Raw genomic sequence first — 72,089 nt, 5'->3', positions numbered from 1 at the left:
CTAAATTCTCATGAGGAGCATGGCTGAGGAGCACCTGAATGATCTCTTTCTCTCTGAGAGACACCCACCCCTTTGTCTGTTGTGTCAAGGTAAAAGGTTACAAGGGTACACAACACACATATAGGATATCAGGGATGGAAAACAGTCAAAAACCCACAGGCACTGACTGCAGAAAAAAGGGTTTTTCAGAGATTATAAAGTTAAAAATGAGACCAAATCACTCAAAGAAAAAAAAGAAAAAGCCTCATTTTTCCTGATAATTCTGCTTTGGCACCCTCATTGGATACCACATTTGCTCAAATACCTATAGCTTCATTCCCCACACCTGACTCCTCCACTTCCAGCCAACTGAATGGGTTCCAGTTTAGTCATTGTCTGAATTTAGTCACAGAGCCCTTTCTTCACCCAGAGATGCACCCATTAAGGCCAGATGGCATCCTCTAAAGACCATCTGAGATGACTGTCAGCAGTTCTTCTGAGTTCCACACTATGACTGAGGAAACACTGGACTGTCAGCCCTGATGAATGAATTGCCATGGCCTTTCCCAAAGGTTTTCCTGCCTAGATACATAAAATCAAGTGCTTCTGAAAGACATGCAAGAAGGGGACAAAAATCAAAAGTCCACTCTGTGAGAAAATGGTTACCATGAGCAAGGCACCTAGGACTCTTGCTTCTCAGCCCTTTTGCCAGGCTCACACATACAGCCTACTAGGACAGCTTGTCAAACATATATTCCCATCACCATACCAGTCAGCCTCCCACTTGGTTAGCCCTGCACATTTTCCGAGAGAAAGGTGATGCCTGCATCAGTCTGAAACAGATAACTGCAATCTTCAAATTTTCGAAACTCTCCTCCCATAATTATGAGCCAAAGTCTTGCATCTGGGCCTGGCCACCAACTATGCTCCCATAGAAAGTAACTCTGTGATATAAATTGATAAAATCCTATGTCATGGGAAGCACATAGGCATCTAATAATACCTCAGTCACCTAAAACAGTTAGGTATACTGATGGGCTGTTATCGTTACCTCCAGATGCCACCTGATTCACATGTCTAGATTTAAAAATGGTTTCTGTTTCTTGTGAGTTGCTTCCATAAGCCCCTTCAACTAGGGAAATCCTTAGTCAAGACACAACTCCCCTAGACTCGATTGCCACAAAGGGTTAAAACCTCTCCCACTATTTTGGGGGCAGCTGTGACAATCGATTTGGCCAAGTCCTATCACCTTCTCTTTGGGACAGTCTGTTTCTCTGTCCCTTCCAGCTCTGTCACCATGCCCCAAGTAAACAGTACTCCCTGCCATAAGAGACTTTAACTAAAAATTCAATGACACATCAGAGGTTTCAAAACCTGAGATTGTCTATAGACTGTCAAACTAGTAAACTGCCTATGAAGAAACCCAATGGGAAATATCATCCAGTTTTGGGTCTCTGAGCTGTCAGTGCTACCTTGGTCTTCTGCCACTCACAGCCTGCTAGCGCATCTGCCGACACCTAAACAATGCCTTCTTCTGCCTTCCCTTGGCGGCTGTCAGCCAGCCCCTCTTACTGAAGATTCCAGTTCTGTACTCAAAAGTCACCTTCCATAGACTCAACCTCCCATGGGTTCAAAACCTTGTTTATCCTCTTTTGGAGAAGTCCTCTCAGGGGACCTCACTAGTTTTACAGCACAAAACATCACTGCATCTCTGATTAATGACACCTGAGCTGCCTACTGGAAAGACACAAAAACTCTGCTGAAATGTCTGGCAGAAATTTGTTATGAGAAAAAAACTCCACAAATTTCTTGGAGCTGCTGGCTTTTATAAATCTGGATCCTTGATTTCACAAAATCAATAATGCTTACTCATACTATCAGCCCCTGGGAGTGCCCAGTGGCCTACCTGTGCAAAAGCTTGGATCCAATTGCTAAAGGCTGAATCCCCTCTCTGTGTCTGTCACTGAGAAACAGTCACAGAAAACAGTCACTGTTTTTCTTGTCAAGAAAGCTTACAAGCTCATCTTGTGCCACAACCTAACTGTCCAGGTGCCACATACTGTCCTGGAACTACCTTGGTGGCTCTAGCAGCCTGGTCACTCAGTACCAAGGACTCTAATGCAAAGATTTCTGGTACTAAATGAACTATCTTGAGCAAACCAGACTCAAAAAATGGACACCCTAACAGATGCTGAATACACCCTGTTTATGGGTGGAAGGAACTCTGTTAGGAATGGAGCTGGACAGGCAAGATATGCTGTAGTCACCGAGCACAAAACTCTTTTGTCCAAAACTCTCTGTATGGATGATCTACACAGTAAACTGCTTTCTGTTGCTGTTTCGAAATCTGTCAACAACGATTAAAATTTGTGCTCAAATAATCTGGTTCAGAGGCCTAAGGCCACCATGGGGACCTGACTGACTAAAACATCAACCCCAGGCAGAAAAACGTTACCCAGTACTCCAAAAGGATCTGTCTTTATCAGAGCCAAATCTGCACCCACTATATGTTCTGCGAGCTCAAGCCAGAACACGGGCACCAGTATACCTGCAGCCAGCTCAGACTTTAGAATCTATGCCACTGGCCCTGTGTCACCTGCCCCATCAAGCAAGACTTAGTGCTCATTCACAACTATCAGACTGGCCAAGGCTAAGGAAGTTTGAAGGATCCTGCTGTGAAAAATCTTTCCTAGATATGGCCTACCCTTGATGACTGGCAGTGATAATGGATCTGCATTTGTAGCAAAGATAATTCAAGATTAGATTAAATAAAACCTATACATAGCATACATGTCATAAAGATCTAGAAAAATCTTTCTTAAAAACCTTGTAATCACCACCATAAAAATTTAACTAAAAGGCCAGCTATACCTGTAGACACTTCTGCACACACCGTGTTAATAGCTCTTAAAGTTTCTGAAATCCAGCCTTAGGTCCACCATTCCAGTGTCCTGCTGAATTTCTGGTAAATTTACCTGGACCAGACAGCTCCTTTGAAATGTACTAAAGAGACAATGCAGTCAGAGCTCTGATGTGGTCACTCTGGATGCTGACCAGTCCACACCAGGCTGAAGCCTGAGGACACCATTCACAGAACTGCTATATACCTGTTCCCCTGGGTTTTTGTGACTTTCCAGGTTGTTATCTCAGTCCTTGCTTTCATACCCAACTGCTAGCTGTGATTTCTGCCTTAACTCTATGAAAAATTGCCATAAGAAGAAAGAAATTACCATTAGTGAAATATTTGCCCAGGAGTTGGTGATCATCCAAGGTATATTGGATACTCTCCTAGGCCAGATGAACTCTGTCATCCCTTGCCAGAGTAATATTGCATAGTAAGTGGGTTTACAAACTGCTGGAGGAAAATCTCTTGCAGGGACACTTCTGTATAATGGTGAATAATCAAGACAGGGCATTTAACATTTTCATCTCCTTAAACAGCTTTAATATTTTGGTATTACTTGACACGTACTTGGTTTATTTTTCCATTTCCTTTTAAGCATGTCTTTTCTTGCATTGATGAAGTTCTTTTGTTTTCTTTAAAGCTTCAGAAATGTAAAAATATATTTCTGCCATTATAAGTAATATTATGACACATACACACATGATGGATAGCTTTTCTTTTCTTTTCTTTCTTGTTATGGTACTGAGAATTGAATTTAGAACCTTACAATTGCCAGGTATGTGCTGTGCCACTGAGCTATATCCCTGGCCTTCAGTGTTTTTTCAATGTTTAATATTACTCATTTTTCCTTCCCCCAGGATAATTTTACTTTCTTCCAGTGTGGTCCAATTCTTTTTCTTTGTGTGGTTTCCTCCATTTGGTTGGAGAAAACTGTAGCAGTATTATATTTTAGGACAGCAAGTTCAACAATAATTTGTGAAATTAGCTGAAAAACTACCACTATAGTGTACCAGTGAGGAGTGATAAACACAGAAGCCATCCCCATAATAATCAGAACATGAACTGATTTGCTTAGTCCTCAGAGCCTTGGCCCTGGGTCCCACTAACCCCTGCTGGCCATGTGGATCATGACTTTTCTTTCTCCTTGTCTCTCTTCCTAGAGAAGCAGGGGGCCATGGAAGAATTTTTCTCCATGTAAGATCCTGAAGGTAAGTTCAACTGAAAAAGAAGGGACTTTTCTTAGTTTAGGAGAGTAAATCATTGTGCTTCCTTGATTTCAAACATGTAAACTCGGTCCAGCTGTGCACAAAATAGATATAGCATCTACCCTTTCCAATTTATTATTGATGGTTCAGTAGAGTGCACAAATATTGACCTTGATTTTTGGATCTGACTGTTTGCCTAATCTTTAATCTAAGACCTAGTTTGTCTTTTTCTGTATATAAAGGATTTATTTGAGAATGGGTGAAAGTATTACAATTGCGGATGTGCACTATGGCAAGCACTCAAGGGAGGGAAGGGATCATTAGCAAAAGGGATCTGCCTGGCTAAGCACTGTGGTCTCAGAGCCTGGAAGCCGAGTTGTCTGCAGCTCACTGGTGGAGGGCGGGTGCTGGGAGAGCACCTTGCGAGAATCTTTGCCTTCTGGATGAATGTTAAAGTCAGGTTTGTTACACAAGTCTGTGCAGCAGGAAGAAGAGCATTTTAGATAACCTTGTGTGAGACCATAGATCACTGCAGTGTGAAATCATGAGTTGGCTTCTCACTTCACAGGACTCACTGTAAAGTGATATGCAGTGTAACTTTGAAGCATTTGTTGTAGATGATGCAAGTAAGCTCAGAAGTGTCTTTGGCATTTAGATACTGAGTAACAGAAACACATAATTTCACTTTTTAAAATTACGCTCAGTATATTGGATATAGGTTTTTTATTCTAAGCTTCATACTAATAGCCAGAAGCCTCCAAAGCCACATTTCTGTCACTGTGAGCATCACTGAGCCTGCAGCGGCAGGTGGGGTGCCCTTCAGGCTTCCAGTCAGTGAGGCACTGCCCACTGGATGGAAGCAGGGCTACTCGGAAGCCCCTCCATGTTGCTGTCATCATTCCCAGCCTGGTAGACAACTGTTGATACTTCCCCTTGAAGAGTCCCAGTCAGTCCCCAGTCAGAGTTCCACATAGAATCCCTTCTCTCTTATAGTCTTAATCCTTAGGACAGGGAACACGGATTTACCTCAAACACTGCTGCTTTAATAGCGAGAAAAGCGCTCTTCTCCAATACCTTTTCCTGACACTGACAGGAATGTGAAGAGAGCTGAGCATACAAATGTGTCTTCTTGGTCTGCAGTGTCTGCGTTTTCAAACTGACAAGAAGGTGGCCGACTTTGCAGGGTTAAAGCCTAAGCTCCCTGTGCCATGAGTGACCATGATGGTCCATGCCCTCTCTCTCCAAGTGCACGCACAGCCACTTAACCTCTCATTTCTTAAACTGCCATCTGAAGCTTCTGAAAATTTGTATAATTTCTAGTTAGCTAATTTCCTTTTCTAAAATAAGTTGTTACAAAATAGTATATTTGGACTTTTATGTGCTATTTCTACTTTAATTAAAATTATTTGATAATGTCTGTGGATTTAACAGAAGTTAAAATTCATTGGCTAGAAAATAAGTACTATTTTCCATTCATACAAATGACACTATTGTCACTACAGCTTTTATAATACTTGATTTGAAACCGACCCTGACTGCCTTAAAACAATACAGCATTTCTTGCCATTGAAAGTGTAATTCTACTTTTTTTCATTAAGTTGCTTTTTCATTATTACAAGTGTTTCTAAATTTGTTTTGGATTAATATTTCTCTGCAATTTTCTTCACTCACTGCTTCAGTTCCTTTTTATAACTTTTATGAACATACAAGTTAAAAAAGATTAGGTACAATTGATAATAATGCTGTCTTAAAATAGAAAATGTGCCTATTTTGTATGACAAAAAAATTTACTAAACTATAGGATCTTATTGTCGAATACTTGTTACATAATGATAATAGTGCCAAGAGTTTATTTTGCATAGTATGAAAATCAACTATATCAGCCTTAAATCTGGCTCACAGTAAAGTTCTTTTTTTTTTTTTTCTGTAAGCAAAGATGACTCTGTGGTGACGTGAAATATCAGTGTCACTTCGTGCAGTTACTAAGGGAATCATCACCCTTTTCCCGAGGCTCATGGATACAGGCAAAGGGCAGATGGTGTTGAATTTAAAGCTATACAGTGTCTTACTGTTTATGATGGGAATTAGTTTTAAAACCCAAAATTCCTGACCTCCTGCTCTCCAACCTCTGAGTTCTGTTTGGGTTTGACAAGAGAGATTTCATCCTGGGATCAGCAATTTTTAGAGTGATGAACTTTTTGAGCTGCTTGCTGTGTACCTGTGAAGGTGATCATACAGGACTGCAAAAACCTATCATTCCATTAGGATGAGGAACTACAGCCTTTATTGCTTTTGCATACGGAACCAGCTCTGCCATTCTCTCCTGGCTGCTTTCCTTTGTCTGAGTCCCGCATAATGAGAGAACATGGAACCAGAGTCAGTACTTAGCGACGTGACCACGAGGGGGCAGTATCGCCCAGCTGGTGCTGAAGCTCTATGTGGAGGGTTCATTTCAGGGATTCAAAGAGAGCAGAAGCACAGCCTTTTCTTTACTGGCTGAAGACCGTGCCAAAAACCCAGTAGGGTTATCAGAGTGAAAGAAAGGGACACCTTGATACAGGCAGTAGCTCTCTGGCCAGAGACTGCAAGTCTTCTGTTGATCCAACTGGGAAGAACCATGAGGGCGCCGGCTCATGCTCTGCTCACGTTCCTGTGGTTGCAGCTGGACTGTAAGTTGAGGATTCGGGGCCGAAAGACACTGTATATTAACAGGTGCTCTGTAGACGTCCAGAGAGAAGACTGGCTTTACTAAGGTTCTTTACAACACTGTAGAAAAAGTCAGCTGTGGAGAGTGATCTGAGACCTTCTCTGCTTTCCTTTCCTCTGTGCAGGGGGCCGAGCAGAGCAGCTGGAGCAGCTTCCCCGCACCCTGCGAGTGCAGGAGGGAGACACCTCTGTCATCAGCTGTACTTACTCGGACAGTGGCTCGTCCTACTTCCCTTGGTACAAACAAGAAGCTGGGAAGGGGCCCCAGCTCATTATTGACATTCGTTCAAATGCAGTGAGCGTGCAAAAGCGAAGACTGCTGGTTTCTTTCAGCAAGGCAGCTAAGCAGGTCTCCCTGCACATCACAGACATCCAGCTTGGAGACGCAGCCGTGTACTTCTGTGCAGCCAGTGCACACTGCTTGGCAGGCACCTGCAGTCTGTGCGAAAACCTGCCTCTGGGCTGGGCCCTCTGCTGGTCTTAGCACAGACTTTTCAGTATTTGCTGTGTTGGTTTTTAAGTGACAACTTCTGCAGAGATACTTGAAGCATATAAATGGATAGTTAGGTTCAAGATGACTTGGGAAGTCTCAGCTTCAGAACATCTTGTTGGTACTAAATACTGATGCTTAACAGATAGTTTTTCTGAGTTATATTTTATTGTTTTTATTTAAGACGTACCAACGTGATGTTCTGATACCCATGTACAAGGTGGAAATAAGATTTTTAGGAATTCTAATGATAAAGTAAATTCTGATAGGTAGTTATTTATGTTTTGTGTTGATTTGCAGGCTTTAAAGATGTTTGTTATTGAGAATCTTCTCATATAGTAATGGATTAGTATCAGAAGCTCTGCCATGGAAAAACTTTAGAGTACTTAGAAAACTGAATTCATTATTTTTAGTATAAAACATTACATGTTAAATATAGAAAACTAGTACCTTGGTAGAGGGTTCTATGTTTGAGTGTTGAATTTTAATACAGTGTGTGGATTCATATAACCATTTTGAAATCATGACACAAACAGTTCCATCCCATAAAATCTCTTGCCCTGTCCTCTGGCAGTCACACTGTCTGCATCTGTGGTAGTCAGCTCTCCATGGCTGGCAGAACACCTGTCTTAGATCCACCTAAAGTGGCAAAATCTATTCTGGCTCAGTTTCAGAGACTGCAGTCTGTGTGTGGCTGCCTGTACTGCGTTAGACCTGTGTCAAGGCAGAGACATGGCAGAAGGGCAGAGCAGGAGACAGCTGCTCATGTCACGATGGCTAAGGGCAGAGAGAAAGGGAAAGAGCAGAGAGGGAAGGGGGAGGGAGCAGATGTAGTCTCCAGTGTCTCACCCCATAGCCCAGTGCTTCCATCTGGGTGTCATATCCTGTTTGTATTACCTACCAGTAATGCCATTTAATTATGACCTCATCTGTGGACTAACCCACTGGTGATCTGTGAACACCCGTGGTAAAAACACTTTCCAGAACTCCATCAGCAAGCAAGGCTTCAGTACAGTGAGCCTTTTGGGAGACATTTTGGATTCCAAGCACAATACCATGATTAACTCCTTACAAACCTTAGTATGTTGTTCTTCTCAGGATGTCTGGAGCCACACAAAAGGTAAGCATTTGAGAAGGCTGAATGTTGAGTAGAGGAAGCACATGGCACTGGGTGATCCTAGTCTCTACCATCACCTCAGCTTCTTACATCTGAATGCTTTACACTTTTAAATAATTTTATGAAAGTAGTTTATCATTATAAGTTAATATCTTTAATTATTTGCATTGTAATTCTAAAATACCAAAATAAACAAAGCACAAAAAGCCACTTATGGGTAATTAATGATGGGAAGGCTATATAGATGGTTATACCAACAGATACAATTGATAAAATTTTCAGCATTGCTAAAAAGATAGTAATATGAAGTAGAAGTGTCCTTTGTTTTAAGAATGCAGAGAGAATCCAGGATTGAGAGAACTGTGGGGGACCGGCAGCATCTGAAGAGATAAGAAGTATGGAATATAAATGACCTTTATTTTGAGAATGCAGGGAGAGACACCCCCAACACTCTGGGGCGCGGGATCCCCCCACCCTGCTGCTTCTCGGGTCAGAGATCTCTCCATGGAACACATGGAGTTGGGGCATATAAGTAGCCTAGGTTTGGGGTGGAACCTAAGGGGCATTAGTGATTCACAGGTAGCCCATTGGTATTCTTTTGGAGCCAGAGGTAAATTCCTAGGCGTGGGGAAGATGGAGCTGTTTGGTTCTGCCTGAGGCTTTACCAGCTACAGTGTCCTGTCTGGGCCAAAACTCTTTCAAGGACCACTGAGGTCTGGATTTTCTCTCTGCTGGACAAGTCCTATAGGGACATACACATAGCTTAGGTTTGGGGTGATACCTAAGGGGCATTACTTATACACAAGTAACCCATTGGAATTCATTTTGTGACACAGGTAAATTGCCGAGGGGCAAGAAGATGACCTCAAGATAGAGCCCCTTGGTTCTGCCTCCCAGCCTCCTTCTGCTGCTGTATCCCCTTCAGGGTAAAATCCTTTCTTGCATCATATTCTGTATATAAGCTTAATTGTACCATCTTTCTTCTAAAGTTTTATCATTAGGTAGTTTCTAACATTTTCAGACTCATTTTATCAGTCAGAATTCACTTTAGCCATACTAACTGGGGATGATTTGGTCCGATTTTCCCAAAGGCATTGAAGGATGTATTCAATAACAGGACGTAATTCAATATTGTATTCAGGGTTTGTTGCACTAATTCCCTAGAAGAGCTGAATTGTAACATTACTGTAGTTCTCATCTTAAGCCTTTTCCTAAGCTAGTCATGTTATCAGTAAGACAGCAAACTAGGTAGAGTAGAAACACACAGCATTCTACCATTAGTATGAGAAAATACTCTTGTAATCCCCAAATGAGCCCCCAAACTCGAGTTTAAAAAATGAGGCAAAAACATATTTAAAATGCAGCGCTAATTTATTTTATCTTGGGCCCAGCAACACAGTGCAGTAGGAGATTGCAAAAGCTGTGTGTGTCCTTTCTCTACACTTGCCCCCTGCCCACTACCTATCACAGCTCACAAAGTAAAGGTCATGGGCATGAATCAGGAAATGAGAAAATCCTTGATCCACTAAGGAACGAGGAAGACCTTTGTTTCCCTTAGAAGAGGACAGAGAAGTCTTGCAGGAATTTACGATTCTTTATAGAGGAGAGCATTGATTAACATATCAATTAGGTCACCCAGAGGGACAAGGGAGAAGGGAGAAGGGGGAAGGGAAACATATATACAGTAAGGCCACTTCACAGGTATTTTGGTGTAATACAAATATAACAAAGCTCTTTTTTTTAGTGTACAACAAATACCACCCCAGGGATGACAAATGAGGGCTGCACAGAGTGTGACCATCAGTGGTTCCATCATCAAGGGTGAGCTGACCACTGAGGATGCACAGTCTACTTCATGCAGGAACACGTGGTTTCAAGGATCCTGGATCAGCACTCATTTTCTGTGGACTGTCCTGCTCATGACAACTCTGTGTTAGGATATTCAATATGACTGATTTTTAAATTCTCATTTAAAGATGAATGAGAGTAATTGGTAAAATGCAGCCGAGGATCAGTTCTTTGTACTTTGTTTGCTGAACTGGCAGTAAATAGTATCAGTGAGGTTAAAGGATTATAGGCAACTTTCTATGGAACTGTGCTCAGAACCACGCCATCAGAATACTTATGGTTTGGAAGTTACATGGTTTTACTGGTGACCAGATGCTAGGCAAATAACATATAACTGTGAGATGGAAGGACCTATGAAAGATAAAGAAAAAATACATTAGGGAGGCCTTGAAGGTTCAACAATGTCCTGATACAGTAATTCCACTTTTAATATTTCATTTGTTTTTTCCAAATCATCTGAGGACAGGGAGGAGAAAAGGTAAAGGTTCAGGGTGAACCTGAAAAAACCTGAGAAGAGAAGAGAGGCTTTATTACAGTACAGAGGCTCTGAGGGCTCTATCTAAACTCTAGCAAAGACAGCTTAGTGGTTTTTGTTCCTTTTCCAAAATAGGCTACAGAACAGATACACACGAGAAATAAGGAGAAGTGTTGTTAAATCCATAGGCAGGTGAAAAGAGGTCCTGTAATTATTATAAACATCTTTGTCTTCTATTCATAAAGTGATTGATTCATATCTTATAAAAGCAGCATACATGTGAGGATACATGATTACTACCTCTTACATTGTCTCCATAATTCATTGCATAGTGTTTTTAAATAAACATCAAACTCCATCAAAGTTCTATCACAGATGCAATGACACTGAGTGACTGTAGCAATGGGTCAAATCAGTTTTCCTTTCTTTACATCTGTGTTTACTTTTGATTTAAGTATTTGAATTAAGAGTTGGAAGCTCAGAAGGAAGTGTGACTTGCATAAGGTGTCAGACAGGACACAGAGCAGGGTTACATTGCTCACGCCCACCTCCTGCACCAGGAAACCTCTGTTTCCTGCTCTAGCACAGCAGTAGCAGCAGCAGAACAGAGCCCAGCAATTCCTCCCTGCCCAATTCTTCCCACCTGGTGTGGAGATGAGAGCAGGGAGTCAGTATCTCAGACAGGATGCTGCCAGGGTCTGGCAACTGTTGTAACAGGAGGCCACACTCACTGTGAGAAGGCCCGCCTTAAGGTTTGGTAATGCATGGCTCTTACAAAGACATTTGGAGGCTCTTCCCTACAGAGACACAAACCCCTCTATTTGTACAAAATAAGACATTTTTCCCCTAATCACCATCTTTTCAAACAGTTAAATTCCCACTTTAGCAATGTTTCCACATATTATATTTAGTTTTATAAATTCATTTGTTTCATTGATTACTAATCTTAGTGGTTTTATAGTAAAGGCTATTGGCTGTTAGAGGAAGTCACTTTTCATCAATACTCTTTTCCAAGAATTTCTTCATACTTCATGAATTTTCATTTTTAACAAACTTTAAAGATTCAGTCCCATTTTCCTTCTATTTAATAACCCTATGTTAAATAAAACAACAAATTATTGTCTCCCCGGTGTCAGAAGCCAAAAAAGTAAATAAGATCCAACATATACAATAGATAGTGTGAAATGGGAAGAAACTCTTCAAAACAAAACAGAAACTGGGATGGAGGAAAGCAAAAAAGAATAAAGGGAAAAGAAAAAAAATGTATATCTATCTCTATCTATCTATCTGTCTATCTATGTATACATATCTTCATACTGGTTAAGAGTAATTGCTCCTAGTTCATTGAAAAGAAAAGTTTGAGAAAAGAAAAGTTTATATTGTTTCCCTTTCATTTTTTTGTTTCTTTTAATCTTTTTGGAACTGAGCATTGAACTACCGAACACAGAATCTCACATTTGTCAGGCAGATGTCATGCCACCAAGCTGTATCCCCAGCCTGTGCCTTTATTATATGACCAACTTTTCATGCCTATATCTTGTAATATGAGCAACTACTTTGAAGATAACCATACACAATGTACCAAACATTGTTACCAAACACTGCACAGGTGCAGTGCTATTTTACAATTTTATCACTGTTTTTATTCTTTTTTCTTTAAAATAAAATAATCAAAAATAATAAGACTTGAACACTAGATTGCTAGTTTACATTTAATGAATACACGAACACACAAAATAACTGTTTATTTTTTGTTCATGACATACGATTTTTTGAATTTAAAAATGTACCTTTATGTTCTTTAATTATATGCTAAAATTCCTTTCTTTAATGTCAATTGAACTTCACTAAATTCACATGGGAATATTTGTGATTACAGTTTCAAGTCAATCTACACACCGTTTTACTAATATTAAAAAATAAAGAAAACCTGTCCTGGAAATCGCATTGTTTATGTAGTTAAGAGTTTCTAATTTTTGATTATAGATAATTTGCAATACTTTCATATCAGACCATTAAATTTTGTTTTACAGAGCTAACCTTTCACTCATCACCTACAAAAAGCACGGTGAAAATGTGAACTCTTGAATGGAAATGTAAAGATTTAAACTTAGAAAAACTGTAAAACAACAAGTAGCATATTTACAGACTAATGCAGCTTGAATTTTTAAAAGTTTTCACAGGCCTCTCATCCTCTCCCAGAGGAGCTCAGCAGCTGGCAGGAGCATCAGCAAACTCCTACCCCCACAGCAACTTGGTGGGCAGGCAAGAGACTGAGTGACCCCTCCCCACATCTGGAGGACCTCACCAGGCAGATGGGAGCCCAGGTGAGTCCTCCCCAACCTAGAGGACCTCAGTGAGTTGGTGGGAGCCTCAGTGATAATTTGCCCCACCTGCAGTCCTTGGAGGCCAGGCAAAGCTGTGGGTGAGTCCTCCACCCTCCACCCACATGATGGTTCCTGGCAGTCAACTGAGAGCCTGAATGAGACTTTCCTCCAAACAGAGGATGCTGAGTGGGCTGGTGAGAGTGCCAGTGAGCATTCCCTCAACCCAGGGTAACCTGACTGGGTTTGCAAGAGCACCATTGACACAACAGGTCCCTGGCTGGACACACACCAAGGAGAGGCAGGTCTGGTTGTCCAGGGATGTGTGAAGCTGCATTAACAATACAAATAAGGATCTGTGCACATCAATACTCCTAGGTACATCAGCCCAGGAAGAATTGGAACTCACCAAACTGTCCCTGTAAGAGAAATTCAGGGGCCTGGCCCCTCCCATACACTATGGGAACTGGCAAGTGGGTGAATATTGGCCACACAGAAGGACCTTAGGACACACAAAATGGACAGATGACACTAGTGGGATTCAGAAGACCACAATATGAACCAAAAGGTGAAAATGACAAAATGAAAAAGAAGTCTTAAACCACCAGCCCATCTGCAGAAAATACAGGGGGCATCAACATAGAAGACTTGGAATATGTATACCTGAAATTTCTGAAAAGATAGAAAGTAAAGTAAAGAAACAATTCTAAGAGGCTATAGAGGAAATCAGATCAAAATAATATCTCAGATAAAAAAGAAATGACAGGCACAGCAGTGTTTCCTGTGTGACTCAAGCTTTCATTGAGGAATGTAGTGCTAACCTGGGATTTGACTCCTGGGGACACTTCCTACCTCCTGGACCTAATATTGCTGTTGACCTTCAGCTCCCACCCTTTCTCCCAGAACCTCGGGACTACAGTGGATTAACTCTGCTAGCTTGAAGGGAGATTCAGTAACTGCTTCATCCAAGCAGAAGACTTCAGCAGGCTCCAGTCAGTGTGGTGAGTATGCCCCCAAAATAGAGGTGTACACCTCTATGGGTATAAATAGGGCCAGTAGTAAAGCTCCCTTCAACTACCTGTAAGACCTTGGTGAGTCTGACAAGAGTATGGGTGACTCCTTCCTGCCCACAGAAAATGTCAGGCAGGGTGAGGAGTGTGCAAATCAGGACTCCCCCAAATTGGAGAAAATCAAAAGAGCTCATTAGACACACAGGCACACAATAGGGACACAGTAGGACCTCAGCCAAAACAAACACTATAGACAGGGAAATTTGGTGATCTGGAATAACCTGAAGATAAACTAATAGCAAGAACTAAAAGTTGCCCTACATCAATACTACTAGGATTTTCAGTCCAGGAAGAATATAGGATTCACACAACAGGCCCTGCAGTGGGAAGTCAGATGACTGGCCCACCTATTCATTGGGGGACCTAGCAACTTGACAAACATCAACCTTACATTAGGACCCAAAGAAACACACTACCAACAGTTGACACTAGTGGGACTGAAGGGCCAAATACTAACTCAAAAGGGGAAAATGACAAAACAAAAAAGCAAATTGCAAATTGTCATTTCAGGAAAATGCAATGTCAGTGCAAATGACATAACTAAAATATTCACAGAAGGAATAACAGAAAGTTTCCCAAACATGGGGAGAAATCTGATATGCAGATAAGTGAGGCAGATAGAATGCCAAACAGTCACAACCAACAATGCACATCCAGACATATAATAATTAAGATCTCAGACATACAGCATAAAAACAGAATACTAAAATCTGTTGGAGAAAAGACACAACTCACCTATCAAGGAAAGCCCATTAGAATCACAGCAGATTTTTCAGCACAACCCTCAAGTCAAGAACAGCTTGGAGTGAGGTATTTCAAGCCCTGAAAGGAAACAACTTTCAACCCAGACTGATGTATCCAGAAAAACTTAAATAAAATTTAATGGAGAAACTAAATACTTACATGAGAAAGAACAACAGAACATATTCAGGTCCACCAAACCAACCCTAGAAAGAGTGTTGAAAGACGTACTAGATAGAAATAAAAATGATCACAATCCCCAGAACAATAACAGAAAGAAACCATCAGGTAGGACAAAGAATTAAACAAGGGGGAAAACCAGAAAGGAAACAAGTGGAACGTAATATGGCAATTTTGAGCCAGTACATATCAGTGATATCCATAAATTTAAATGGCCTCAATTCACCTATCAAAAGAAACAGGTTGACAAAATGGATCCAGAAACATGCTCCCACAATGCTCTGTACAGAAGAAACACATCCGGCCCAAAAGAAAACTCATAGACTGAAAGTCAAAGGATAGAAAACTGTATTCCATGCAACAGGAACCAGAAAAAAAGCAGGGTAACTATTCTATTTGCAGACAATGTGAACTTCAAACCTAAATGATTAAAAGAGATAAAGATGGTCACTACATAATCCTTAGTAGAAAAATTCAAGAGGAAGAACTAACAGTTATAAATATATATGCACCAAATACAGGAATACCCAACTATGTAAGACAGATACTAATGGACATGATAAACCAAGTACACAAGAACACCATTATAACAGGGGAACTTAACAGCCCCTTGTCACAAAGAGATAGATCAAGTAGACAAAAAGTCAGCAAAGAAATAATTGAACTGAATCATACCTGAGAGCAAGTGGACTTAGTAGATGTTTACAGAGTGTTCCACCCAACCACAGCATAATACACATTTTTCGCTGCTGCTCATGGACATTCTCCAAAATAGACCACATATTATCCCATAAAACACTCTTAAGTATCTGGAAAGGTATTGAAATTATCTCATGTATAATATCTGACCATAGCACACTGAAATTGGAAATTAATGGCAAAAGAAATTGCAAGACCTGCGTAAATATATGGAAATTAAATAATGACCTTTGAACAGCCAGTGGGCTACAGATGAAATTACAGAAGAAATAAAGCAATACCTACAATTCAATGAAAATGTGGAAACAACATCCTGTAACCTGTGAGATGCAATGAAAGTGGTCTTCAGAGAGAAATACATAGCAATAAATTGTCATATCAAGAAAACAGAACGAGCACAAACATACAACCTAATGCTTCATCTCATGCTTCTAGAAAAAGAAGAGCAAGTTAAACCCAGAGCTCATAGAAGAGAGGAAATTGTAAAGATTAGAGCAGAAATCAATGCAATTGAGACTAAAAAACATTACAAAGAATTAATGAATCAAAAGCTGGTTTTGTGAGAGAGTAAACAAAACTGACAAACCCAGCTAACCTTATTAAAAAAAAAAACAAATTCATTCAATAAGGACTGAAAAAGGGAAAATTATTACAGATTCCATGGAAATTCAAAAGGTCATGAATACCTACTTTGAAAATCTCTACTCACATAGAGTGGAAAACACAGAGGAAATGGACATATTTCTAGAAATACATGAACTAGCAAAGCTCAAGGAAGAAGATATAGCAATTTTGAATAACTGAATATCAACTATTCAAATTGAAAACATAATTAAAACATTATCAACAAAGAAAAGCCATGGGGCTGGGGATTTAGCTCAGTGGCATAAGTGCCTGCCTTGCAAGCAGGCAGTCGTGAGTTCAATCCCCGGGAGCGATAAAAAAAAAAAAAAAAAAAAAAAAACCCACAAAGAAAAGCCCAGGGCCTGATGGATTCATGGCTAAATTCTACAAGAAATTTAGGAAAGAGTTGATGCCAGTACTCCTTACACCCTTCAATGAAATTGAAAAGGAAACAATCCTCTCTAAATCATTCCTGGAGGTAAATGTTACTCTCATACCAAAACCAGAGAAAGACCCAACCACAAAGGAGAACTATAGCCCAAACTCACTAATGGACGTGGGTGCAAAGATTCTCAACAAAATACTGGCAAATAGAATGCAGCAAATCATCAAGAAGTTTATACGTCATGACCAGGCAGGATTCATTCCAGGAATGCAGGGATGGTTTAGCATACTCAAATCAATAAATGTAATACACCACATCAACAGAGCCAAGAACAAAAACCACATGGTCATCTCAATAGATGCAGAAAAAGCTTTCAATAAATTCCAACACATGTTCATGATAAAAACCCTTCAGAAACTCAGAATACATAATATCTACCTCAACCTTATAAAAGCCATCTATGACAAACAAACAACCAACATTTTACTAAAAGAATAAAAATTGAAAGCTTTCACACTAAAGTCAGGAATGAGACAAGGATGTCCACTATCACCACTCCTATTCAGTATAGTTCTGGAAACACTAGCCAGGGCAATCAGACAAGAGAGAGAAATGAAAGGAGTAAATATAGGAAAGGAAGAAGCTAAATTATCAATATTTGCAGATGACATGATACTCTATATAGAAGACCAAAAAAACTCCATTAACAGACTACTAGAGGTAATAAACAAATTCAGCAGTGTAGCTGGATACAAAGTCATTGCTCAAAAATCAATAGTATTCCTGTACGTTAACAAAAACCTAACCGACAGAGAAATTATGTAAACATCTCCTTCACAATAACATAAAAAAAGAAATATTTAGGAATCACCCTAACTAAGAATGTGAAAGACCTATATGCTGAAAATCATGCTATGCTAAAAAGGGAGATTGAAGACAATATTAGAAAATGGAAGGATATTGCTTGCTCTTGGCTAGGATGATCCAACATTGTAAAAATAGCCATACTCCTAAAACTGTTATACACATTTAATGCAGTCCCAATCAGAATACCACTAACATAACCTCACAGATCTAGAGAAAAGACTCCCAAAACTCATTTGAAAACAGAAGAAACCTAGAACATCAAAGGCAATTCTGGGCAACAAAGGCAAAGCAGGAGGCATCACAATTCCTGACTTGAAAGTATACTACAAAGCCACAGTGATAAAATCTGCATGGTACTGATAAAGAAATAGGCCTGAGAGTCAAAATAACAGATTAGGAGATGCAAGCGCAACTACAAAAGCACTCAGCCACCTGATATTTGACAAGGTGGATAAACATGTTCACTGGACGAAGGATAGCCTCTTTAATAAATGGTGTTGGATGGGAAATACTTCCCAGAATCAATAACTGGGATCACTTCTTATTAAAAAGTTTGTGTGCGTCAAAATAAATCTCCAGCACAGTGAAAAACCCACAAACTTGGAAAAAAATCTTACAGAATTGTCCCTCAGACAAAGGTCTTCTGTCTAAAACATATAAAGAATTAAAAAAATCAGCCCCCCAAATTCAAAGATCCAACCCTAAAATGGGCATTTGAGATGAACACATGGTTCCCAGAGGAAGAAATAAAATGGCAAATAAATACATGAAAAAATGTTCCTCATCATTACTCATTAGAGAAATGCAAAGTAAAACCACACTGAGATTCCATCTCCCTCCAGAAACAGGATCAAGAAAACTACCAACAACAAAGGCTGGAGAGGCTATCGGGAAAAAGGAACTCTCCTGCACAGTTGGTGAAAGTGTAAACTGGTGCAACCATTGTGGAAGTCAGTCTGGAGATTCCTCAAAAAGCAGGGGTTGGAAGTCCCATTTGTTCCAGCAATTCCACTTCTACGCATATTCCCAGAAGAATAGAAAACATCATACCACAATGGTATCTGTGTACTCATGTTTATAGCAGCACAATTTGTAATAGCCAGATCTTGAAAACAACCTAAGTGTTCATCAACTGAGGAATGGATAAAAAAGCTGTGGTATTTTTATAAAAAGGAGTATTACTCAGCTGTAAAGAAGGGTCACATTGAGATATTTATAAATAAATGGATGCAGCTTGAGACTATACTCCTAAGTGAAATAAATCAAATGCACATGTATACATACTGAATAGTTTTCCTAATGTAAGAATTGGTAAGAATACATAAAAGTATGTGGTAATCATGATTTCCTATTATATTGCTTTGAAACCTTCTAATGTTTTCATTCATTAGTTGGAATGGTTTTATTATGGGTTGTTTGATTTTATTGTCTGTGATGGTATGAACAGGTATTTTGAAGAAAACAAGATATTATAATAGCTAGTGGTGATTTAATATCATCTTGGTTTGAAGTCCCACCAAGCTTTTGTTCTTCTGTCTCATCAGTTTTATCATGTTGTACCTTATTGGATTTTGTTACATATGATAGTATAAACAAAAGTTTTTATGGACAAGGAGATTATACATTAAACATTTTTCATTTTCTATTAGTTGATTCTGAATACCCTGTAATACTTTCATTCTCTTGAATGCTTTTAGACTGTCTTGCTATGTTTGATACTATAATATATGAAGATATACTCAAATATTTCAAGGAAAGAGACACTGATGGTAACTATTGTTGTGTTGGGTTGTCTTGTGGTAAAACAGTATGTTGCTTAGATTGTTCTATTCTGACCTTTGTTGTTATGTCCTCTTTTATCGTAATCTTTTTTAAAAATAAAATAAAAAAATAAATGGTGTTGGAAAAATTGAGTCTCCACATGCCAAAGACTGAAACTAGATCCATACCATTCACCATGCACAAAACTAAAGTCTAAATGGATCAAAGACCTAAATATTAATGCAGAAACAGTAAATCTACTAGAAGACAAGGTAGTTCGAAATCTTGGAGACACAGGGATAAGCAGAGAATTCATAAAAGTAAAAACACGCAATTTGCATGGGAAACACTTCCAAGAATTAATAACTAGGATTTCATATTATTGAGAAGTTTTTGCATTTCAAAAGGAATCAACAGAGTGAAAAAAACCCACAAAATGGAAAGAATTTTAGCCAGCAACCCCTCAGACATAGGACTTATATCCAAAACATATAAAGAATTGAAAAACAGCAAGCTCCCCAAATTCAAAGACCCTCTCCAAAAATGGGCATCTGAGATTAACACACAGTTTTCAAATGAAGATATACAAATGTCAAATAAATAAATGAAGTAATGTTCACCATCACTGGTCATTCAAAAAATGCAAATTAAAACAGCACTGAGATTTCATCTCATTCTGGAAAGAATAGCTAGCATCAAGAAATGACCTCATAACAAATGTTGGCGAGGCTGCGGGGGAAAAAGGAACACTGCTCCACTGTTGGCGGGAGTGTAGACTGGTGCAATCACTACAGAAATCAGTGTGGAGAATTCTCAGAAGACTAGGATTGGAAGTTCCATTCAATCCAGCTATTCTCCTCCTGGGTATTTTCCCAGACAATCTGAAAATGTCATATCACAGTGATATACGTGCCACTCATGTTCATAGCAGTACAATTTGTAATAGTTAAATCTTGGAAACCACCAAGATCCCCATCCACTAAAGAATTGATGAAACAGATGTGGTATGTTTATACAATTGAATATTACACAGCTATAAGAAAGGATGATCTTCAGGCCTTCATAGGTAAATGGAGACAACTTGAGACTAGTAAAATAAATAAGAATCATATTTATAAATATTACATTGTCTCTAGTATAAAAAGTAATAACAAATGTAGGAGTAATAAAACTCAAAATGTGTAATTTCTATTGTAAAAAGAGAGGAAAGGAAAGTGCTCTAAAGTATATAGCTGCATGTATGTTTACTGGTATAGGATTGATCACCATATTGTTAAGTTTTTGCATCATTGAACAGAACTGTTTGCAGTTTCGCTGTTTGAATGTCCACTTTGTATGCCTTACTTCTGTAACTTGAACAACTATTTCTAAGAGGACAATATGTAATTTATCCATTAGTGATTTCTTATTGTTTTTTTTTGAAATTATGTATGATTTCTACCACGATACTCCACATATAAAATCCCCAAAATTCTACTACTACTACTACTACTAGAGTTAATAAGATAATTCAGCAGAAAATCTGGATACAAAATCAACACTCAAAAATTAGCATTCCTGTACACAAACAACTCGCTGAGAGAGTAACTATGGAAATAACACATGCTCCTATTATCAATCACTTACACTCCCCAGGCTAAGCACAGAAAACTTTGGCTGTTTCATCTTCTTGCTGCTTACCATCAGCCATGGCCTCCTACCTGAGAGCCTCCTACCTGAGACAACAGGTGACCACACAGAAGTGCAGGCTCCCCCTGCTGTTTTTAAAATTAAGTCATTTTGTCTAGTGATATTTTCATCATTAAACATAGTTTTAATTTATAGAACAGTTGAATTTAGAAAAAGCTTACTTGTGCTCCTTTATTTGATCTTTATAATTTCTCTTAGAAATGAAGAAACTGCACCTCTCAGAGGGTAAGTGATTTGCACAAAATCACACAGCTATCAAGAGTGGAGACTTTACAGTTCAGATGTCTGACTGCTCACTCAGTTCCTCCTACGTTACAGAAAGTACACTCCACACTCCGTAAAACCAAGCCACGCTGCCTGCTACCCACCCAGCAAAAGGAACCCTAGGCAACGTGCCATAGGTTGCAGGAGTGTGGGTCCCACCTTGGGAAACATTTCCTCTGTCTGAGCGCTGTTACCACAGGGGGGCGCTGCTGCAATGAGTTGACTCTGAAGTGTAACCCTTCCATGTTTCATTTGCAGGCAACCTGTATTTTCTCTTCATTTCCCTCTTAAATACTTCCTTCTCCTCTGCTTCATACTGAGGGCAAACTGCTTATTATTTCTTGTGATATCGTTTTTTTTTGTTTTTTGTTTTTTTTTGGCCAAAGATTGCTAGAAGCCATTAATATTTACTACTCTTTTTACGGGGAAATGGAAAGTTGCTTTTCATTTAGAATACTGTGAACAAATCTTAACCTAACAAAGAAGCGTGTCCCAAGTATTTTCCAGTTTTTTCTCCATTTCTGCACTATGTGGGCAAAGAACCCAAACTGCACAGTGCTTTTCCACATTAATATGGGTATCTAGCATGTTTATCACAGCACCTTGCTGACTCCTTAACGGAATGGTGTCTTTTGGATATGGCGCTTTTTCCAAATGCCTGGTTTTTAAAAATTTCTTTTTGTGTTACTGAGCTTGTACTGTGTTTATTTATTTATTTTAAAAAAGCTTGATTAGTACATTTGCAGGATGTAACGATTATATTGTTCTTGGGAATTGTGCATGTAGATAAAATATCTTCAATTCTTTTTGTACTCTTTTTGAGTTAAATTATTCTTGGTTGATGCATTAAATTATAAAATTATACATGTTTATGGAATACCCACATGATGTTTTGATATAGGAATAAATTGTGTGATGTTTAATTAAATCAAGGTAAACTTACCTCTGTTTAGATATTTATTATTTTTGTGGTAAAAATATTAAAAAAAATCCTGTAGCTTTTTGAAATACATTCTTCTGCATTTTTAGCCTTACATAAATATTTACCTGTTTAGTAATTTGTTTATGATGCATAAATAATATATTCATTGTGAGACACTGCTGCATATATGTGTTGCTTTCTGATACTTTTCACTTTTCTTTCCCCCTCTTCCTGTCTCTTGTATTCTTAGACCCCACCTCCATCTCCACAAAATCTGTTTCTTATAATTTTTATTTTATTTTGCTTTTTAAATTATTTATATTTTATCATATAAGACAAACCACATGACATTTAATCATCTGTGTCTGATCTATTTTACTCAGCATTATGGTCTTAAAGATACATTCATTTTCCTACAAAGGACTCCAATTTACCCTTCTTTATTGCTGAAGTATCTGTAATTATCTATCTATCTATCTATCTATCTATCTATCTATCTATCTGTCATTTATCTGCCAACTCTCTAAGTAGTTAGACCTCAGGAAAGATCTCCAATGAAATATGGGCTCCTGGGCCCTTGTACTGGCAGATTTCATCCCTCTTCTTCCTGGGCAGCAGCTGAATCTTGCAGGGAAGCTGCACTCTGCTGCTCTGCTGCCTGGTGGGTGGTGCTCTCTTAAGGACAGCCCCAGGTGACAGCTGCTAGAGTGAGCCAGGGAAGTGGCTGCAATACTATGTCCCTGGTTCCCTTTTGAGTTCAGGGTTTGGATCTGAAGCTAAGGATGTTGAACAGAAGTGTTTATTCTGTCCTGCTTCCAATTGCTGTTTATCCAAGATGTTGAGAGAAAGTGTTGGGTCCTGTTTTTCTCCTGGAAGCTTCTAAGTCTTTATATGAGAGCTGATTTTGGCCAGTAAAGTTACTCTGGACTACTGATTTGTGGGTTCACGCATGGGAGGGAGAAAGTAAGATCTTAACTCTGTGTAAGTAACGCTGAGCCTTCTGGAATGAATAAGAAGAATATTTTTATCCTGGAACACAAGTGAGAAGTAAACTGTGTGATGGAGAAGTCATGGGTGGGATGGATTCAACTGTGAGAAACAGTGGGGAGTGGGGATGGGGGGCTTCTAACCACCTCATTCCAACACATGCACCAGCATTGTGTTTACTCCCACAGGTACTGGGAGCCTTGCTAAGACCACTCAGCCCATCTCCATGGACTCCTATGAGGGACAAGAGGTGAACTTGTCCTGTATCCACCCCAACATCGCTACAAATGAGAACATCATCTGGTACCGACAAGCCCACCTCCAGGGACCACAGTTTGTTATTCAAGGGTATAAGACAGACGTGGCCAATGGAGTGGCATCTCTGTTTATCCCTAAAGACAGGAAGTCCAGCACCCTGAGCCTGCCCCGGGTTGCTCTGAGAGACACTGCTGTCTACTACTGCATCGTGGCTGATGCACAGTGAGTCATCTGGCCCTGCACCTGTGCAGTATCCTGCTGTTAGGTGACAGTCATGCCCAGAAGAAGCCCCAAAGTAGGGCTTTCTAAAACCTTCTTTTTCCAATTTTTGAGTGTTTGTAAATTAATTCTTATGCTATTTAAACCTTCCTATTAATTATTTTTAAACATATTTAATTTACATGGAGAATTGAAAAAATGGTACAAAATTGAGAAGGAGTATGGTGCAATGAATTTATCCCATCATTGTCTCTTCCCACTCAGCTGTGCAGATGGCAGACTCATGGGTTTTACCAGCTTTCTCTGCAGTGTGCTGGTGTGCCTCAGTTTGCACATAGACACACATCCATGTACTACACATGTGCACATCCAGTACTACACCTACTTCATATCCACACCATACAAAATGTAGAAAATACAGATTCTTAGGTTTTGAAAAATTTTGCTTTTCTGGTTACTGTTATATAAAAATTTTATATATTTCTGTGACCATGTTCACGTATCAACAAGCTGGATTCCATGTGTCTTCTTAGAGTTCTCTGCTGCTTGTCTTTCTCTGTCCTTCTGTCTCACTGCCCATTTGTGGATGATGTGGAAGGGATAGAGGAGACTGGATTCTGATTGTGGTGGATTAACTAATGGCCAGCTTATAACACACAGCTGAATCAATGTGGATCTGAGTGTGGATGGCCCACCTGAGCGTCGTTCCCTGCAGCATGAAAAGAGACCTGGAGGAGAGGATGTGCTGCTGTTGACTCTCTTGGAGATGCTGGCTATGCTGGCTTTCCTGATATGAACTCAGTTGCTCTCATCATCAGAGGAACTGAGTTTCTCATCGTCACTGAGGGTGGCTATGGTTCTCTTTGGGGGAGCTCTGGTCCTTACTCTGGTCCTTAATCCTGGCCCCAGTGCAGATCCCTCAGCCTGCTGGCACAGATCCTTCATCCTGCTGTGAGGATTTTCTAGCTTCTCTCACTGACCTCTGGGGCTTCCCAATGCAGACCCTTCATACAGACTCGCATGAGACATTGTCCTGTGCTTGAGGCCTCTGCTTGAACTTGTGGAGGACATTGCCAAGGGCTTTAGGTCTTCAGCTGGACTTATGTAGTACATTGCTGTGAGATCAAGGCCCTCAGCTGCATTGTTTGGTTCTCCAGAGTGTGGACAGGTGCCCTGCACTTTTTTCATTTCCCTTCCTTCTATTCTCCTTTCCCTCATCCCAATTTCTCCTTCCATTTGAACAGTTTCTTCTCATTTCACAATGTCTATTGTATATTTTGCTTCTTAGTTACACTTTCAGCAGCTCACACTGTTAAAACAACATGAAGTTTACATGAATCTGGTTGGTCTCACTTATGAGTATGGCCTCAGTTTGAGTTCATTTACCCATAAAGTCTCAAGATTTTTTTTCCTTATGGCCAAGTAGTATTCTGTTGTATAAAAAGACCTTATCTTTTTTATTTATTCCTCAGTTGGTGGGCATTTGAATTGCTTCCAAGATTACAAATTGTGTTTCTATAAATGTGAGTGCATTTATATTGCTATGGTATGATGCTTTCAGTTCTGCGAAGATACCCAGAAGAGGAACAGGTGGATCAAAAAATGGGAATTCTAATGCTAGTTATGAGAAAATTCATACTGATTTCCATAGTGTTTGTACCAGTCTGCACCACCACCAACAGTGAAGAATTCTTTTTTTCCACCACCCTTCCAGCATTTGTCATTGGTTGATTTCTTGATGGCAGTCACTTTTTCTGCAGTGAGATGGCATCTCAATGTTGTTTTAATTTCCATCTCTCAAATAACCACCGGTGCTGAACATTTTTATATTCCTTTGCCATTTGTATTTCTTCCTCTGAGAAGAACATGTTCATCTCAGATACCTATTTTTGGATTGGGTCTTTAAATTTGGGGGTTGTGATTTTTCAGTTTTTTATATGTTCTGTAAATGCTTTGTCTGAAGGATAATTGTGTATGATATTTTTCCTATTCTCTATGTTGTCTTTTACTGTGTTGGTGATTTTTTTATTTGCAAAAGTTTTTTTAAATAAAATAAGACCCCATTTTTTGTTGATTCTTGGTAGTATTTCCCATGCCATCTGGATTTTGTTTGTGAAATTTGTGCCTATACCTATAACTTCAAGATTTCTACGTATTTTCACTTCCAGAAGATTTAATTTTTCTCTTTTAATATTTAGATATTTGTTCCATTTTGCCTTAGTTTAGTGAGTAGTGATAAATGTGGTTCTAGTTTTCATATTCAGTATGTGGAGAACCAGTTTTTCCAGCACCACTTATTCAAGAGGCTATCATTCTTTCAGTGAACCTGTTTGGCCCATTTGTGAAAGATAATGTGACTGAGTCTGCATTTTTCATTCTGTTCTATCAATCCTCACCTGTTTTAATTTGCCAGTGCCATGCTAATTTTATCACATTAGCCTTGTAGTATCATTTCAAGTCAGCGTTTGTGAGGCCCCCTGACTTGCCTTTGTTTCCTGGGATTGCTTTGGCCATTGTAGGTCTTTTGTGGCTACATATGAATGTTAGGGATATTTTCTCTAGATCTGTGAGGTACACTAATGCATTTTGATCAGAATTGGATAAAATCTGCATAACAATTTTGGGTCTGGTGCCATTTTCACTATATTGGTTCTTCCTATTCATGAACTAGGGTTGTCTTTACATGTTCTGAAATCCTAATCAATCTCCTTTTTTAGGGTACTCTAATTTTTAATGTATAGGTATGTTACTTCTTTTGTCAGATTGATTCTAAGTATTTCATTTTTGAATGCTGCTGTGAAGGGTGTGGTTTCCCTATTTGTCTCTCAGAGATTTTTGCTTGTGTACAGGAATGCTATAAATGTTTGATTGTTGACTTTTTATCCAGCTATGCTTCTGAATTTGGCTAGCAAATCTAGAAGTGGATTGATAGAGTTTTTGGGGTCTTCTACACAGAGTAATATGTTATCTTCAAATAATGGTAATTTAACTTCTTCCCTTCCTAACCGTATTCCTTTCATTTTTTTTTTCCTGTCTGTGGCTCTGCCTAATGTTTCCAGAAGTATATTGAACAGGAGTGGTAATGGTGGACATCCTTGTTTTGTTTCTGATTTTAGAATGGATGCCTTCAGGTTTTGATCATTTAGTATGATGTTGGCTATTGGTTTGCTGTAGATGGTTTTATCAAATAGAGATTAAAGACCAAGTATTCTGATTTTCTCTAGTTTTATTTTTTATCATGAATGGATGCTGAATTTTGTCAAATGCTTTTTCTGCATCTATTGAGATGATCATGTGTTTTTGTGTTTGGTTCTGTTAATATGTTATGCTACATTTTTGATTTTAACATGTAGAAACATGCTTGTATTCCTGGATTGAATCCTGTTTGGTATGACATATAATCTTCTTGATGCTTTGCTGCATTCTGTTTGTCAATATCTTATTAAAAATGTTTGTATCTATGATCATTAGGGAAACTGGTCTGTAGTTTTTTTTTTTTTCTGGGTGAATCCGTGTCTGTATACTTTTATACTTAATTCTAGTGGTAAGTGTTAAATGTATATAATGATCACATCCACGATCTGTTTTGATGGCTCCTTTGTCACCCTGTGCATTCCCTTGCACTGAACTTGCCTTTCCTTCTAATTTATAAAAGCTTTGTGTCTAATTTTTCCCTCTATTCCATTTTTTCTTTTTTCTTCTTTCTTTTTATTCCTCCCTCTCCATTGATCCCCTTCCTAGTTTAGCATTTTCTTTCTATTTCTCAATATTTATTATACATTTTGAAGCGTATTTTCCTTTTTGATCTCTCATATCTGACTAACAATGTGATACTTATGTATGTGCCTGATTTATGAAAAAATGTTTATGTATTGATCTTTGATCATATTGCAAGCTTTTTCCAAATGTATGCAGATTCTTGGATTCCTCTGTTAATTAAGAAGGAAGTAACAAAATTAAAAACTGACTGAAGACCATGTTGCAACAAGGCCTTGAAACCAGGTCTTAAAGCAATGAGGTTAAGAGGCAGCATTTTTCAGAGAGCTTTAAATTCCAGATGTCAAAGGATTTACTCGGAGGGTGCTCATAAACCTTCTGTGGCACTGAAATTTTTACAGTTTGCCAAAAGTATTTTTAGAAGTCTGTCTTTCTTTCCTGGCAGGTAAAGGCATTTAATCATTTGTGGGAAAGAAAAATGCTTGGAATTGAATGAAAGGTCAATGTTCTGATTTAGGTATATGGGGCTTTTTAATAATCAAAAAAGGGATCATCTTAATATTGAAGTTGAAATTGGCACTGTGGAGCAACTCGGATTTACACAAGAGAATGAGAGTGAGGTCGAGAATCCTGGATATGGAATGGTGGAAGAGGTCCAAACATGTTGTGGTCTTCTCCCACTGAGTCAGATCAGCTTACAAATTGGCTTAATAATAAATCACGCAGTAAGGCTGAGGATCTGACTCAGTAGAACAGTGTGGGCTTAGCATGTGTGAGGCCCTGCGTTCAACCCTTAGCTCCACAAACGGAGAAGAACGAGGAGCCACAGGAGGAGAAGTATGAAAAGAAGAGGAGAAGGAGCAAGAGAAAGAGGAGAGTAAGGATGTGGAGAAAAAGGAGAACGTGGAAGAGGAGCAGAAAGGCAGACGAGAAAGAGGAGGATCAAGAGAGGAAGGAAGAAGAGAAAGAAGAGGAAACTGGTAAAAATAAAGGAAGAATAAGAAAGAAAAGAGGAGGAAGAAAAAAGAGAAGGAAAAGACAAAGAGGATAAAGAAGGAGAAGAAGGAGAAAGAGATGAAAAGGAAAATAAAAGTTTTGTGATTAGAGTTGTAGAGTTGCATGGTAAATATTTACTCTAAATCATATTGGCAGTCCTTAACGTCTCAATTTAAATTTTGTGGAAACTTCTCCTCAGCCTCAAACCGGGGATAACTCTTTACATTTCGTGTTTGTTTGTTTTGAGACAGAGACTGGCCTTGTAGTTCAGGCTGGCCTTGAACTCACAGCAATCCTTCTGCTTGTGTCCCGAGTACTCAGATTACAGCTGTGCACCATCATGCCTGGTTTACCCCTCATTTTAAAATTACATGTGGTGAAGATCCTGTATTAGACAGTTTTCCCATTGCTGGAACACAGTTCCTAATACAACTGAAAGGAGAAAAGGGTTAACTAGGCTCATTCTGGAAGAGGCAGTGCAAAGACGTTTATCCCGTGGTAGCTCGGAAGAAGAGAGGGGAATGGTGACAGAGGAGCAGATTCCAGGTCTGAGACATAGACCTCAGAGTCCTGCCCCCATGATACACCAGGCACTGAAAAGTGTGCTTGATTGATTTCCTTGGCAGCTCCCAAGCCAACCGAGTTGACTGCTTTAATGGTCACATATTCATTCTCTCTCCATGACAAGAGCAGACATTACAGCTCACTGTAATTTTCTCTCTTTGTATGTTTTATGTGATACTTGATGGTGATGTAATTATCATGACAAATTTGAACTGTAAGTTCTTTTGTTTTCCTTATAGAAATAACTAATGTTTCCAAACTTTCTCCTGCTGAACACCTAGCCAACACTCCCTCCACTCTTCAACCAGGTGAGGGAACTGAGTTTGCACAAGCCTGCCCTAGGAGGTGGGGACCCAGTCTGCTTTGCACAGGAATGGAGAGCTGCTGAAAATGGATGGGAGTGGCAGAGCAAGCCTTGAGAGTGTGTTGTCTCATGGTTTTCTCTCTCTCCTGTTCTTCGCTGACTTTCATTGAATACAGACCATCAAGTTTTTTGGGCTCTATATTATTGTGCTTGTCCCACAGTGTGGATATGCACCAGCAGCCCCCACTGTGTGTGGTCTGTGCCCACCAGTCAATGCATCCTGAGAACTGCTGAGGGAGAGGCAAACTGAGCTCAAACATTCTCACCCTCCATGTAAACGAACAGTTCACATTGAACACTAGGGTAGCCAAGCTTTATTTAACACTGTCATTATCACTGAGATGAACTGTCTACTTTGTATCAATAACAAAAACCACACTCAGTATCCTATATACATATAAATATAAAGAATATCACACACAGACTGAAAGACAACAGTGATCACAGGGAAAATGTGGGGAAAATTAAAAACAAAGTGAGCAATACTCATGCAAAGTGAGATCAATGCAGTGTGAGAAAAAAAGAGCAGTTCCATAGCACTGTTTTTGATAAGGACCTAAGAACTATGACAAAGTCACATGACTGAGCATTTGTTGTATGAATACTTAGTCTCAGATTTTAATGAATATGTAGAACTGAGTACCATTGTTAAGTCACTTTCAAATGTATTCAGTTTTGAATTCTATACACATATTGACCTCCAGTGTCAAGAAAGGTACATGAGAAAGACAGCCAAAAATATCACTGTAAAAGATTTGACAGTTATATTCTATGAAGAATGAGTGAAAGAATGAAAATATTTAAAATACAAAATTTAAATGTATTTAATGTATGTAAGTGTACATGTGTCTATCATATGTACATATATTTCTATATTAGGAAAGTGACTTTGCATAATCACAACCTTGAAATGTATGAGTATAATATGAATGAAAAAATACATTAATTTTCTAAATATCCTCAGGCTTCATTGGCTCTAATCACTTGCAGGAGATTTTTGCTTCTAACAGTTGGGCTAGGTACTCCGTCAGTTTCTTATGGCTGAGTGATGTGCCACTCAGAGGCATTGACTTTAGCTTTGCCCAGAGTCATTTCTGCTGTAATGAATCAGGAAGATCCAAGATGTTAAAACAAATGAGAAAGGACTCAGCAAGAGAATAATCACAGGAGAATATCTACACAGTGATTTGAGCACATACAATAAAATCATGCAAAAAGTTTGTGCATCTCAAATTTGAGTTAACAGTGGTCTAGGCACAAGTGGGAAAATTCTACTACATGGTATTATTTTGTAATTGTGTAACCTTAACCCTAAGTAAGCCAATAGTCAAGTCTTTAGACCATCTGTTCTTAGAAAAAGATCTTAAAGTTTATGTCAGAATTCCCATCACAATTTAAGGCCTAACTTGCTTCTTTGGGTGGACTAATACTACTTTCTCATGGGAAAGTTTGTCTCTCCTCTTCTTTATCTTAACCTTTATTAAAGAACATTGTGTTTCCATCCCTGAACTGTCCATTTCCTTGGAGTGGCAGGTCAGGCACAAGACCAGATTTGGTGAGAAGAGTCTGACATAGTGTGTACCTGACATATCTAGTGAGCATCTGTCCTTCACTCAGGTTTTTGGGGTTAAATGTCACTTGAAGAGAGAGTTCCCCTCCCTGGTTGATTTGGCTGATTGATTCTCTGGGCAATTTCATAACAAGGAGAAGGATGGAGAGGCAGAGTTTCACTTTCAGTTGCTTGGCAGCCTCAATCATAGCACTAATTTTGTTGCATAAGCCTGGAAAAGCTAAAATATTAAAGTCAACTAAAACAAATCAGTAGTATGCTGAGAAGATGAGACACAACTTTCAACTGAACATTTGTTAAGATGCCTGCTGTCTGCTGGCCTACATTATTTCTCATTGGAGAAAAAATTGGGACTTAACTTTTTTTTGACCTTAGGCTATTTTGTGTATCAGAGTCTCACAGCTACAGCATAAAAGAGAACGTGAATTGCCTTAGCAATTGAGGATCTGGCCACAAGATGGCAGAGCATCTCTCTTGATGCAGAATATGTAACCGACTTTGTGGTTGAATTCTTAAGAGCAGGGTACAGAAGAAGTGTATTCTGTAGACAGCTTAAAAACCTGCTGTTCTCTGGAGAAGAGGAAGAGAAAACCTGATAGCAGAAGCATCTCTCCTGGCTGAAGGTCGCAGCCCTCCTGGAGAGGACAATGAAGACACCCACTGCTCCTTGGTTCCTGTGCCTGTGGCTGCAGTTGCTCAGTGAGTTGAGAGCTTTAGGAAATAAGGTGTTTAGTAATATTCTTCGTAATCCTGGGATGAGTCTGGCCTTTCCAGGTTGAGTAAAATTGATTATAGGGAACCCTGCGAAATCTGGAGAAGGATGACTGGTGATTGTCTGACTTTTCCTTTTGCTCAGGTTTGAGTGGAGGCGAGCAGGTGGAGCAGCATCCATCTTTCAAAAGTGTCTTGGAGGGAGATAGTTCTGTTCTCAACTGCACTTACACGGACAGCGCTTCCTCTTATTTCTACTGGTATAAACAAGAGCCTGGTGCAGGTCTCCAGTTGCTCATATATATTTTATCAAATACAGCCAACAAACAAGATGGAAGATTCATTGTCTTTTTGAATAAAAAGGATCAACATCTCTCCCTGAACATCACAGCTGCCCATCCTGGAGACTCAGCCTCCTACTTCTGTGCAGCAAGCACACAGAGCTCCTGAGGCACCTGCAGCCCGTGCACAAACCTGGGACTAGGGCTGGGCGCACAGCCTGCCATAATCAACTTTAAATTAAGAGTTTTCGCATTGTTTTTAAGACATGAACATTTTAATATAGTCTGAGGGAAAATCAACTTCAAAGTGACCCAGTAATTTAAAGAAGAGCCACTAAGTATTAGAATACTTTTGGATGAACTCTCTTTGAAAGTCAGGGATGTCTTAGGGAGATGCCAAGTTTCTAGTGTAGACTTTTGTGTGACATTCAAATTTCTTTCTTTGAAGGATATCTGGTTTCTGTGTCAAGTAATATTCTTTTCAATATAGAGGTTTTTACTTTTAATAAGTGTATTATGAACTGATTCGAAAATACAATTAGTAGCTGGATGGTATAGGAAAACAGTAAAATATTCAAATGCTTTGCAAACTTGTGGCATAGATAAATCATGGCTAATATCTGATATGTTTCTTTATTAACGTTAGAACTAATGTTTTGACTGTCTTTCATCTAATTGTATAACCTAACCTGAGGATTTCAAATTTTTTAACTTTTATAAAACCTGTTTTAATTTTATGAGTGCTTTTGCAAATCCTTTTTTTCTCTTCTAATTGCCCCTGTAAATATGTATGGAGAGACAAAACATATCCTGCACTCAAATGTTTGCTTTTACACAGGTAAGTGGTTTTATGAATGTATTATTTTATATTTGTGTTGTTCCCGAATAAACCTTTTCATCAACCTGTGCTGCTTCTCTGCTTTCTTGCCCTCCTTGAGGTGCTGAATCTTTTCAATTGTACCATAATTTTTCTATTTTTGCATCAATTTAGAAGAACAATTGTCTGTCTCCAGCACTTTTAATTTTTGTTTTTATTTATTATTTATTACAGATGATACTGGATTCATTAAAAATCTGCAAGATGGGAACAAGGAGGACAGCATTTTATGGAATTAGTTGCAACCAGGGACAAGGCTGTTTTCCAACACAGTGGTCCCTCAACTACGTCGAGATCTCAACTGGAGCTATGATGGAGCCTCCCATTGCTGTCCACGCTGGGGCTGAATTGCTTGGATGCTTCAATCTCCCATGTGACTTGAATTATTATCATAGGGGCATATTCAGTGACCTAGGATTGCTGATTTTGTCCCTTAGTAATGACAGTGACTGTTCAGAGCCATTGCACATAATTTTGTGAGGAAATCATTTCATAATTAAATTGTGTTTATAGATCCTCTAAGGCCAAGCTCTTGCAATGCAGCTGGCTATGGTACACAGAAACATAACCTCCTGTGCCTCTGGTCAGAGTTGAGGCCCATTATGCTGTGATGTTCTAACACATGATTACATCAGCTGAAGACCTCCTGATTCCTTGGAAACCAAGTAGTGATAAAAAAATTTCACCTAAGGGAAAGGACAAACTATTAGTCTGCCATGTCTCCCCTCCTGCTATTGCAAGAACACTGTGAACCTCCTGCCATCCTCATCAACATAAGAATCCTCATCAGCATGAGATCACCGCCTGTCTGCTCTCTGAGTCACTCAGTACTCCCTCTGGTTATTGAGTGCACCCAATAAATAGTGGTTAGTTTCAGGTCTCTTTGTCATTGCCTAGAGCAATGTCCTGCAAGAGTCTAGATGAAGACCTAAAGTCAAGGCCTCTCACGAGTCCAACTAGATGGCTAGAACTCCTGGCAATGACTTGTGCAAGTCTGTTTTATGGATCTATGCTGGGAAGGCCAAAAGTCAGTGGTAGAAACCAGAAAGTCTGAGGGAATTGTTCTCCCAGTCCCCCTCTTGTATGTTACTAAATTTGTCTCTGTCTGTTCTTTCATCCTTTCACCATATCCCTCATCCAGGCAGTTGGAGATCTTGGCCAGATCATGGACAAATGTTTCTATTTGCTATTCTGTTAATGACATGCAAGTAAAGTATATTTAGCAAAATTACATGCTTATTTTCTGAACCATTTTATGTAAAACAGTTGATATTAACCTTATTTATGTTTTAACTCTAATTGATCTAGTTATTTTCGTTATTAATGCAATCCTGTTCTTCTTTTATAATTTGTGATCAATATTAGCCATTAGACTTTTGGCCTCACCCTGTTTATCTCTTCCTGTTCCCAAAGGCCTCATCATTGCTTGAGTGGCTTACTAGAAAGGCTGGCTAGTTGGCTTCCTAAGACGAAGTCTTAATATTATGTTCTTTGTTATACTTGCGTATGGCTTTCCACTGTGTTATCGAATTTTTATTTTAAAGAATATAAAATCAAACAAAATAAAACAGAATAAATCCAATCAAAACAAAATAGTGAGAGTGGTACAGGAGTCCCAAACAAGAGAATAGGAAATCACCAATGGCTACCATAATGCCTCTTGTTATCTTCAAAATAGCAGCCCATATAATCCAGCATAATAAAAGTAACCCAAAATAAAATAGAATTAAAACCATTGTAAATAATGACAGTGATACAGAATTTTACAACAAGATAATAAGAAATCAACAATGGCAAGCATAATGTATCTTGTTATCTTCACACTATCGGTGCATACCATGAGACATAATAGAATCTAATAAAACAATGAAACCAAGTAAAAAAAAATAACAATGAAAATCATACAGGACTTCAAAACAAGTGTTGTAGACAGCAGTTGCAAGGACAATGATTATATACAGGGCACCAAATTTATAATATGATTTTATGATGGTCACCCAGAGTTAAATATAAGAAAGTTCAAGAAGTCTGTCCACACCACTAAAGATCTAGGATATCCAACCAAGGGCCTGGTCCTACAGCAATGTCCTGCAGGAGTCCAGATGAAGACCTAGAGTCCATGTCAAGGCCTCTCACAAGTCCAATTAGAGGGCTAGAACTCATGGCAATGACTTGTGCAAGTCTGTTTTATGGATCTATACTGGGAAGGCCCAAAGGTCAGTGGTAGAAACCAGAAAGTCCTTGCCAGTGGGTTGAAAAATCTGTGCCAGTAGGATGAGGGCCTATACTGGAGCCAAGAAGCAATGCTAAAAATAGGTACCAGGGCTCCCCCCAAAGTACCCCAGCCATCCTTGCTGACAGTGAGGTTCCAAGCACCTCCAACAATGAGAAATGTTGAGTATATGTCAGGAATCTGGCATAAAAAACTGCTGGAGATTAGACAGGACACTTCTTCCCCTCCAGAGCCAGGAAGCAATGCTCAATGTAAGGACCAAAGCTCCCCGACAGTGAACTATAGCTAGTCTCAGCAGTGAGATCCCAAGCTCTTCTAATGATAATGACCAAATTCATATCATGGAAGACAGCATGACACGCTCCTCCAGGAGAACCAAGGGCTCCAAACAACAGCAACACTTAGGAAAACCCACACACCTTTTTTCACATCTCCTTTCATGCTCGCAACTTTCCTCAGGTGGGCCATCTACACTCAGGACCATGCCAATTTAATTCAGCTGTTGTTAGGCTGATCACCAGTTTTTAATCCATAACAACAAGATAATATGAAATTAACAGTGGTTGCCACCTTTTTAGACATTTCCTCTCCTTCTCTTTCACAGTATCTATTGTACATTATTGATCTCACTAACCCCTTCTGTATTTTATACTAGGGAGACTACACAGTGTTTAACAATGTGAGTCTGAAACATATCACCCATGAGCATGATCTCAAGATGCATTCCTTTATCTATAAAAGCCTTGAGATTATCCTTTTTTTATAGGTGACTGGCTTTTCATGGTACAAAAATACCATACCTTTCTTGTCTATTTTATGCTTAATGGGCAAGCTACCCATGCCTTTTTAAAAGTCCCTGTCACTTTGAGCACTGTATTTTCTTTTCCTACCTTCTGTCCATGAATTTCTTTTTGAGTCAATTGTGTTTCTTGAGTACTGCATATTGATGGGTCCTGTTTCCTGATCCACTCTGAGTGTGCTTATTTTTATTGGTGAAATAATGCCATCTACATTAATGGTTATGACTGACATTCACTGGCTCATCTCTGCCATGCTGTCCTCCTGCTATTGTCTTCCCACTTTCACCTTCCATTCGATTACCTGCCCTGCTCAGAGATCCCCTCAGCTTCTGTTCCTGGAATGATAGTCCATCTCTATTTGTTCCTAAAATATCCTTCAGCACTTTTTGTAAGGTTGCTTTGGTGACCATAAATTCCTTCACTTGTTCCTTATCATGGAAGTAACTTATTTATCCATTGATTTTGATAGACAATCTCACAGGGTACATCAGTGTGGGTTGAAAGTTGTTTTCTTTAAGGATTTGAAACACTTCATACCAATCTCTTGTTTACTTGATGGTTCATGTTGAGAAGTTTGCTATCATTCGGCCTGGTTTTCTTTTATAGTTGATCTGTTTTTGTATTGTCTAGTGGCCTTTAATCTGTTCTTGTGCTGGGTTTCTGGGATCTTCATTTTTATATGTCTGGATGTAGATTTATTTTGAATATGGCTGTTTGGAGTTCTATATTTTCATTTATGTATATGTCAGGTCCTTTTTCCATGTTTGGGAATTCTTCAGCTATTTCTCCTGCAAATAGTCTTTTTATGTTATTTGTTTTGAGCCCTGGTTTTGCTCTGACATATGTCATTATTAAATTATTTTATTGCCTTTTATTGCAGACATTGAACTAGTTCCTGGTTTCTTGTTATTTTCAAGAGATCTTTCCTTTCATGGTTATTAGCTGCAATGCTGTCTTCAAGGTCTGCAAGTTTGTCTTCATTATCTTTCAAGTGGTTTTGTCAGCTTTCAATGGCTGTAGTCACTTGGAGAAGAGTTTTGTTTTGAACAAACAATAAGTTGGTTTCCTTTATATATCTATTTGAGACCATTTGACACACTATAATCTTCTCCTATATTGTTCGCTTAAGATTTATATCATTTTCCTATGCTCATCTTTTTAAATCTATGTCTACTTTAGATACACTCATCAATTTTTAAATTTTGTTGTGATTTCTTCTTTTACCTGAGATTTTATTTCTGATATGATTACTTTTATATCCTCATGAAGTTGTTTCTTCAGTTCTGAAACCCAGAAATATCAAGTATGTGAATTATAATTTATTTCATGTCTGTGTCTCCCAGACTTCTTCTGTGTGGGTTGGCGGTTTGAGATTGCCTTTTACTACTCCGTTTTGACATTTTTTCCTGGACAAACCAGTTTTGGTGTCTTAGGTGCTTCTTGCATTGGTTGTCATTCTGAGACCATAGAGGAATGGGCCAGATGCTTGAATGTCTCTGAACCTCTGCTGCTGGAGAGGTGGTTGGGTGCAGGGTAGGCTTCTTCAGATCCATGCAGCTACACTAATGTCCTCTTGATGCTTGTGGGTGTGTAGGAGGAGTTGATTCTTGTCTGAGCTTTCATGGGGCACTTGGACTTCCTTGATGGCAGCAGGCATGCAGGGGTATGTGTTACTGTTTCTCCCAGCCCACATTGGCTGCCTGTGGAAAGTAAGTTTCCCTGATGGTAGTACGAGGTCACTTGGTGTGTGTCTAGCAGATTTTCCAATGTGTTAGGAGTCTACCAAAAATGTGCACTTATTTTTGCAGTGATCTTCCCTTCCAGTGCAGCTGGACCTTGGTCATCCCAGAGGATCAGACTTTGTCTCAGTTTACAGTATGAATTCAGAATCATAGGGAAGTGCCTGATGGTCTCCTAACTTTGATAAATGTGAGGAAAAGACTTTTGTGTTTTCCAAGAAAGAAAGATTCAGTTCCCTGTTTTTATGGGCCCATAGATCATATATAGGCATTATTCCTTAGCCAAGGAAAAATATTGTCTAGGCTCCTACAACATTTATGTACCATTAATTCTCAATCTGGTTGAATATTCTGATCAGCTGATGTGACTAAGGCTCATCCAAGATCAATTGTATCAGAATGTTTGGAGTTTGGATCCTGGCATGATTATACATCAGCTCATCATTAATGGTAACACTGGTAGTTCAGCTTATCATTAGTGGTAACACTGACAGTTCCCAGAGAGTTTGAATAATGAGCCATGAATTTAGGACTGAAAATTCTGTAACCCATAATGACTTACAATTAACAATTAATAATGCCTGACCTGATTTACACCTATGGTGATGATTGTAAAAATAAGGCAACACAGTTCAAAATCTTTAAACTTCATGAATTGTTAGTATATATCAGTACTAGAGTTCTTACCTTGCATGCACAAGATCTGGATTTGAACCCAGCACCACAAAAAGCAACAAAACAAAGCAAAACTTTAAGCAGCGGTGAACACATAACTGCAAATGTGAAAAAAGATGTTTCAAGTGTTGTCAAAATTAACCTTCCTATGATCTGGTGTAGTGTTCTGTAATATTTGTTGATTGGATTAATAAGTGAAAAAATCTAAAAACAAAGAGGAAAAAACTTTTGTTAATATAACTTTGGTCATTGATTATGACCATAAGTTTTAGAAACCCTTGAAACTGGCTCATGTGTGGAATTTGAAAAGATTTTGAGAGGTGAGCTAGAGAAGCTCTGGATTGCTATATTTTGAGCTCAATGGGAGCTTCTGGTCAGAACTCCACAGATTAAAATGCTGGTGGATATTCACATGGTAAAACCTAGGCTCCATGATTTTCAGTTGGGTAAAAGAGCTCTATTGACAGTAGGACTCAAATCCATACATGTTATGCTCTGGCCAATAAAAATTTGTCTGCATTTGTTCATGCCCCAAGATTTTGAAGGAAATGGAGACTATGACCAGTAGACTAATTCACTGGGAGAAATTTCAAGAGTGTTCAATGTTCAGACTGTAGCATGTGTACTTCTGGCAGCTTTTTACAGGATGCATAGTGACAAATATGAGCAAAACACAAATGCCGATGATCTAAAACTTGGACAGAAAGGAAGTGTCTATAATTTTGTTCCTTAAAGAGTTTGGGTGCTGAAATGATTAACATTTAAAAAGTCAAGTGCTATACTGTGTATCAGAAAAATAAGAAAAATGACTTAAGGGCCTCTTAGGAATCAGTAAGACTCCAACCTTCATAAGATTAAAAGTATAAAAGAGTAAAGGTGAACTATTTTGAAAGATTTTGCTTTGAGAAGAGATTTCCTGGGCCTCCTGCTACAGAAAGTTTACCTTAGTCATTGATTCTCTGAGATTCCTTTCACAATGTTCAGCTTTAGAGGCACTAGAGACTGTCATGGTTTTGCTCCAAGATACTCCTTATCCAATTGTGGATGTTATCATCCATGTGATAGTGGTTTTGAAATGGACAAGAAGCCCCAAGCTCTTTCATTTTTCCCCTGCTGTTGGAGAAGTTGAATGGCTGGGCCCATAACTGTCATGACTGTTAATCACTGCACCCCAAAGGACTAGGAAAGTTTGCTTTGATGTCCTCTCTGGCTATCTGGTAGTGTTATTCCTGCCTAACAAATTGCCATATCCCACTCCATGAGTGCTGCCAGCCATCATGGAGTTCCTCCCCTACAGTGCCATTTCAGCCAGTATGGTTGCATTGTGAAAGAATGAAGAGGGCACCAATGTTGGCTAAGTTCAGGAAGGGAGAGATCTGGGCCTCTTGTTTGCATATCCAACATTTGCAGCATGCCTGCCAGCAGATTCCCTGCTTTCGGCCCTCACTCTCTTAAAATATGCCTGTTAAAATATGCTGCTACATAAGTAGCACTCCAAGGCACTTGATGAGTTTTAGTCTACAAGGGCTGCTTCCTGGACACTAGACCGCTGTGCTGCAGCATCCACCCTGTTAAAATAGTCTCACTGTAATTTTCTTGTAAACCTGCTCATGATTCATTTGTTGGGTAATGTGGACAGAGCAGTCTAATTCCAAAGAAAGTTGAATAAACACCCTGAGCTGTTAAATCCAAAGATCTTCAGAAATCAGGAGCCAATGAATGCCAACAGCACATAATCACAAGCTGGCATAGTCAACTTACAGTGTCCAGCACAACCTGACATTGGGCTGTGTCACAGTCCAAGCACTTCTTGGTCAACCTAAAGTGTCTAGTACTAGCTGACATCAGATGGTGATGGCCATCAAAAGCATTGAATAACAGCCTGGCTGCTTCAGACAAAAGTATTGAATGCCAGCCTGGCTGCATCAGCATTACCTGGTATTATCCAGCAAAAGCACAATTGCTAGCAGAGTTCTGACTTGTGATTTCCATCTGAATTAAGCAAAAGAATCCTAGGTTGAATGGCAACAATTTTAGAAGCATGCATAATGTAAGAGTTGTGGAGTCAGGAAGGCTTTCCTCAGAATCCAGAAGAAGTTCTTGGAGGCTGGGCAGCGTGTCCAGTGTGCCCAGTGTTCCCTGAGAGGGCAGCATATAAAATAGTGAGTCTGAAATCGAAAGCTAGAAGTGAGACTAAAGCTAAAAGTGCAGTGAAGATCCCAGGAAATTAAAGAACAGGAATGTGAAATGTCTGAGAAAAGCAGTGAGCAGAGCCAACCTATGAGAGAGACTATAAGGATTATAATCTACAATGCCATTAGACACTGTGCCCAAGACATCTGAAGTTCATATTTCACCACAACCTGTCCTGGTTTCTGGGCACAAAGCCACATTTATTGTTTTCTCTGCTGGGATCTGGTCTTGTTTTGGTCTGATTTCTCTCTCCCTTCCTCCATATTTCTTCCTTTCCAAATAAGAACATTTATTTTGTACTATTATATGTTGGTGGTATATTACATGTTTTTAATTTTTTGAAGGCACTGATACAAAAGAGCTAGCCTTGAGTCTGAGAGGGGAGTTTGGACTTGGATATTTCATATATGCTGAAACTAGTATGAGTGATTGTCAGGCACGAGCTAAATACATTTTGCATGGAGAAATGGACATGAGTCTTTGGGGACCAGGTGTGCCATGTTATGATTTAGATTTAAAATGGCTCTCAAAACTCCCTGTATTTGGAATGTGGTGGATTATGCATGTGTTGTAGTTGACTTGTTTTTAAGAGGTAGTTTTAAGAGGTGAGTTACTGAGGGTGTGACCTGTGAGGATATCTTTCTCTCCTTCCCTCCTTTCCTTTATACTTCCTGGCCACCATGACATGAACAAATTTTCTCTGCCATACCCTTCCACTATGAATATTTACTTCAAATTCAGCTGACCAGGTGATGAACAACATCAGTCAAAACAATCCTCTCCTTTTTAAAACTGTGAATGCCAGATGTGTCCTAGCAACAATAAAGTGATAGGATAGCTGTTATTATTTTGTTACATTACTATCTAATATTTTATCCTATGATCTATTAGTGAGAGCTATCTCCTTTAAATGTGCAGCCCCAGGAATGTAGCTCCTTCAAATGTACTCTCCCAAGAGCACATTCAGCTATGAACGTGTTGGTAGCCCCACTATCCCAGGACCTCTCTAGGGGTCTCTTAACCTTGTCAAGGTGACAATATTAACTTGGATCTTGGCATTTAATATAACTCTAAGTGATTTACATTCTCATTCTATTTCTTGAGTAACAAAAATCCAGAATTTTTTTGGTGGAGTTTTTGAGCTCCTCTATGTAGAGCATCATATCATCTGCAAATAATGATAAATTATTCATTTCCTATCCTTACTCTTTTTATTTCTTTCTTGTCTAATTGCTCTGGGCAACATTTCAGAACTATATCAAATAGGAGTGGCAATAATGAACAACCTTGTGTAATTCCTGATTTTAGAGTGAAAATTTTTAGTTTTCACTCACGTAGTTTGGTGTTAGCTGTTGGTATGTCACTGATCATATTTATCAGACTGAGATAAAGCCCATCTATTTCAAATTTCAGTTTTATTCTTATCAAGAGTGAGTGTTAGAATTTATCGAAAGCTTCTTTCTTTTGCATCTATTCAGATTGATTTTTGTCTTTAGTTTTGTTGATATAGTGTATTATGTTTATTGATTTGTGTATATTGAGCCATCCCTGCATTCCTGGGATGAATCTCACTTGGTCATAGTGCAATCTTCTTGATGATTTTTTGAATTCTATTTTCTATTAGCTTGTTGAGAATTTTTGCATCTATTTTTTTAGGGAGTTTGGTTTGTAGTTCTCTTCTTTAGGTGAGTCTTTCTCTGGTTTTGTTCTCAGACTAATACTTGCCTCCATGGATGAGTTAGTGTGCTTCTTTTTCAACTTCATTAAAATGTTTGAGGCACATTTGCATTAAATCTTCTGTAATCTTATCATAGTATTTACCAGTGAATCCATCAGGATCTGGACTTTTCTTTGTATGCAAGTTTGTAATGACACTTTTAATTTCATTAACTGTTATTGGGATATTCAGAATTTTTATACAATCTTGATTCAGCTTTCGATAATTCACACATTCATAGGAATCTGTCCATTTCTTCTGTGTTTTCCACTTTATGAGAACAAAAGTTTTTGAAATAGCTATTGATGATCTGAATTTTTACAGGATCTCTAGTATTTTCACCATTTTCATTCTTCAGTACATGATTTGGGTTTTTTGTTTCCTTTTTTGATAAGGTTGGCTGGGAGTTTATTAATTTTGCTTATTCTTTCAAAAAGTCAGATCTTCAGTTCATCAACTCGTTGTACTGTTTTTTTAGTCTCCACTATATTAATTTGTGTTCTTTTCCTTTGTGTTCCTCCACTGTGCAAGCTTTTGAATTGACGTGTTCTTCAGTTTTTGGAAGATTGAGGTGCAGCATTATGTATTCACTTTTGCTCATTCTGTTTTCCTTATAAATTTCCCTCTTAGGCCTGCTTTCATTTTGTCCCATAAATTCAAATATGTTGCATGTGCATTGTCATTTAGTTATGGATGTTTTTCAATTTCTTTCTGAATTTCATCTGTGACCCCTTGGTTGTTTATGACAGTGTTATTTAATTTCTATGTTTGTGTGCAAGTATCTCTTCTTGGTAGAATGGTTGTACTACATGGTGAGGAATCTTAGATAACTGAAATGAAAGCAGAGTCAAGACTAGAGGACTAAGGGTGATCATGCAAATTTTAGGGAACTAGAGAACCACGTAGAAAAGAAGAAATCAAAGAGTATTTGAGGGATTATCTGAACTTGTTCCCTGGGTTGGGGGTTGGATTAGTTTTCTGTGATTTAAAAAGGAGAATAAAAGAAAGAAAACAGAAAAAAAATTGAGAAAAAAGAAAATAAAATGTAGAAAACATTATGAAAGCAAAAATAAAACAAAATTTAATTTAATTTTAAAAAAAGGAGGTGGCCCCACCCATATGCTAGAATTAAGTGTATCTTGCTCCCCCAAGCACAAAGCTGGTTTACCTAAATTGTCACCTATTTGCTCATATTTTGAACTCTCTCATCTCACTCGTCTCCTCTGGCCTTTGCATGTGTTATAGTTGGTGTCCTATTAGGTGATTGGTCCCAATGATGTAGTGGGAGGGCCCTATTACCTGAATGTTCTGGCAGGACCAATTGCAGAGTCCTAGATTCTTTGTGGGCTTTTGAGTCCATTTTCACATTTACATGAAAAAAAGAAAATTTCATGAGCAAGAAAAGGGAGGTACTTATAAATATCAATGTCAGCATTGACAATTGAACAGAGAGACACTTTAAAACGCAAAAAAACTACAAATAGACAGTAAAGCATACAGAAACTGAGATTAGCATCTGTTTAAAATCTGGATTCACTGTTAAGAAGCTACACAGACAGATCCTGGTTTCTGTGAAAATAGCAAAGATAATGGACATATCCCTGCCTTCCTAGCAGCTGCCCATGCTACATATAGATGCACCCCATAAACAATGACTTTCCAAACCTCTGAACACACAAGAGTTTGGGTGAACATTTTGTACCTAAACCACCACATATGGCACTGGAATGTGTGTTGTGTATTCTGAAGTCTATGCTTTTGTCACTGTATCTCGAAGCTCCACTGCCATTATGGTTTTATACAATGTGCCAGAAATTCTAGCTCTTGTCTTCCTTTTTTAAAAAAATTCTTTTCTCTTTTTTCTTTTCTTCCTTGCTTCCTTTATTTTTTTCCTCTTTTATCTTCTTTCCTCTCTTTTCCTTTCTATTCTCTTTCTGTCTCGGTCTTGTTCTTGGTCTCTGTCTCTCTTTCTCTTTTCCTTGTACCAGAGACTGACTCCAGAGCTTTCATACTGAACTATATTCTCATTTCCCCTGCTTTTTTTTTTTACTTTTTATTTGAAAATAATCAGAAAAGTTTGAAGATTCCAAGCCTTTTGTAATGACAAATGACTGAGTAGAATGAAATGTTAATCACCCTGATTTGATCATGGCACATTGTACCCATGTATGAGATGATTGCATGTTACCCCTCAAAACCATAGTAGGATAACAATTTTATACCTATGGCTAAAATTAAAAAAAAACACTACACCAAATCTTGGTGAATATGTAAATACTTAATGCATTATTGTTATGAGTATAAAATGATACAATTACATTGAATCATATTTAAAATACCTGATCTACATAGTGCAGCAAGTGTATTCTTAGATATTTTCCTCTCAAAAAATAATTTTAAAAATTCCAAAGGATGTGTACAGAATATTTGTAGAAGTCTTATTTATAACTAAGACAACTGAATAAAATATACAATGTGAATTATCTGGAATATTAGATTGTATAAAGATGTCAGTACTGGAAATGATCTATAGATTTAATAAATTTAAATTAAAATTTGATTTTTTGTTTGTTGTTTTGTGTGTGTGTGTGTGTGTGTGTGTGTGTGTGTGTGTGTGTGTACCAGGAATCAAACTTATGACCTCACATTTGCCTTGCCAGGGAGGCACTGTGCCACTGAGCTATATCCCTGGTTCGAAAACTATGAAAAACTAGAAACAGATCCTAAAGTTTTTATTGATGTGCAGAAAGTGGGTAGGGAAAGCAATTTTAAAGAACAATAATCTTGCCACAGTGCAAACAACTGCCAGGCATCCATGGCTTTGCTTCCTGGCCATTCTCCTGTCCCACCTGAGCTTTGTAAGAACTGGTGAACCTGTGAGACCACCTGAGCCTTGTCCCATGGGTGGAACCACTGAGGTGCAGCATGTGAAGAGGAGAAGGTGCCTGGTGCAGAGGGAGCCTCTCAGCCAGCCAGGAGATGACAATGGCTTACTTTTTCTAGAAGCCTTCTGTGGCAGAGGACTATACTGTGCATCATGTACAAAGAACTCAAGGAATGGGTTCTAGAGGTGGACCTGAAGATTTGATTATAAAAGATTTCTAGAAAAATTTACAAATCATATTCAAGAACTCCATGGATGAAAGTATTCAAAAAAATACAGAGAAATTAGCAAAACATTTGCCAAGAAAGTACAAGTGCTTCAGAAAAGCAATAAAGTTGCCTACCAACATTTCCAAAAGCTAGATATGTAGTCAGTTGTGTTGCAACCAAAACCTATTGCCTTGAGACCAGCTGGAAGGAGTAAGCACACCGAGATGATGGGCAGTAGAGGCTCGGAACCTGGTGAATACTTTAATGCGTTTCTAGATGGAGAATTGAAATCTGATATTTTACAAATTTTAAAAAGATAAACGAAGCAACAGAAATCATTCAGGAGTTGCAACTAAGGATCCAGAATCAACTTTTGATAAGTTTTCAGAAGTTAAATCTGAATACCATGATTTAGAATGACAACTGTTTCATGAGTTCATTAGAGCTCGAAGAAAAGGTGACATCTCCAAATGAGTGAAGCAGCAGCAACACTGCTTTATAATCACACGGGAGTATAAATTCAAGGGGCTGTTGAAGAAAGAAAGAGGATCAGTAGAAGAAAACAAAAACAAAATGTAATAAACCTAAGCAGTAAAAAAAGTGGAAGAAAGAATAAAAAAGAGAAAAATAAAAAAAGAAAGAAAAAATTCAAAACAAAAAATGACCACAAAATACAAAACAGAACACAACAAAATAAAAGCAGACAGGAATAAGATAGCCAGTCAGATAATGCAGGGAGAATAAAATACCTCTGGTGCTTACAGTTCTGTGATTCTGTCAAAGTCAAAGTCACATCCCAGAAATGTGCTGCCATAGTACAGTCACGTAGCCATGGGATTTGTGCTGGTACAGAGCTATTCTTTGCCTGTGGATGTGGGGACTGGGCCTGTCTGTTAGTGTCCTCTTGAGCTGAGCTGCTGGCTCCCTGTTGCTGCCTCAGACCCTTCCATGTGTGTGTTGGCGTGCGCTTGGGGGCACTGCCTGCCTGGTGTATTGGTGTTTTCTCTGCTCATCAAAGGTGTGTTAAACAGACTTTCTTATCTAAGCTTATCAAATCCATTTTCACTTCCTGTTTGGAGAAGTATATTGAGGTAAAGACTGGTTATTTGAAAAGTAAAAGTGTTATGATCCCACAACCATATTATGATTCAAAAACTCATCAAAAGAGAGTTGGCACAGGAGGTATTCAATATTTGAAAGAGAGAATTAGACAGTTACCAAGTCACAGCTTGGATCTAGTACTGACACTTATGGGAAACTTTCCTTTCCCAAGAAGTTGTGGTTAATCTTTTACATGAAACCAAATGAGTCTTTGAAAGATGTCATAGGCTTTCTGGTTTGCCAAGGAATACCTTTAGATTTTTACTATTCCTGTTGAATTTTTATGTATTGAACCTATATAATGTCTTGCTATGCAGTTCAGAATGGCCTTGAGCTCACTATGTAGCCCAGCCCGGCCTTGAGCTTGCAGCAGTCCTCCTGCCTGAGGCTCTTGAGTGCTGAGATATATGTGTGCACCACCATGCCTACTTTATGTATTGAAGATATAGGTTATGCTTTGAAATATTACTTGCTAGAATTCCTTCCTCAGATTCTAGGAATGGAAATCTGTATTTTTTTGGATGTTGTGCAACAGGGCAACACTCTTTTTCATCTTTTTGACAAGCAATTTAATGATCACCTCATGCCACTAATAAGTTATTCTCTTAAATTATCTGAATGACTTCAGTAAAAAAAATTTGAATGTATGGAAATGAAACTAGACACTGACATCGATAGAACAATAAATTCTATGATTGGATAGATGAAGCATATATTAGCTGCAGAACAAAAGAAAAAATATTTTAAGCCAGAAAACAAAAATAATATTTTAATTCAATATACTAATGGCTGTGTAAAAGTCTGCACTTATGTAAGAAAATAAGTGGAGAAGAAAAAGATTCCATACATGGAAAAATGTGGGTATAATTTTATGGAACTTGGAGCACATTTTCATAAACTGATTTACGAGCATCTTCTGCAATATTCCTACAGTTTTACGAGTGGCATGCTAGCAACTTTGATGAACCTGAATATGGGAACTGTGCCAAAGACTTCCAGAGTCCAAGTGTTACATGTATTTATTTATTTTATTTTGAAGAGAATAAAACCAAATGAGAGAAAACAAAATAGTGTCAGTCAAAACAAAAGGATGGACATAGTACATGTCCTAAAACCAAAATAAAAGGTGCTCTACAATGGTTACCATGATGTCTCTTGTTCAATGGAATTCCTCAGTATCATTAAGCATAATAAAATTGAACATAGCAATATACAACAAAATCAATAAAAACAGAACATTGAGGACATTATAGGACTTCAAAAGAAGAAAAGAGTCAAACCACAATGGGTATCATAGTGAATCTTATTGTCTTAAAATAGTTGCCTGTACCCTTAGACTTGATGTAATTAAACAAAGCAGATTTGAATAAAATCACTCTAAACAAGACAGCCATCAAACAAAACAGATTCAAATAAAATCAGTCAGGGGGCGTGGAGAGCTGGGAAGATGTTGTAAAAAGCCTCTGTGAGAGAAACAGCCCAGAGGCTGGGAAACAGCATTCTGATGAAGACCAGAAGGAAGGAGATGGATGCTCTTGATCCAGGAAGAAACTAAAGAATAAAAAAAGACAGAAAGAAATGAAATGAAAAACTTGGTAAGAAGGCTGTAGCCAGACCTGCTCTCACCAGAGCCCGTCCCACTATGTGCCAGATGCCACTGGTACTACATTTTTTGTCATCTTTGTGTTATACATTTTACAACCTTCTGTAGCAGCTGCCCCAGCTAATGTAAAGCAAGTCTGCTGATGAGAACAATTTGCTGCTCTGGACAGTAACCTCTCTATTCCTTCACACTACTTCCTGCTGGCTATAGATCTGCCTGCCTCACTTGACACTTTGGCTGAGGTTAAAGCTAAAAAGGAATGTGTGACATTTCAGCAGGCCTCAACTGATGGAAAGCACAGGAGAGTCCTTATGACACAGCCAACATTTTACAAAAAAAAAGACTGGAGGAAAATAGCAGCCGTACTTACCCTTGAGATTATATTAGATATTTGGACACCACTAGCCATATTTATTTATTTTTTTAATTTAAAGAGAAAAAAGCAAACAAAACAAAACAGTGATAGGATACAAGTAATACAGAATTTCAAGAAAAAATATACAGTAAGAAATCACTAGTTACTATATTACATATTGTCATCACAAATAGTTGTTCAAATTACAAAATTAAAGCTACAAAGTGGACATTCAAACAGTGAGATTGCAAATAATTCTGTTCAGTGATCCAACAAAAACTTGGTTATATGGTTTTCTATCTTTCACACTTAAATATACACGCAGTTATATCCTTTACATCACCTTCTTTTCATCTCTTTTTAACAATAACAATTACACATTTTGGGTTTTATTACTTCCACAGTTCTTATTACTTTTTTTTTGAAGAGAAAAAAATCAAATGTGACAAAGCAAAACAGTCAGTTAGAACAGAAGGATGGACCTAGTACATGATGTACCAACAGAATACCAGGTGATCAACAATGGTTACCATTATGCCTCTTGCTATCTTAGAAAGAGTTGCCTATATAATCAGGTATAATATAATTGAACAAAACAGTACAGAATAAAACCAATAAAATCTAAACATTGGAGACCTTATAGGACTTCAGAAGAAGATAAGCTATAAGGGGCACCATAGTAAATCTTATTGCCTTCAAAGTGGTTGCCTATACCTTAAAACTTGATACTATCAGACAAAATGGAATAGAGTAAAATCAGTCAAAACAAGCTGGGGAGAGCAATACAGGGGTTCAAATCAGGTTAATAGGAAAACAGAAAAGTCATTATAATATATACTGCTATTTTTAAATTTTTTTCCCTTAATTATAAAAATAAGAAAAAAATTAACTTTTTTTTTAAAAAAGGAAAAAAAGGGAGATTGAGACAAAAGAGGACATAACAACAGAACAACACAGGTCAGAACAGAAAAATTTAAGCATCATAGTGTTTCACCACCAGATAACCTGACATAATAGTAGTTACCATAGTGTCTCTTTCCTTGAAATATTTGAGTATAACTTCGAATACTATAGCATGAAACATATCAAGACAGTGTGAAACCATTCAAGAGAATGAAAGTGTTGCAGGGTATTTAGAACCAGCTAACAGAAAAAGAACAACGGTTTCTATATTATCTCTTTGCCTATAAAAATTTTGTTTTTACTGTCACATACATTAAAATATAATAAGATACAACATGTTAAAACCAATGGAAACACACGAACAACAGCTTGATTTGACTTCATAACAAGATGATTTTAAATCAGTACCAGCTATTCTGATGTCTTGTTTTCTTCAAAATAGCTATTTGTACTATCACAGACAATGAAATCGAACAACCCAGATTAAAACCATTCCAATTAATGAGTGAAAACATTATATGGCTTCAAACCAATATAATTGGGAATCATGATTACCACATACTTTTATGTATTCTTATCATTTCTTACACTAGGGAAACTATTCGGTAGTTATACATATGAGTTTGATTTATTTCACTTATGAGTATTTTCTCAAGATGCATTCATTTATTTATAAATATCTCAATGTGATCATTCTTTATAGCTGAGTAGTACCCCATTGCATAAAAATACCACAACTTTTTTATCCATTCCTGAGTTCATGGACACAGGTTGTTTCCAAGATCTGCCTATTATAAACTGTGCTGCTATAAACATAGGTGCACATATATCACTGTGGTATGATGTTTTCAGTTCTTCTGGGTATATGCCTAGAAGTGCAATAGCTGGGTCAAATGGGGCTTCCAATCTCAGCTTTCTGAGAAATCTCCATTCTGACTTCCACAATGGTTGCACCAGTCTACACTCCCACCAACAGTGCAGGAGAGTTCCTTTTTCCCCACAGACTCTCCAGCATTTGTTGTTGTTGGTTTTCTAGATCTTGGCCATTCTTTCAGGAGTGAGATAAAATCTCAATGTGTTTTTAATTTGCATTTCTCTAATGATTAAGGATGATGAACATTTTTTCATTTATTTATTTGCCATTTGTTTTTCTTCATCTGAGAAGTTTGTATTCATCTTAGATGCCCATTTTTGGATTGGGTCTTTGAATTGTGGGTGTCTGATTTTTAAAAATTCTTTGTATGTTTTAGACAGAAGCCCTTTGTCTGAGGGACAGTTCACTAAAACGTTTTTCCTGTTTGTGGGTTTTCTTTTCACTATGCTGGAGATTTCTTTTGAGATGCAGAAACTTTTTAATAAGAGGTGATCCCAGTTATTGATTCTGGGAAGCATTTCCTGTGTGGTTTGAGTCCTTTTCATGAATTGTCTACCTACTCCTATGTCTTCAAGGTTTTTACCCAATTTGTCTTACAATAGATTTAGTGTTTCGGTTTTAATGTTCAGATCTTTGGTCCGTTTAGATTTTATTTTAGTACATTGTGATATGCATGGGTCTAGTTTTAGTTTTCAGCATATGGAGAGCCAGTTTTTCCAACACCATTTATTAAAGAGACTGTCGTTCTTCCAGTGAACATGTTTGGCTCCTTTATCAAAGATAAGGTGGTTGAATGTGTTTGTAGTTATGGGTGTATCTTCTAATCTATTCCATTGATCTTCACATTGTCTGCAAACAGAATAGCTACCACAGTTTTTTGGGGGGTTCCTGTTGCATGAATTATTGTTTTCCATCCTTTGACTTTCAGTCTGAGTATCTTTTTGGGTTAGATGAGTTTCTTGTACACAGTATATGGTTGGATGTTGTTTCATGATCCATTCTGCCAGGTTGTTCCTTTTAATTGGTGCATTGAGACCATCATTAATGGTTGTAACTGTTATATATTGGTTTATTGTTGACATGTTATCTTTCTGCTGTTTCATCTTTTTCTGTTCTGTTTAGTTGTCTGCTTTGTTTAGTGGTTTTTTTTCTAAGTGTATCTAAATTGTCTTTCAGTATTCTTTGCAGGGTTGGCTTGGTGACTATGAAGTTCTTCAACTGTTCTTTGTCATGGAAATATCTGATATCACCACTGATTTTGAAGGACCGTTTTGCAGGGTATGTCAGTCTAGGTTGGAAATTATTTTCCTTTAGGATTTGAAATACTTCACTCCATGCTCTTCTTGATTTTATTGTTTGTTCTGAGAAGTCTGCTGTGGTTCGGATAGGTTTTCCTTTATCGGTGATCTTTCTTTTCTCTCTGACAACTTTTGATATTCTATTTTTTGTTCAATTTCTGGGATGGTGATTATTATATGTCTGGGTGTAGTTTTATTTTGGTTATGGCTATTTGGTATTCTGTATGCTTCATTGATCCTGATGCCAGTTTCCAATCTCATATTTGGGAAATTTTCAGCTATTACTTCTCTAAATATCCACTTGACATCCTTTAGGTTGTCCCTTTCCTTTTCATTTATCCCTATCAACCTTATGTTGTTTTTCTTTGCATCATCTTGCAGATGTTGAATTGTTATTTCCTGATTTCTTGTTATTTTTAAAAGATCTTTCTTTTCCTGTTCACTGGCTGCAATCTTGTCTTCAAGGTCTGAAATCCTATCTTCACATTCACTGAGGAGTTTTTACAACTTTCAGTGGAATTTTTGATTTCCTGTATATCTCTTTGCATCTGCTTTATATATTCTGTTTTTAGCTACATTGTTTATCCAGGGATTCTGTCTTTTTATTTAGTTCCTCCAATTTTTTAACTGTGTCTTCTTTAGATATGTTCAGCATGTCCTTCATTTATCATTTCTTCTTCTACCTGAGAGATTTTTTTTTCTAGTTTGAATTCCTTTAAAGCTTCCCAGAGTTGCTTGTTTATTTTGGTTACTATTATTTCAGGTATTTCAGGCATATGGCATGTATTTTCTTCATGTATATGGCTCCTTGGCTTTCTTGGGATGGGATGGATATATGAGATTGCATTTTTGTCTTTTGTTTTGTAATTTTCCTATATTTCCGTGTTTCAAGTGTTTTTCTAAGCTTCCCCTGGACATGTTGTAAATTGCCTCTTATGTCCTGGGCTCCTGGGACTCCTCTGGCAGTGTAGCTCTCTGCTTTGGGCAGAAAGGCCCCTTGATTATACGAAGGTTGCAAGGCTCATCTCAGGCAGACCTAAAGCCTCCTCAAGCTACACGCCATATTTATTTTTATCACTAAATTTATGTCCATTTTTGTGTTTGCAAATTTCAAATTTTATAAAAGTAAATTTTACTGTTTTTTATTCTGGAAATTTTTGGTGTTCCAAGGCAAATGTTGTCACACTTAAAAATGAATGCTGAGGCAACAGGTTACATGAACCAGATTTTTAAAAGAGTTTCTCTCAGCTGGCACCATCACTCAGGCTTCAGCCAGCTGTTCCCTGTTTCAGCTAGGTTGGCTGCTTCTGAATGATGTGAAATGTGTAAGATTTGTCAGTTATACGAGAATGATGTTTTGGAGATGTCAGAATTATTGGTATCAGTAATTCAATACTTTTATAAATGCTGACTCTAGAAAGTATTTTATAAAATCACAAATTATTCATAGGAAGGAAGGAAAGAAAATGGAAGGAAGGAAAGAAGAAATTGTAAGAAGGAAAGGAGATATTAAGGAAGGAAAGGAACAAAGCAGACGGTTTCTCAGGCAAAGATGGGATGAGCTCTTTTCTCTTGATTTTTCTTTCTCCTGTCGCATTGCTGTGATGTTTCTGGATTGCAACCAGCTAAAAAGCAGTGGAACCAGCTGATCCTGGACTGGAATCACTGAAATTATGAGTTGGAGCATATCTTTCTTTCTTTAATTTTTTATCTCAGATATTTTTATCAGAGTAATGAAAACCTGATTAAAAAAATAAGTAACAGAATGTTTAGAGAAAATATCACTGCATTTGAAGAGTTGTTAATACAACCAGTGATGAAAACAGCTATCCTTCTTCTTCTGGAGAAGAGCCTGAGATGCTCTTCATTTGCAAAAAAGTTATTATACCTTGAGGAACGTGGAAATTTGCAATTGCTTTGCTGTATGCATTTCATGTGTGTGAAGAATGTTCTATAGACCTTAGCAATTAAGAAAGGCATCAATTTATTAATTCTTGACTCCAAATTCACCCTTTGTCTTCCATGCAAAAATGAATCTGGGTCCTTCCATTGCTTTCTCTTGGCATGTGGCACGATGTGAATCTATTTCAGAAGCAATACAGGAAGGGTGAGTCCTCTCAGTGGTTTCTTCATGCTCCCACAATAGTGATCTATGGCTTAGGAGGCTTCTCAATGTTCACCTCACAAAGCGCACCTGATCCAGGTTCCTGCAGGATGCAGTGGTCAGCACCTTTCTTCAGCACTCTCATTTCAAGCTGTTTGGTAGACAAGTACTTCCAGTAAGACATTGCTTTGGGAACAATTTTCTTGCACACAAGTCGATAGTTTCATAGCAAGTTGCAGAGGGTGGATTTTCAGGATGTACTATTGGGACAGCAAAAAAAGTGTCTTCTCTGTCATCCAGTGAAATATAACTGTACATTTCACAACCACAGCTGAGTCTCAGTCCTGTGAATAGCCCTGGGGCCTCTGTTGGGCATTCTATCCCTGTCCTGGAAGTAGTGGCTGTTCCTTATTTTTGCTGTTCCTGTATGCTTCAGAATTCTCTTTCATTCATACCATGCATTCCTTTGTTAGTAAAATCTCTGTACTCTTAATAATTTTTGTATTATACTTTCTTTTCAAATTTTAAATGCTTTGTTAGTAAAATTCCTTTACTCTTAATAATTTTTGTATTATACTTTCTTTTCAAACTTATAAATGTTTATTTTCCTGATTGGACCAGACTCATTTATGGTCCAAAGACCTCAAGCAACTGAAGAACATCCTCCATCTGCCCTCTCCATTCTTGACTACCAATCCTCTCCTCTTCTGCTTGCTTGATTAATTTATTCAGATATTGTTTTTATTTTACTTTTGATTTTGTCTCACTTATACATATTAATTAAATTACTACACATCACTGAATTATAACTTAATTACTTAGTATAATTTTATGTGATTATGACATTTCCTATGCCTATGAATTTATTGAGAATTTAGAAATATTATGAAAGTTTTTACATCCATGAGATTATATTTGACTTTTTGTATTATATGCATACAGTGTCAAGTAAATTTTAATCCACTCATAAAAATAGTTTAACTGCCAAAACAAATAGGCACTCATTCACCAGTGAGAATATGTCTAAAGCATAAAATTCAGAGTCGATTTTCTTGTACACAACTCCCTTAATTGCTTAATTTTATTTTGTATTTGCTTAAGAGGTAATGGAATAAAGTAATAATTTGAAAACAATCTATATATATTGTGCTTTACTCACCCAAAAAAATTTCCTGTGTCCTTTCCGAGTGCAGCCACATTCTGAAAACAATAGATATCTTTATGTTCATCATTCTACATGGACTTTATCTCAGAATTTCCATGCCATGGAATCATTTGAGAGGTACTCTGTTGTTCTTGGTTTCTATCACTCAGCTTGCTTTTGAGATTCCTTCATGTTCTCAGGTATATTAGGTAGTCACACAGTTATTTCTGAGTAGTATCCTACTATGTGAATAAAGCACAATTCATTCATCCATTGCCATGAGTTGCCCTTGGATAGACATGAAACGTTTTAGGAATTAAATCTTTGCTGCCATTTTTAAGGGGATAAGGTACAGGCTCACCTAGATTTTTACATTCTGTTCTGTTTAGAGGTACACTTTAGAGGTGTACCTCTAAATGACAATAGTCCATGGCAAAGTAGTACTCCACTGTATATAAAAACCATAATTTCTTCATTCATTCATCCATGGATATATGAGCTGCTCCTAACATTTAGGTGTTATAAATTGGGCTGTTATAAACATGGGTGTGCATATATTATTGGGATATTGTGCTTTTAATTTTTTCTGTCAGTACTGGGAATCAAACTCCGGACCTAGAGTTTGCCAGGCAGGCATTGAGCCAAGGAGCCAATCTTTTGGAATGAAGCCTAGAAGGGAATTATTGGGCCCAAATGAAATTGCTAGCTTTAGTTTTTTTCTGATGAATTTCCACAACGATTTCCACAGTGGGCAGCCTAACTTATAGTCTCCCCAACAGTGAAGAAGGGTTGCTTTCTCTCTCACAGTCTTACCAGCACTTGTTATTGATTTCTTGATGATAACCATTCTTTCTGGGCTGAGATACAGTCTCTGTTGTTTTAATTTGTATCTCTCAAGTGATTAGTGATAAACAGTTTTTATATACTGTTTGTATTTCTTCATCTGAGAAGTGACCTTTTGTGTCATTTGCCCATTTATAGATTGGGTCTGTAAATAGATGCAGTTGAAAACATGATTTTAAGTGAAATAAATTGAACACACACGTTTAAATATCACATTGTTTCACTTGTATGAGAAACGCAAGTGGTAAGTGAGGAGCAATAAACGACAGAAACACAGAAATTTATTTTCTCAAAATTCTGGAGGTGACAGCAGGATTAATTTTTCCTGAGGCCTCTGTCCTTGACTTACCTTTTCACTGAGTATGCCTTTCTCTGAGCTGTACATATTTGAATACAAATTTCTCTCTTTTTTAAACAACACCATTCATATTGAAGTATAATCCACATATATGACATCTGTTTACTTCTTCAAAAGCCCTGTTTTCAAATTCAGTCAATTTCTGAGGTTATTGGAGATAGGCTTCAATGTGCAAATTTTCCAAACTGTCCTCCCAGTAATTGCATTCTATGCTCAGAAGCAAGATTTTAAAGGTCTCCCAGATACAAATTCTACAGAATTCTCTTCTATAGCAAGATTGTAATAGAAAATGTCTCTTCCCGCCCATCAATATACTTCAATTGCCAAAATAATAGTTCCCTTTTGTAGTTTGACCAGAAATGGCTGGTCACTGTGATGCACTATGATGTATATTGTAAGGATCAATCAATCGATCAGTCAATCAAGTACCCTGCCTTTGCACCTCCTCTTGCAGACCTTCGTAAAAACCTTTCTCCCTGAGCCTTCTGGGCTTGACATTGTGAAGGTCAAATGATTCCCTGTCAGTGCCCACTGATGTAAAATAAATCTGTCTCCAAATTCTCCAAATTGCTGCAGTGTTTCTGCCTGCTGTTGCACCTGGCGTGTTGGCTGGAAAGACTGACCACACAGATCTCTTTCATCATACACCTTGGCACTTATAGATGGAGCAAGGACCTTTCCATGTCCCCACAGGAAGGAATACCCTCAAGATTTCTCGAGTTTCCTTGGAAGTCTCGAAGAAGATTCCCTGCTCCCTGATTTAGTAGCTCAGACTGAATATCTAATGGAGGAGGCCACAGCCTGTTTGTCTGTCTATTTGCCTGCCTGCCTGATTTTAATAAAGTGCCCTGGGGGACCCCAGTTAGTCTATAGGTCATTCCTGCTCATCTTGGGCAGCAGGAGTGGTTTACCAACTCTTGTGAGTCTGGACCACACTGGTTGGAAGGCTATTGGAAGGTTTAACCTCTGAGTATCTGTTGAATGAATATGGGAGTGAGTAGACCAGACAGCATAAGCAATAGGCTTCTCAGTCTGTGCACTAACACTGGGAAGCAGTAGTCATGGTGGCTGATGGGGCCCTTTCCTATAGTTCCATGGTAATTGAGATACGGCATAATGGAGGTCCCCCACCCTCCATAGCTAAATTGTGTCTAAATTCTCATGAAGCTGAGCGGAATCAGAATGATCTCTGTCTCTCTGAGAGACACACACACCTTGGTCTGTTGTGTCAAGTGCAAAATTGTATAAGAGTGTATAACACACATGTAGAGTATGAGGGATGGGAAATAATTACTCAATACCCACAGGCCCTGACTGCAGGAAAAAGGGTTTTTCTGAGATTACAGAGTTAAAAACGAGACCAAACCACTGCCAACACCTATGGCTTCATTCCCCACATGTGGCTTCTCTACTTTTAGCCAGCTGAACTGGTTCCAGTTTAGTCATTGTCTGCATTTAGTCACAGAGCCCTTTCTCCCCCCAGATGGCATCATCTAAAGCCCATCTGAGACGGCTGTCAGCAGTTCTTCTGAGTTCCATGTTTTGACTGAGGAAACACTGGACTGTCAGTCCTGATGAATGAATTGCCCTGCCCCTTCCCAAAGGTTTTCCTGCCTCGTTACATAAACTCAAGTGATTCTGAAAGACACCGAAGAAGGCGACAAACATCAAAAGTTGACTCTGTCAAAAAAATGTTACTATCATCAGTGCAACTGAGACCCTTGCTTCTCAGCCTTTTTGCCTGGCTTAAACTTACAGCCTAGGAGGACATCTTGTCACACATGCATTCCCATCATCAAGCCAGTCTCCTATAGCCCTGCACATTATCTGAGAGAAAAATGATGCCTGCATCAGTGTGAACCAGATAACTGTTTCAATCTTCAAATTTCCAAACTCTCCTCCCATAATTATGAGCCAAAGGCTTGCCTCTGGGCCTGGCCACCATCTATGCTCCATACTGGGTAACTCTGTGATATAAATTGATAATATTCTATGTCATGGGAAGTAATAGATATCCAGTAACACCTCAGCCACCTAAAACAGTTAGGTATACTGTTATGCTGTTACCATTACCTCTGGATGCCATTTGGTTTACAAGTCTAGATTATAAAGAATAGCTTCTGTTTCTTGTGAGTTGTTTCCTTAGACGCCTTCAACTAGGAAAATCCTTAGTCAATACACAACTCCTCTAGACTCAATTGCCAGAAAGGGTTAAAACTCTGTCACTAATTTGGGGGCAGCTGTGACAACTGATATGGCCATGTTCCTATCACCTTTTCTTTGTTACAGCCTGCTTCTCTGTCCCTTTAGCTCTGTCACTATGCCCCAAGCAAACAGTACCCCATTTCACAAGAGACTTAAGAATTCAACCAGATATTAGAGGCTTCAAAACTGCAAATTGTGTATAAACTGTCAAACTGGTACACTGTTTGTGCACCAGGATCTCTGTCAATGCCACCTGCATATTCTGCCACTCACAGCCTGCTAGAACATCTTCTGAGATCTAAACAATGCCTTCTTCTGGCTTCACTTGGCTGTTATCAACCATGTCCTCTTATTGAAGACCCCAGTTCTGTACTCAAAAGTCAGCTGACATAGACTCAACCTCCCATGGTTTCAAAAACATGTTTATCCTCCTTTGGAGAAGCCCTCACAGGTTATTTCACTAGTTTGCAGCATAAAATATCACTGCATCTCTAATGACATCTGAGTTGCCTGCTCAAAAGGCACAAAAACTCTGCTGCAATATCTGGCAGAAACATGTTATGAGAAAAAAAAACCTCCACAAATTTCCTGGAGATGATGGCTTCTATACAGCCTGGCTCCTTGAATTCACCAAAACTGTAGTGCCTCCTCAGACTGTCACACCCTGGGAATGCCCAGTGGCCTACCTGTGCAAATGCTTGGATACAGTTGCTAATGTCTGCCTCTTCTTTCTGTGTCTGTGCTCTGATAGCCACTGTCCTTCTGGTCAAGAAAGCTTACAATCTCAGCCTGTGCCATAACCTAACTCTCCAGGTGACACATACTATAGTGGAGCTGCATTGGTGGCTCCAACAGCCAGGTCACCCAGTACCAAGTACTTTAATGCAAAAATTCCTGGCACTAGCAGATTAAATATTCTTGACTAAACCAGACTCAAAAAATGGACACCCTGACAGATGCTGAGTACACCTTGTGTATGGATGGAAGGAGCTATGTTAGGAATGGAGTCAGACAATCTAGATATGCTGTGGTTACTTAGCACAAAACTCCTTTGGCCAAAACTTGCCTTCATCCCTGAGATTTTGAAATCTGCCACCAACAATGAAAAGTTGTCCTCAAAATAATCTGGTTCATAGGCTTAAGCCCACCATAGGGATCTGACTGACTGAAACATCAACCCCAGGCAGAAAATCTTTACCCATTATTCCAAGAGGATCTGTCTTTATCAGAGCCAAATCTGTGCCCACTATATGTTCTGCAAGCTCAAGACAGAACACTGGCACGTTATACCTGCAGCCAGCTCAGACTTTAGAATCTATGTGATTGGCCCTGTGTCACCTGACCCATCAAGCAAGATTTAGTGCTCATTCACAACTATCAGGCTAGCCAAGGCTAAAGACGTTTGCAGGAACCTGCTGTGAAAAATCTTCCCTAGACATGGTCTACTATTGGCCATTGGTGACAATGGACTAGCATTTATAGCAAAGGTATTTTAAAAGCTAATTAAATTAAATAAATATTTAATTTAATATTAAATAAAATCCATATAGAACATACAATCCTTAAAGGTTTACAAACATTTTTTAAAAAAAATCTTGTAATCAGCACCATAAAAGTTTAGCTAAAAGACCAGGTATACCTGAAGCCTGAAAAAGGACAACTAAATATGCAAAATTTGTCCATACCTTTGATGGTCAAGTCCCAATTGGTAAGAGTAAGCACCTTGAGAGGTCCAAAGAGGTGAAGCTACTTCATATGAATTTGGTTTCTTTTTTTTTCAGTTTTTTAATTTAAAGGGGATAAAACAGAATAAATGCAATGAAAACAAATTAGTGTAAAAGATACAGCACTTCAAAACATTACAAAATCAACAGTGGTTGCCATAACGCCTTTTGAAGTCTTGTAAACAGTTGAGGATAATTTAGGATACAGTGAAAATTAAACAGAATTGAATAGAATAGAAACAATAAAAACAAAACAATGAATGCAGTAAAGGATTTCAAAACAAGCCCATAGTAAATCCAAAATTGCTAACATAATATATATCTTGCTATCTTTGAAACAGCTGATCTTGCCATCAGATTTGATGTAATCAAACAAAACAAAAGAGAGTAAATGATATAGGACTTTTTTGCTTGTTGGTTTTTACAGTATTAGCACTTTTATTACAAAAATACCATTAAAAACATTTCTAATAAGTATTTTGGAGTCAAGCATTCTTTGTTTGTTCTGAGGACAATCTCGGGGCCTTGTGTTTGCTAGGTCAGCTCTCTACCATTGAGCTACAGACCACCAGGATGTAAATGTAAATGTAAATGTAAATGTAAATGTAAATGTAAATGTAAATGTAAATGTAAATGTAAATGTAAATGTAAATGATATAGGACTTCAAAACAAGACTGTAGGGTCTCAACCATGGCTGCAACCCTCAGAAAGAGATCCCTCCCAGATGCCACACTGCATACTGCTATCCTCTGAACCACACTGGCCCTAGCCTGCAATGTTAGTGAAACACCAAAGCACCACAGGCATCCGATTGCATTTCACCCTCATAGGTATCATCACAGCCAGTGTTTCTCCAGATAAGCAGGTTGCTTACATTGGCAGGGGTGGGTGGTGGAGGTGGTACTTCTGGTTTGCCAGCCTTCACACTGGAGGGGACTGGGGGACTGTCTGTTGCAGTCCTGTGGTGGCCCAGGCATGGCGCTGGTCCTCAAACTGGGTTTGCTTGCTGATAGGGCTTTGTTCTCTCTACCCCTGGTCCATGAATAGCACTAACTCATGGGGAGAGGTTGGGGTCCATCTCAACAGCTTGGTTTTTCTAAAGACATTAGAATTTCTGAGCTTTCTGCTCCTTTTTGAAAGTCACAGAAGAAGAATATTTAATGGCTACATGTGTAAAGCAGTGCAGAAAAGTCTAAATCTGAAAATCTTTGTCTCCTGGTGGTCTGTAGCTCAATGGTAGAGAGCTGACCTAGCAAACACAAGGCCCTTAATTGTCCTCAGAACAAACAAAGAATGCTTGACTCCAAAATACTTATTAGAAATGTTTTTAATGGTATTTTTGTAATAAAAGTCCTAATACTGTAAAAACCAACAAGCAAAAAAGTCACAATTACCTGAGGCAAGAGGGGCGTGGGCTGTGTGAAAGTCTTGCTAGTGTGGTTTTAGAAAGTCACTGACAGACTCCTGAGGCAGGGCACGTGCTCCCTCCCTCCTGGTCTCCAGGCTCCCAGTGTTATTTGGGTCTGACAAGAGGGACTGCATCTTGGGATCAGCACTGTTCAGAGAACTTTGTGAGCTGCTTGCTACGTACCTGTGAAGGTGATCATACAGAACTGCAAAAACGTCTCATTCCGTTAGGATGAGGAACTACAGCCGTTATTGCTTTTGCATACTGAACCAGCCCTGCCATCCTCTCCTTGCTGCTGTCAGTTGTCCCAGTCCCTCCCAAACTGAAAGAACATGCAGCCAGAGTCAGTACTTAGCGACGTGACCACGAGGGGGCAGTATCACCCAGCTGGTGCTGAAGCTGTATGTGGAGGGTTCACTTCAGGGATTCAAAGAGAGCAGGCTGAGAGCAGAAGCACAGCGTTTTCCTTATTGGCTGAGAAGACAGTGCCAAAAACCAGTACAGTCACTAGAGTGAAAAAAAGGGACACCTCGATACCAGAAGTAGCTCTCTGGCCCGAGACTGCAAGTCTACCATTGATTCAATTGGGAAGAACCATGAGGGCGCCCGCTCATGCTCTGCTCACGTTCCTGTGGTTGCAGCTGGACTGTAAGTTGAGGATTCGGGGCCAAAAGACACTGTATATTAACAGGTGCTCTGCAGACGTCCAGAGAGAAGACTGGCTTTACTTTGGTTCCTTACAATACTGTAGAAAAAGTCAGCTGTGGAGAGTGATCTGACTTTCTCTGCTTTCCTTTCCTCTGTGCAGGGGGCCGAGCAGAGCAGCTGGAGCAGCTTCCCCGCACCCTGCGCGTGCAGGAGGGAGACACCTCTGTCATCAACTGTACTTACTCGGGCAGTGGCTCGTTCTACTTCCCTTGGTACAAACAAGAAGCTGGGAAGGGGCTCCAGCTCATTATTGACATTCGTTCAAATGCAGCGAGAGCGCAAAAGGGAAGACTCCTGGTTTCATTCAGCAAGACAGCTAAGCAGGTTTCCCTGCACATCACAGACATCCAGCTTGGAGACGCAGCCGTGTACTTCTGTGAAGCCAGTGCACAGTGCTTGGCAGGCACCTGCAGCCTGTGCGAAAACCTGCTGCTGTGCTGGGCCTTCTGCTGGTCTTGGCACAGACTTTTCAGTATTTGCTGTGTTGGATTTTAAGTGATAACTACTGCAGAGACATTTAAAGCATATAGTAGGGGAGTTAGCTCTCGGATGACTTGGGAAGTCTCAGCTTCAGAACATCTTGTTGGTACTAAATACTGATGCTTAACAGTTTTTCTGAGTTATTTTTTAATTGTTTTTATTTAAGACGTACCAACGTGATGTTCTGATACACACGTACAAGGTGGAAATAAGATTTTTGTGTCTTCTGCTTTTTAACAATTCTAATGATAAAGTAAATTCTGATAGGTAGTTATTTATGTTTTGTGTTGATTTGCAGGCTTTAAAGATGTTTGCTATTGAGAATCTTCTCATATAGTAATGGATTAGTATCAGAAGCTCTGCCATGGAAAAACTTTAGAGTACTTAGAAAACTGAATTCATTATTTTTAGTATAAAACATTACATGTTAAATATAGAAAACTAGTACCTTGGTAGAGGGTTCTATGTTTGAGTGTTGAATTTTAATACAGTGTGTGGATTCATATAACCATTTTGAAATCATGACACAAACAGTTCCATCCCATAAAATCTCTTGACCTGTCCTCTGGCAGTCACACTGTCTGCATCTGTGGTAGTCAGCTCTCCATGGCTGGCAGAACACCTGTCTTAGATCCACCTAAAGTGGCAAAATCTATTCTGGCTCAGTTTCAGAGACTGCAGTCTGTGTGTGGCTGCCTGTACTGCGTTAGACCTGTGTCAAGGCAGAGACATGGCAGAAGGGCAGAGCAGGAGACAGCTGCTCATGTCAGGATGGCTAAGGGCAGAGAGAAAGGGAAAGAGCAGAGAGGGAAGGGGGAGGGGCAGATGCAGTCTCCAGTGTCTCACCCCATAGCCCAGTGCTTCCATCTGGGTGTCACATCCTGTTTGTATTACCTACCAGTAATGCCATTTAATTATGACCTCATCTGTGGACTAACCCATTGGTGATCTGTGAACACCCGTGGTAAAAACGTTTTCTAGAACTGCATCAGCAAGCCAGGCTTCAGTACAGTCAGCCTTTTGGGAGACATTTTGGATTCCAAGCATAATACCATGATTAACTCCTTACAAACTTAATATGTTATGCTTCTCATGATGTCTGGAGCCGCACAATAGGTAAGCATTTGAGAAGGCTGAATATTGAACAGAGGAAGCACATGGCACTGGATGATCCTCATTTCTGCCCTCACCTCAGCTTCTTACACCTGAATGCTTTACACTTTTAAATAATTTTATGAACATAACTTATCATTATAAGTTAATATCTTTAATTATTTACAATGTAATTCTAACGAGCCAAAATAAACAAAACACAAAAAGCCACTTATGGGTCATTAAGGATGAGAAGACTCTATAGATGATTATACAAACAGATACAATTGATAGAATTTTTGGCATCGCTGAAAATATAGAAATATGAAATAGAAGTGGCCTTTAGTTTAAGGATGTGGAGAGAGAACCCCAGGACCACTGAGGTCTGGCTTTTCTCTCTGCCGGACACGTGGTATGGGGACATACACATAGCTTAGTTTTGGGGTGGTACCTAAGGGGCATTACTGATGCACAAGAAGCCCACTGGAATTCATTTTGTGACACAGGTAAATTGCCTAGGGGCGACGAAGATGACCTCAAGATAGAGCCCCTTGGTTCTGCCTCCCAGCCTCCCATGGCTGCAGCATCCCATTCAGGGTACAATCCTTTCAATAATCAAGTTGCATCATATTCTGTATATAAACTTAATTGTACCATCTTTGTTCTAAAGTTTTATCATTAGGTAGTTTTCTAAAATTTCAGACTCATTTTATTGGTCAGAATTCACTTTAGCCATACTAGCTGGGGATGATTTTGTCAGATTTTCCCAAAGGCATTGAAGGACGTATTCAATAACAGTTTGGGGTTTGTTGCACTAATTCCCTAGAAGAGCTGAATTGTAACATTACTGTAGTTTTCATCTTAATTAAAGCCTTTTCCTAAGCTAGTCATGTTATCAATAAAACAGCAAAATAGGTAAAGTAGAAACACACAGCGTTCTACCATTAGTATGAGAAAATACCACCCAAGGGATGACAAATGAGGGCTGCACAGAGTGTGACCATCAGTGGTTCCATCATCAAGGGTGAGCTGACCACTGAGGATGCACAGTCTACTTCATGCAGGAACATGTGGTTTCAAGGATCCTGGATCAGCACTCATTTTCTGTGGATTGTCCTGCTCATGACAACTCTGTGTTGGGATGTTTAATATGACTGATTTTTAAATTCGCATTTAAAGATGAATGAGACTAATTGGTAAAATGCAGCCGAGGATCAGTTCCTTGTACTTCGTTTGCTGAACTGGTAGTAAATAATATCAGTGAGCTTAAAGGTTTATAGGCAACTTTCTATGGAACTGTGCTCAGAACCACGCCATCAGACTATTTATGGTTTGGAAGTTACATGGTTTTACTGGTGACCAGATGCTAGGCAAATAACATATAACTGTGAGATGGAAGGATCTATGAAAGATAAAGAAAAAATATAATTGGGAGGCCTTGAAGGTTCAACAATGTCCTGATACAGTAATTCCACTTTTAACCTTTCATTTGTTTTTTCCAAATCATCTGAGGACAGGGAGGAGAAAAGGTAGTTTCAGAGTGAACCTGAAAAAACCTGAGTAGAGAAGAGAGGCTTTATTAGAGTACCGAGGCTCTGAGGGCTCTATCTAAACTCTAGCAAAGACAGCTTAGTGATTTTTTTTTTCCTTTTCCAAAATAGGCTACAGAACAGATACACATGAGAAATAAGGAGAAGTGGTGTTAAATCCATAAGTAGGTGAAAAGAGGTCCTGTAATTAGTATAAACATCTTTGTCTTCTATTCATAAAGTGATTGATTCATATCTTACAAAAACAGCATACATGTGAGGATACATGATTACTACCTCTTACATTGTCTCCATAATCCATTGCACAGTGTTTTTAAATAAACATCAAACTCCATCAAAGTTCCACCACAGATGCAATGACACTGAGTGTATGTAGCCACTGGTTAAATCAATTTTTCTGTCACTACATCTATGTTTATTTTCAATTCAAGTATTCAAAGTAAGAGTTGGAAGCTCAGAAGGAAGTGTGACTTGCATAAGGTGTCAGACAGGACACAGAGCAGTGTTACATGGCTCACACCCACCTGCTGCACCAGGAAACCTCTGTTTCCTGCTCTGGCACAGCAGTAGCAGCAGCAGAACAGAGCCCAGCAATTCCTCCCTGCCCAATTCTTCCCACCTGGTGTGGAGATGAAAGCAGGGAGTCAGTATCTCAGACAGGATGTTGCCAGGGTCTGGCAATAGTTGTAATAGGAGGCCACACTCACTGTGAGAAGGCCCGCCTTAAGGTTTGGTAATGCATGACTCTTACAAAGACATTTGGAGGCTCTTCCCTACAGAGACACAAACCCCTCTATTTGTACAAAATAAGACTTTCTTTCCCCTAATCACCATCTTTTCAATCAGTTAAATTCTCACTTTAGCAAAGTTTTCACATATTATATTTAGTTTTATAAATTCATTTGTTTCATTGATTACTAATCTCAGATAGTGGTTTTATAGTAAAGGCTATTGGCTGTTAGAGGAAGTCACTTTTCATCAGTACTCTTTTTCAAGAATTTCTTTATACTTGACGAATATTCATTTTTAACAAACTTTAAAGATTCAGTCCCATTTTCCTTCTATTTAATAATACTATATTAAATAAAAGAACAAAGTATTGTCCACCTGGTGTCAGAAGCTGACAAAGTAAATAAGATCCAACATGTACAACAGATACTGTGAAATGGGAAGAAACTCTTCAAAATAAAACAGAAACTGGGATGGAGGAAAGCAAAAAAGAATAAAGGGAAAAGAAGAAATGTATATCTCTATCTGTCTGTCTGTCTGTCTGTCTATCTATCTCTATCTATCTATGTATACATTTTCACATTGCTTAAGACAGTAATTTTTACTAGTCCATTGAAAAGAAAAGTTTGTGCCTATTTTGTTTCTCTTTCATTTTTTTCTTTCCTTTTTTTTTTGGAACTGAGAGTTGAACTGTTGAACACAGGATCTCACACTTGCCAGGCAGATGTCATGCCACTGAGCTACATCCCCAGCCTGTGCCTTTATTATTTTACCAACTTATCATGCCTATATCTTGTAATATGAACACTACTTTGAAGATAACCATACATAATGTACAAAACATTGTTACCAAACACTGCACAGGTGTAGTTATACTTTAAAATTTTATCACTGTTTTTATTCTTTTTTCTTTAAAATAAAATAATCAAAAATAATAAGACTTGAAAACTAGATTGTTGGTTTATATTTAATGAATATATGAACACACAAAATAACTTTTTTGTTCATGAAATATATTTTTTTAATTGAAAATGTACTTTAATGTTCTTTAATTATATGTTAAAATTCCTTTCTTTAATGTCAATTGAACTTCACTAAATCTATTCCCACATGGGAATATTTGTGAATATAGTTGCAAGTGAATCTACACCCAGTTTTACTGATATCAAAAAATAAAGAAAACCTGTCCTGTAAATATTATTGTTGATGTATTTAAGAGTTTCTAAGCTTTGATTACAGATAATTTGCAATATATTCATATCAGACCATTAAATTTTGTTTTACAGAGCTAACCTTTCACTCATCACCTATAAAAAGCATAATGAAAATGTGAACTCTTGAATGGAAATGTAAAGATTTAAACTTAGAAAAACTGTAAAACAACAAGTAGCATATTTACAGAATAATGCAGCTTGAATTTTTAAAAGGTTTTCATGGATCTCTCATCCTCTTCCAGAGGAGCCTGGTAGCTGGCAGGAGCATCAGCAAACTCCTACCCCCGCAGCAACTTGATCGGCAGGCAAGAGACTGAGTGACCCCTCCCCACATCTGGAGGACCTCAACAGGCAGATGGGAGCCCAGGTGAGTCCTCCCCAACCTAGAGGACCTCAATGGGTTGGTGGGAGCCTCAGTGACAATTTGCCCCACCTACAGTACTTGGAGGCCAGGCAAAGGTGTGGGTGAGTCCTCCACCCTCCACCCACCTGAAGATTCTTGGCAGTCAACTGAGAGCATGAATGAGGCTTTCCTCCAAACAGAGGATAATGAGTGGGCTGATGAGAGCACCAGTAAGCATTCCCTCAACCTAAAGGAACCTAACTGGGCTTGCAAGAGCACCATTGACACAACAGGGCCCTGGCTGGGCACACACCAAGCACAAATATACAACCTAATGCTTCATCTCATGCTTCTAGAAAAAGAAGAGCAAGTTAAACCCAGCGCTCATAGAAGAGAGGAAATTATAAAGATTAGAGCAGAAATCAATGCAATTGAAACTAAAAAACAATACAAAGAATTAATGAATCAATAGCTGGTCTTGTGAGAGAGTAAACAAAACTGACAAACCCAGCTAACCTTATTAAAAAAAAGAAAAAACAAATTCATGCAATAAGGACTGAAAAAGAGAAAATTACTACAGATCCCACAGAAATTCAAAAGGTCATGAATACCTACTTTGAAAATCTCTACTCACATAGAGTGGAAAACACAGAGAAAAACGGACAGATTTCTAGAAACACATGAACTACCAAAGCTCAAGCAAGAAGATATAGCAATTTTGAATAACTGTATATCAGCTATTGAAATTGAAAACATAATTAAAACATTATCAACAAGGAAAAGCCCAGGTCCTGATGGATTCATGGCTGAATTCTACAAGAAATTTAGGGAAGATTTGATGCCAGTACGCCTTACACTCTTCAATGAAATTGAAAAGGAAGCAATCCTTTCTAAATCATTCCTGGAGGTAAATATTACTCTCATACCAAAAACAGAGAAAGACCCAACCACAAAGGAGAACTATAGCCCAAACTCACTAATGGACATGGGTGCAAAGGTTCTCAATAAAATACTGGCAAATGGAATGCAGCAAATCATCAAGAAGATTATATATCATGACCAAGCAGGATTCATTCCAGGAATGCAGGAATGGGTTAGCGTACTCAAATCAATAAATGTAATACACCACATCAACAGAGCCAACAACAAAATCACATAGTCATCTCAATAGATGCAGAAAAAAGCTTTCAATAAGTCCAACACATGTTCATGATAAAAACCCTTCAGAAACTTGGGATATGTGATGTCTACCTCAATCTTATAAAGGCCATTTATGGCAAAACCAACAACCAACATTATACTAAATGAACAAAAATTGAAAGCTTTCACACTAAAGTCAGGAATAAGACTAGAATGTGCACTATCACCACTCCTATTCAATATATATAGTTCTGGAAGCACTATCCAGAGCAATCACACAAGAGAGAAAAATAAAAGGAATAAATATGGGAAAGAAAGAATCTAAATTATCACTATTTGCAGATGGCATGACACTCTATATAGAAGACCCCAAAAACTCCATTAACAGACTACTAGAGGTAATAAACAAATTCAGCTGGATACAAAGTCAATGTTCAAAAATCAGTAGTATTCCTGTGCATTAACAAAAACCTCACCAAGAAAGAAAATATGGAAACATCATCCTTCACAATAGAATCTAAAAAATACTTAGGAATCAATCTAAGAATGTTAAAGATCTATATGATGAAAATCATGTGATGCTAAATAGGGAGATTGGGGAGGATATTAGAAAATGGAAGGATATTGCCTGCTCCTGGCTAGGATGACCCAACACTGTAAAAATAGCCATACTCCTAAAACTGTTATACAGATTTAATACAATCCCAATCAAAATACCATTAACATACCTCAAAGATCTAGAGAAAAGCCTACCAAAACTCATTTGAAAACAGAAGAAACCTAGAACATCAAAGGCAATTCTGGGCAACAAAGGCAACATAGGAGGCATTGCAATTCTTGATTTGAAACTATACAACAAAGCCACAATGATAAAATCTGCATGGTACTCATAAAGAAAAAGGCCTGAGAATCAATGGAACAGATTAGGAGATGCAAGTGCAACTACAAAGGCACTCAACCACCTGATATTTGACAAAGGGATAAACATGTTCACTGGATGAAGTATAGCCTCTTTAATAAATGGTATTGGATAGGAAATACTTCCCAGAATCAATAACTGGGATCATGTCTGCATGTCTTCCGGTGTCATGGCGCCAAAGTGCTTGCCCCTAGCACGTTTTGGAGAGGACCCTAGCAGGATGGGCTGCTTTCTGTGACTTCTACAAGATACAGCCTGTATAGGAAAGACCCTAGGAGACCCTCTAGCTGTGCAATGATAATGTTCAAAGTGTAAGGATCAACACAAAGCAGTGATCACTCAACAGGGTGTACCAAAGTCTCTTTTGCTTCCAGATGAATTTTAGAAGTGGATTTCTTTAGATCTATGAGTTTTATTTCCTGGATCAATGCTTGTAAATTGCCTACAGTGGAGTTCCAGAGGCCCCGTGGCCTGCAGGAAGTGCCCAGTGCCCTCTGCCCCAAGCCCAGACTGTTCCAGACCCTTGAGCCTTCCGGGTCCAGTGAAGTAGCTAAGTGGACCCCAGGTGCCTACATCCACCTCCCCATTCCAGCTGCACTCGGAGAACTGTGGAGTTTCCAGCAAGCAGGCGGGTGCACACTATCCCCAAAGCCCAGCCTATTTGGGACTCTTGCATCGTCTGGGTATAGAGTAAGGCCTGGGTGGATCTGGACACCTGAATCTGCCTCCCCATGTGTCTGGAGGACTGTGGATTTCTCAGCAAGCAGGCGAGCATCACCAGTTCCAGAGGCCCCATGGCTTGCAGTAAGTGCCCAGTGCACTCTGCCCCAAGCCCAGACTGTTCGGGACCTTCCAGGCTTCCAGGTGCAGTGAAGTGGCTAATTGGGTCTGAGGCACCTACAGCCGCCTCCCCATTCCTGCTGCACTTGGAGAACTGTGGAGTTTCCAGCAAGCAGGCAGGTGCACACTATCCCCGGAGCCCAGCCTATTTGGGACTCTTGCACCTTCTGGTGCAGAGAAGGGCTGAGCAGATCTTGGGTGCCTGAACCTGCCTCCCTATGTGTCTGGAGGACTGTGGATTTCTCAGCAAGCAGGCGAGCATCACCAGTTCCAGACATCCCATGGCCTGCAGTAAGTGCCCAGTGCACTCTGCCCCAAGCCCAGACTGTTCGGGACCCTCGAGCCTTCTGGGTGCAGTGAAGTACTAAGTGGGCCCCAGGTGCCTACATCTGCCTCCCCATTCTGGCTGCGCTTGGAGAACTGTGGAGTTTCGAGCAAGCAGGTGGATGCACAGTGTCCCTGGAGCCCAGCTTACCTGGAACTATGGAGTTCTAAACAGGCAGAAGACGGCCACTGGTTCCAGAGGCCCAGCGGCCTTGGGAAACTGAGTGCCACAGTCGCAGGAGCTTGGAACATAGAAGTGGATTTCCAACAGACCCTGAGGAAGCTTTCGAATAACACTTGTAACACAGAAATACAGGAAAATGACAAAACGAAAGATCAAATTACAACCTCAAACCTCCAGCCCATGTCAAGAAACCCTAGGAGCGATGTATATAGAAGAAAATATATGCCATACACCTCAGATATTGGACATAATAGCTACTGAAATAAACAAGCAACTCCAGGAAGCTTTAAAGGAATTCAAACTCGAAATAATCTCCCAGGTAAAAGAAGAAATGATAAAAGAAATGAAAGAGATTCTGAATATATCTAAAGAAAACACAGTTAAAAAAATTGGAGGAACTAAACAAAAAGATAGAATCCTTAGATGAGAATCCCAATATAAGAAACAAACAGAATACATAAGCATATACACAAAGATATACAAGAAATAAAAACTCCACTGAAAGCTGTAAAAACTGCATCAATGAAAATGAAGATACAATTTCAGACCTTGAAGACAGGATTGCAGCTGGTAAACAGGAAAGGAAAGATCTTTTAAAAATAACAAGGAATCAGGAAATAACAATTCAACAACTACAAGATGATGCAAAGAAAAACAACATAAGATTGATAGGGATTAATGAAAAAGAAGGGGACAACATAAAAGATGTCAAGAGGATATTTAGAGAAGTAATAGCTGAAAATTTCCCAAGCATGAGTTCAGAAACTGACATCAGGTTCAGTGAAGCCTATAGAACTCCAAATAATTATAACCAAAATAAAACTACACCCAGACATATAATAATCACCACCCCAGAAATCCAACACAAGAATAGATTATTAAAAACTGTCAGAGAGAAAAGACAGATTACTTATAAAGGAAAACCTATCAGAATCACAGCAGACTTCTGAGCACAAACAATAAAGTCAAGAAGAGCATGGAATGAAGTATTCCAGATCCTAGAGCAAAATAATTTCCAACCTAGACTGATGTAACCTGCAAAACTATTATTCAAAATTGATGGTGAAATACGATAATTCTATGACAAAGAACAGCTGAAGAACTTCATGAACACCAAGCCAACCCTGCAATAGATATTACGAGACAGTTTAGATACAGTTTAAATACACAAAGGAAAAAAACCACTAAGCAAAGCAGATAATTTTAAGCAGAACAGAAAGGTAAAGATGCAACAGCAGAGAGATAACATGTCAACAATAAATCTGCATATAACAGTTATAACCATTAATGTAAATGGTCTCAATGCACCAAGCAAGAGAAACAGACTAGCAGAATGGATCATGAAACCAAATCCAACCATACACTGTTTACAGGAAACCCATCTAATCCAGGAGGATACT

The 72,089-nt window shown here is 38.7% G+C and overlaps 1 protein-coding gene, 1 pseudogene and 2 gene segments (V, D, J or C); all 4 read left to right on the top strand.

Moving 5' to 3' along the window:
* Positions 1-6,557: 6,557 nt before the first annotated feature.
* Positions 6,558-7,294, top strand: LOC111758151 (T cell receptor alpha variable 13-1-like). The segment is given in 2 exon segments: positions 6,558-6,758; positions 6,921-7,294. Coding segments are annotated over 2 exon segments (411 nt in total).
* A 15,518-nt stretch (positions 7,295-22,812) lies between these two features.
* Positions 22,813-23,778, top strand: LOC134470299 (T cell receptor alpha variable 4-like). The segment is given in 2 exon segments: positions 22,813-22,912; positions 23,427-23,778. Coding segments are annotated over 2 exon segments (396 nt in total).
* Positions 23,779-27,953: 4,175 nt separating this feature from the next.
* On the top strand, positions 27,954-53,662 carry LOC100714871 (exocyst complex component 5-like; annotated as a pseudogene).
* Positions 53,663-61,498: 7,836 nt separating this feature from the next.
* LOC134473366 (uncharacterized) lies at positions 61,499-62,574 on the top strand. Its single transcript, XM_063237512.1, has 2 exons — positions 61,499-61,814; positions 61,975-62,574. Exons 1-2 carry the CDS (start codon positions 61,499-61,501, stop codon positions 62,367-62,369), a joined length of 711 nt encoding a protein of 236 aa, XP_063093582.1. The 3' UTR covers positions 62,370-62,574.
* The last annotated feature ends 9,515 nt before the right edge of the window (positions 62,575-72,089 follow it).

The sequence above is a fragment of the Cavia porcellus genome, unplaced genomic scaffold (genome assembly GCF_034190915.1).
Source record: "Cavia porcellus strain 051 isolate PalLab524CR breed Dunkin Hartley unplaced genomic scaffold, mCavPor4.1 scaffold_26, whole genome shotgun sequence".
Taxonomy (NCBI): Eukaryota; Metazoa; Chordata; class Mammalia; order Rodentia; family Caviidae; genus Cavia; species Cavia porcellus.
This window is presented reverse-complemented; position numbering and strand designations above follow the sequence as displayed.

Coding starts and splice junctions, on each gene's coding strand:
- LOC134473366 (XM_063237512.1), top strand. CDS start 61,499: ATGCAGCCAGAGTCAGTACTTAGCGACGTGACCACGAGGGGGCAGTAT. Junction 61,815..61,974: donor CCTGTGGTTGCAGCTGGACT/GTAAGTTGAGGA, acceptor TCCTCTGTGCAG/GGGGCCGAGCAGAGCAGCTG.